Raw genomic sequence first — 72,089 nt, 5'->3', positions numbered from 1 at the left:
CATGCTGCACCTACTAAATCGATCTGTCCATCGTGTGGTAAGCGAAAACTGCAAGGCCCTGGCTGGCATAATCAGATCTTGTTGAGTGATGTTGGCCCACTCCACACCATCTTTGTTTGGGCTGTCTCTATATACTCCCCTGGTTAGCTTGGGTGCGTTGGTGAGCCTGACATAGGGCTGGTCCATGTGGGGGAGTGCTAGGGCATCTCTTATAAGTTCCACACTGAGCTGGACCCTGTGTTGTTGGCTGTCACTATCCAAAACTTCGCCAGTATGAAGATTGGTGTCGTAGGTTTCTGTAAAGTATAAGCTGTTTTTGCCCCCATGGCTCCAAAGTAGGCAGTCTGCCCAAGCCTAGCTGCTCCAGCTTAGTTTCTGTACAACTGCGGGGTCGGAGGCAATGGCCCTGTGAAATATAGGAGCTTGTGCTCCACCTTGTGGTTATTCTTCATGAGCGAGTGCACAGTGTAACCATTGACCTGCTTCATAAGAGCCTCCCCCAGATGAGATAATTGTGTGGGGTGCCGGGCATACTCCTCAAAGCGGCCACTTGCCGGTCGCTTTCTCCTGATGGAGGTATGGTGGAGGACCTCCCGGGATGAGTCTGAAGTGTCTGACATGCTGCAGAGCAGGTGTGAGGGTGTGAGAACTTAGGAGAAAATTTTGCAAGAGTTTGGCTAGAGGGAAAGCTGAAAGTGAGGAAATGAGGGGGTGGGGCCCATATTTATAAGTTTCAGAAGGGTAAATTGAAGCGAACGGCCATGGCACTTGCAGCGAACGGCCTCGGGGTTTGAAGCAAACGGTCGTGGCAACCTAAGCGAACAGCCGTGGCGAATGCAAAATAGGAGCGAACGGGTGCGGGCTTTCAAAAATGAGAAGGGAACAGGTGTTCGCTTGCAAAATTTGTAAGGAACGGGTGTGGCCTTTTGAAATGGAGAAGGGAACGGGCATTCACTTCCAAAGTGTGAAAGGAACGAGCATTTGCTTCAAGAGTAGAAGTTGGTACGGCTGTGGCGAATTCCGAATGGCCGTGGTAGTTGGTTGAGGATGGAACGGCCGGGGCATTGTACTAGGTAGGTTGGGACAAGCGTGGCAAATTCAGAACGGCCGTGGCACATCATAACTTGAAAAGAGTACAGCCGTGGCAAATTCAGAATGCCCGTGGCTTCTTTTTCTTCTTCTTTTTTTTTTTGGGGGGGGTGTGCACCTTGAATCAAGTTTTGTACCCAAAGGCTATGCTGCCAGCTCTCCATTGCGGGTTTTGTACTGACGGCGCACCCAATTCGCCAAGGTGAGAAGTCGATTTTAATTTGGCGATGGTGAGGTGGAGAGTATTACTTTCTTGAGGGATTCTGAGACGGGTGGTAAGGAAGTACTTAGGACTGAAGGAGTTGATGATGGCATTGGAGTACTCCATTGCAGCCTCACAATGATAGGTGGGGGAGTTGCTGACGTTGAGGGTATATCATTAGTTAGCTTTGTCAGCGGCAGAATGGGGGTTATAGTATCACTGTGAAGCTTCTGCTTTCCTTTTTCTTGGGCAGACTTTAGGTCGGAGGTCACCTTTGGTTTTCATTGAAAGGTAGGGGACTGCTGAGTGACACGGGGTGGAAGTTGAGGTTGGGGAGATTTGGGGATCCACCGGGGAGTTGGTCTTGGATACAGTTGAGGGTTTGATTGAGGATTGGGGTTCCATGGAGAGCGTTTAGGCCGATGTTTGTCCTGTACCTTGTAGGCTTGTGGTTTGCGAATTTGTTGCCGTTGTGGAGGATGAGGAGCTTTGGGTGCCTGTGGACGAAGGGAAGGATTGGATCATTGGGGGATCCATAATGTAGATTCGCCCACATTATAACCCTGTGCTGCGAGAAAGGAGTTTCGTTAGTGCTGTTAGCAAGTTTTTTTTTTTTTTTTTTTTGGAAAAACGATCCTTCTATTAGTTAATGAGAAGACGCCATAAGGCTACAAAGCTCACCTCACAAGGAGGGATAATATATACAGGGAACACCGGAGCTCCACCCCCGTGGCTGGCCGCTCTCTGGGGAGGGCTACCTATTAGTACATGCGGGAGGTGAGAAGAGCCAAACTGGAGGCCTGTAGTGCCGAGTGACATCCTCTGCTGTTAGCAATGTTAGTTTGGTTAGTGTGGGTTTGTGGGGCAACAGATTTTTAGGTAGCAATGTGAAAGTGGGTTGCTGCCGAGCGTGGTGGCTGGAGGGTGTGAGAGGCATTGATGTGGTGGGAATGAGAAGTGGCCTCTTTTTTGGGGAGATTGTTGGAAATAAGTGCACACTAGGTGTACTATTTCTCTAGTCTAGTTTCAGTCTTTGTGTCTTGAGTCTAGTGCCATGTGGCACCTCTACATTTATCCCATAAGTGAGTCTACTCAATCTTGTACTTCTCACCTATAAATTGTAGGTGTCACATCAATGAATGCATCAATCTTGTGTCTTGTCTACACTCATCTCAAGGTAACTCTTTGTCTTTCATTTGTTCTTGTTTCATTTCTAGTTTTGCTCTTGCTTTCATATTTTCTACATGGTATCAGAGCTGTGTGCCCTGTGTTACCCGCCATAGCTTCAGGCCACCATCTCCCTAGCTCGCTCAGCTTGTAGGACCAGCCTATACACATTCTGCACAGGCTGCGCCGGCCTAAAATTTATGCGCCAGTTTTTTGCTGTCCTGCGCCGACCTGTTTTCAGTTGCTGCTGCCTGCGCTTCATCCTCTACAGGCTGCGCATCACTCCATACCTGCAGCTACTGTCGGCCTCCCTCTCCGGATGAGCAGCACTTGTACTGCTTATTCACAGGAGCTGTATTACACCTCTGCAGCAGCCTACGTCTATCTGCTGGAGGCGGTGTTTCTTCATCTGCAGGCTACGCATCATCTAAAGGCAGTTCAGTTCTGCCATCGCTCCCTCTTGAAGAATCTACAAGGTACTGTGCATTGTCTCCTTCAGTTTGCTGGTCAGTCCTTTTCTTATCCTCATATCTACAAACTGCTAGTTCCTCATGCTTCGATGGGCTGTCACATGCTATGGCCTTGACAAGTGGTGAGAGAGCCGGCTTCTAAAAACAGTTTGGATCTCTTCTTTCATTCATTTCTGCAATCGTGTAAGGGAATAGACACTGCCCTTGCATTTTAGCAAGAGGTAAGACCTTCCCACATGGCCTCTTCTACTCATTCTCTCATGTCTATCGACAAATTCAATGGCTCCAACTTTCATACTTGGCAAATCAAAATCAAGTGCCATCTTATGAAAGAAGGTCTTTGGGACGTTGTTCACCATGCTGCTCCCGAAGATTCCGACATTGAGCAAGTTATCACTTATGCTCCCACTGCCAAGAATGACAAAGCCTATGCTATCATCCTGCTCGGTCTTGGAGATGATTACATTCATCACATCTCCGACATACAGTCTGCTTCTCGAGCATGGATCACTTTGGATACCCTTTTTGGACCCCGTTCTAAAAACTCTAAGATTGCACTTATGATCTCATTCTTTGATCCATATATGCAGGAGGGAGCTACTATAGCCTCTCTTGTCAATTATTTTCGCAGTCTTATGGTTCAGCTTGCATCAGTGAAGTCCCCCATCTCCGAAGATATTGCTATTGCTGTGCTTCTCAAAAGCTTACCTGACACCTATGCTACTCTTGTCACTACCTTCAAGTAACACAATAATCCTACTCTTGAAGGTATCCTCAATGCTCTCTAAGAAGAGGAAAGAACAAAACAACAAAAGGTAACTGACACTGCATTTTTAGCAAAGAAAGGAGGTTCTAAGGTAAGAAAGCCTTGCACCCATTGTGGGAAAACTAATCATATGGAGAAGGACTGCTTCAAGGCTCATCCATGCACCATTTGTGGCCGTGATAATCACCGGGAGAAGGACTGCTACTCTAAAACCTCTACATCAGCCCTTGCATCTACCTCAGCCCATGTTGCTGCAGCATCTACATCAGCAGATCTTGCTGTTCATTCCTCACATGATGAGGAGTGGGCTTTCTGATTACTTCACCTTTTCTTGTCTACCACTTTGACCACCGATGATGTAGGTCAAGGGGTTCTAGTGTCTTACTCATTATGCTTTTTGACCTCCCAGCCCCTACACGGCAAGGAATTACTCTCCAGAGAGCAGAGACACTTAGAGCCCGCAGGAGACAGAGGACACCTGGCTTTCGGACACCACGCCTATACCAGAGAGAGATGACAGAGATCAGAGCTCAGTTTCACAGAGAGGGTGCGGAGCGACTGGCTCGCTTCAGAGCACACCCAGGCATGTTCTTCAGGGAGCTGTGGACACCCCCTTCACTGATGTATACCATTTTATACCCCCAGTATGGTACAGGATGGAGCTAGCTAGGTTGCATATCATGATTGTATACTCCATGCATATAGCTTTGCATTTCTCCTAGTAGTAGAGCTCCATCCCCTGCACACCCAGATTCAGCTTTTTTTTGTTCAGTACTTTTTCATTTTGTTGGGTTGACAGAGGATATCCCATACAGGTACTCCGATTTGTCTCATAGGCCGAGTTCGGTCTTTTGGAAGACGTTAATAAAATCTTTCTTTCTTGTCCCTACCCAAGAGGCAGAGATTGCCCTTGAGGAGGGAATGTCTTCAAGGTCCATCTGTTTGTCTACAGTCACTATCTAGTCTTGTCTGTCTGTCTATCTGTCTATCAAATCTGACTGTGTCTTGTTTTAGATCCATCTTGTCCCTATCCTTGTAGACCCATATGAGGATATCACTTGAGGAGGGGTGTCTCAGGATCTTTTGTCTCTCATGTCTTGTCTCTCAGTCTATCAGTCTTTATGTCTGTCTATCTTGTCTTCTAGCTTGTCTCTCAATCCTTGTCTAGTCTCTCTGTCTTGGTCTTATCTTTTGTCATGTTATAGTCTTGTCTTTTGTCTTCCTCCTGGTGTCCACTTAAGGAGGGTGTTGGAAATAAGTGCACACTAGGTGTACTATTTCTCTAGTCTAGTTTCAGTCTTTGTGTCTTGAGTCTAGTGCCATGTGGCACCTCTACATTTATCCCATAAGTGAGTCTACTCAATCTTGTACTTCTCACCTATAAATTGTAGGTGTCACATCAATGAATGCATCAATCTTGTGTCTTGTCTACACTCATCTCAAGGTGACTCTTTGTCTTTCATTTGTTCTTGTTTCATTTCTAGTTTTGCTCTTGCTTTCATATTTTCTACAGAGATGGATTGATAGGGGTGAGGTGACGGAATGATGGTGGGTGGTGGCATAAGGGAGCAGGGGGTACTGACTCTTCATGTGTCATAAGGACAGTAACTTGGCCGAAGGCCAGCTGCTGTAAGGTCGCCGTCCATGCGTCCCAGTCGATGTTGCATCTATTATGTCCCATCCAGCTCCTTCCAAGGAGTATTTCCTCACGCATGGTTCCTGTAGGCATCACATAGAACTTCCCTTCCAAACAAGGGGTTACTGCTAGGCAAAGGAGTGGCCAATTTGCTGTCACGTAGTGTTTGCACCAGCCATTTTGACATACTTTTAGACTCATCAATTCCCTTCTTTCCACATCAACCGCATCATCCATATTTGCCTCATCAATAGCTTGATTTGTGGGCTGAAAAACATGCTGATTTGTAACCTATGTGGGCTAATTTTTAGTATTCTTTTGAGTACCCAAATGCTCTACATAAATGTATCTTGCATTGAAGAATGGAAAGAGAGTGTCAAATATGTCATGTGAACATACATTTTGCTGTTTTGTAGCATGTGGAATAAAAGCGTGACTGTGTCTAAACAATGAATATGCTGTGACGTTTTAGTGGTAATGATGGCAGGGATTTCTTTTAGGGAGGGTCTCCCCAGGGAACGCCATGTGTCATGGGACATCAAAATGTAACTAGCCCCTGTATCGACAAGGACTGACTTTTGGACAAAGTTCATCGGGGTGGTCATTCCTAACCACAACTGAGCGGGCTTAACTTCCCATTCTTCTTCTTCAAGGTCGACCACTTGGGCTATATTGACCATGATATGTCTCTGCCGATTGCCTTGCTTTGGTCTCTTGTTGTGCAGCTTTTTTCATATTTCTTGCGCTGTTTTTTGGATGGCTCTTAAGGTAGCCTCAGTGAGAGGGCTGTAGTAGCGTTTAAGTTTACTACCATTGAAATAACCAGCCATTTCTACACCATCAAGCATTTCGATGTGCACTGCGCCTTGTGTGTTATCTCAGTGACTAGGAAAGGTCCTAAGCCTTTGAGCTTGAGCTTTTTTTGTGTGTCTTGGTACTGAATAAGAGGACCATATCGCCCTTGTTCATTTGTTTGTCCTTAAGTTGGTCGTCGAACCATTGTTTACGCCTTGACTTCTCAACAATTATGCTATATAGTGCTAAAAGGCATGGGGATACGCAGCCTTGAGCTTGCTTGAGTGGCAGTGCTTCCAGGCACATTTCCAATAGCCTAGGACGAAGGGTTGGCTTTTTGACACCCTCGTCACACTAGCCTTGATGTATGGAGTAGCCTTCTGGGGGCAAATTTATCTGATGAGGATTGGCATCGAGTTGAGAGGCCCTAGGTCATGATGTTCTCCCGTATGATCCACAGCAAACCATCAGTCCCACACCAGATTATCCAGGCAGAGTTTGTGCAACCCCGATGGTAGTTGATGCACTCTTCCAGACAGCACATACCTCCATCACATCAATCACATGGATCCCCACAGGTACTCGAGGCTTGCCCTAGAGTCCTCAAGACAACTAGCACTTGAGGGCCACTCTGGAGTATGGTATGCACTAGTTTCCACTTGGTTCTCTATCTATGCGCTCTGCATGGACCGCCTACCCCCCCTTTAGTACACTTTGGACTCCTTTTCTCCGGCTTTCTCACAAGGATACCAACCAGGTTATCCCGTTAGATCTCCTCAGCCTCCACACCCATTGCACATGGATCACACCTTCGGAGATCTCCAGGAAGATGCACTTCTACAGAGATCACTTCCTCACACTCACTGAGGATGGATTCATCCAGCAGCCGGGCTACTTGAGTGTTCACATATCCCATGCCATGCGGATTGTGATTGGCCAGATACGGGCCATTCTATGGCATCCACAACTTCAGCATCCATAGAGTCAGTAAACATGAACGCCTGCAAGCCCTTTAAAAGCAAAGAGCCACATGCTGTTTTTGTATAGAGGCATTAGCAAGACCATAATGCCGCGCTAATTTCCGAGTGTTGGTAAGGAACACTGGCCAAGCATGATAATCAGCCATGGACACTCTTGTGGAGAAATGTCGTATCAACTGACGCATATAAACATCAAAAACTTCATGCTCCAAAAAGGTGTGATTTAAGCGCAAAGGCAAGCGTCCCAACAAGCCTTTATATGCATCCACAGGATGATAGACCATTTCAAACACAAGCGGCCAATGATCCGACAAAACCTGTTGCTAATCAACCATCATAGTAAGAACCTCTGGCAAAAAGAGATCTTGATGTAAAATATACATCCTATCCAATCTAGCATAAGTGCCCCGAACTGTTGTGAGGCATAAGTGTAACCCCTTTCATCTGGATGCAACCAAGACCACATGTCTTGTTTAGCGACCTTGCTGCAAAAGCTTCCCACGCCATTCTCTCCGGGCCATCCATTACAGAATGGGGCGACGTGGCTTGCTCCCTAGAGATACACATATTAAAGTCTCCCATCACAAAGCCAGGATGAGAGATTGAAAGAGCACACAAGTCATTCCACAGCAAACGGCGTGCACGAGCATTATTTGGAGCATACACCCCTAACAACCATAAAGGCGTATCATCCCAAACAATCTGTATTACTAGAAATCTTCCATGAACATCTTGAATCACAAGAGAAGGCTGAAACATAACACCTGATTGCGAAGCAAGATGTCCGTTGTAGAAAACATGAAACCCCTTATATACATAGGCTTTGCCAGCCAACTTATGCTGCTTATGTTCAACTGCACACAAAACATCCCAACCATGACAAAAAGTTGTACGCCAAAGCCTGAGCTGCTTTTGGCGCGAAGAAATACCCTTTACATTCCATTTTACAATTTTCATAAGCCCCCAGAAAAGGAATCAACAAGGCCGTGTACTAGGCCCAGGACAATCTGCCAAATCACGAACCTTTTGAAGCATTGCATTTTTAGACATGGTATTTGTGATCTCAGACTGCCCTTGGAGTTCCCGAGCACGTGCCAAAGGGTAATGACCATCCCATGGCGAGATGACCTCACCCTTCGAACCAAACACAAGAGGCAATTGTTGTTGTGCTTCTTTTGTTAGGCGACTTCTAATAGGATAGCGTTCTACTCTATCCACCCCAAGAGCCCCTGTACCCTGAGAAAGTTGGCCTTCCGGCCTCTCAATCTTGGTCTGTTGTTGGGCACCTGAACCCAAAGGGCGACAAGCATATGTATGTAAGGGCCCCTTATGAGTACGCAAAGGCCCCCGCCAAACAGCATCTGAGAAATCCCCCCGCGGGGCAACAAATCGTGTCTTTTTACCACGTACTTCCACCCATGGCTGCTCAACCTCATTTTGAACATCCACATGTACATCCATGTGCTGGGGGATCATGTAAAGGAGCATCATGCTCATCTTCCACGGGCAACTTCCCATCAACGATATCCTTGGTAGCAACAACTTGTTCTTTCTTAGGACATTCGGAGACAAAGTGGCCCATCTCACCACATTTGAAACAGTGGCCAGCAAATGTATCCCACCTCAATTCATATATTAAAGGTTGCAGCCCAGCCATATTGACATGCAAATGTGTCGGCCTAGGTCTCCCAGTATCCCACAACATGCATAGACGATTTCGGTTTCTAGATGTCATTCGAGGCACCACCAAGACATCACCGATACCTCGCATGAGACCTGGTAAAACACGCCAAAACATTGGTGGGAATTGTTTCACTTCAACCCAAACTGGGCAAGCCTGGCGCAACATATCTTGGTACTCTGCCATAGGCTTCCACGGAACCACATGAACCAACTGCCCATCCAAAAAGAGTGGCATCTGCTCCAAGACTGCCCTACGGGCTTCCGAAGTGCGAAAAAGTATTTCATAAAAGCCTCTCGGACCATCATAAATCTCCTCAAGTGCCTCAGGCGACACCGAGCGGCCCAACCATGCTCTAAGATGAGGCAACAACGGAATACGCCCAGTAAAGAAGAAGATAGCAGCACGATCATGAAAATCTGCTAGCTGTTGTAGCAACAAAGGAGTCTCCATGCATACATCAGCCACACCACCATTATCTACTGCAGCCATTTGCACGCTATTTGCCTTCACATATTCTTGCAGAAGCTCACCAGTGATCTGCAGCAAACGTGTAAACTCCGGAGAAGGTACCTGAGAACTTTCCTCTGCATTCTCCCCAACATTCACCAGAGTTTAGCTTGCATTAACATCAAGCCTTTGACGTTTTTGTTGCTCCGAGGCATCTGAAGCATAACCCACATCCTTCTCGATCATCTCCTCAATAAGATCCATGTTAAGGCGCCCCCTCTCCCTGCTCGCGTTGCTGCACTGCGCCCATCGCCTTCCCTGCCTGCTCGCCCCCTCGCTTCCTCCTCGCTTCTTGCCCCCCCCGCCTTCCCTGCATTGCCCGCCGCCTGCATTGACCCCCGCCGCCTTTCGTTTAGCCCCCCCCCCCCCCCCCCGTTTGCATTCGCTGTTGCGCCCCCCCCCCCCCCTTCCGCCTGCCTTCGCTGCCGCCCATTGCTCTGCTCGCCGCCTTCCTCTCCCTCACGCCTCCCCACAGGATAACTTTTCCCTAACGTAGTCAAAAGTCTTAACTAACTGAACTGATCTGACCGAACTCGTAAGCTCCATAGTCAGATCAAGGGACAGATTGCACTTAGATCATAGAGACCAATGCTTTTTTCCTCATCACATCGAGAGGCATAGCCGTTGATTCTTTTTCCATAGAACAATTTTTGTCCGGGATTTACTTCATCTATCGAACTAAACAGAAATTGAGTCTCGATTTACGAATCCATCAGTCCAGCCTAACCCCATCCAGTCCCATGGGTTAGCCAACCGCCCAACCACTGTAGTGATGGGATCCAATTAGGAATTTGGTTAGTTTTTATCCCGAGTACCACGGAAAAGAGTTCCCAGGCCCCCTAGCCTGATGTTCATGCAAACATAAAACTAGTCACACCACTTACACACTCAATATGAAATTGCCTTTTTCTCAGCATCAGCTATCTTTAAAACAATCCTTTAATGAAACCATTGTGTCACTAATCACAATCCTCAAAATCTCTGGTTGAATCCTTATTTCCAATCATTCCTTCACATCGGTGTACTTATGGCATCATTGGCAACTAGAACGCTCACCCCCTGTTCACTCAGGGGCCTTTTTGATAGTTCCTAGCTCATAGTAACCAGCAATATATTCACATAACAAAATGGAATCTCCATGGAGGATCAGTAAGATCAACCAACATATCCATATAAAAGAGCTATGGACTCATCAGTTGGGGACCAGCAAGGTCAATCAACCAGATCCATACTCGGTTTCAAAATACAACTCTTACTCCTTGTTTCAATATCTTCCATGACGCATGTGTGGGTATCTTCGATGACCGAGAGCCCGAGCACGTATGGTCAGCACCCTTCGCAGGTCACCTAGCGCTTCACTCATAGGCCGCTTCCTTGATCCTTCATCCATCGTATCGGAAGCTCACCATTTAAATCGAACCGAGGTTGGTCAAGACCTCAGCCGACCTTGCTACGCGAGATGTCCTCCATCAGCTGTTGCAACTTTATCAAGTAGGTCTCCACGACCACATTCTCAAGACAATCAGAATGCTTCCCCATCATTCTTGACATAGAACAGTCATTTATTACAAACAGTTCACAAATACAGTTTCTATAATGAACTCACATCTTTCCAGATTGTTCCACATCAATCCATATTACTTAACCCAAATCCAAATCATATGTGTGTGAGAAAGAAGAGATGAGAGAAGAGATAATGTACTCAAGAACTCATCAATGAACCACTAGCCAACTTCATTAGAAATGAACTACAATGCCTCATATATATAGGAAAGTTCCTCCATCCAAAAATGTGTGTAAATAGGAAAAAATAAAAATGAATGCTATAAATCCCAAAAAATGCCTAGAGGCTAAAGAGTGTGCCACTAGTGTGACACCATCTGGAGATGACACCTATCCAACACCTCCTCTTCAAGTCCAGATGGGAGGACCAACGCCAACGCGCTGAAGAAGAGTCAAGCTGATATAACCCATAGTACAATGTGCCGGAAGTGACCAATACATAGCCACCTTCACGGTCTTTCACTGTGCATCTGTCGTCCTCAAAGTTGACTGCATATCCTCTTTTAGCAAAAGAGGAGACGGACAACAAGTTCTTCTTAATGCCCGGCACATACAATACATTTGAAAGACATAAGTCTGCATTATCTGCTGTTGTGAGGATCACCTCACCAACACCCTGAACTGGATAAGAAGAATTGTTTGCACATGTTACCCGCTTGCCTTCTGGGCAGCCATAAGCTTCTTAAACAAATCCCTCCAAGAGGTGACGTATTTAGAAGCACCACTGCCAAAATACCATGTGTCGTGTGTTTCATTGACACTGAGAGACATATGCTCCAAAGATACATCATAACTGCAAGTGATGAAAGTTCACTCATCCTACACAAGATTTACTGATGCATCATCTTTCCCTGCAGGTGATGAAGAAGAATCTACAGCCATTATGCTTTCCTTTTTCTTCTCCTTTGCCAGCCTCTTTCTGCACTCTTTCAAGTAATGACCTGGCTTCTTGCAGTAGTGACATTTGCCCTTCTTTTTGGGCTTGCCTGCATCATGTTTAGCCTTTTGTGAAGCCTGTCCCGAATCAGCCTTTGGCTGAAAACTATGTTTGGCTTTTCCCTTGCCCTTATCTTGGGCAGCAAAAGCCCCATCACCACACATGCTCGAAGATTTGTTCTTCCGATTCTACTCCTCTTGGAGCAACAAACCAACCAACTCTTCAAACAAGATTGGTTCAGGGTTACCCCGCATAGATAGAGTGAGCGATGTGTGGAAATTCAAGTAGGCTTCTGGCAAAGATGATAGTGTTCTGGAAACCAACTCCTTTTCGGAAATGACCTCATCAATGTTAAGCAGATGCTCCTGAAGATCCTAGATCTTCGTAAGATGATCGGCCATACTATCACCTTCATTCATCTCCAAGTTCTCAAGCTCTTTCTTGAGAAATGCAACCTTGGCCTCATTCTTTGCCTGATACATGGTTTCAAGTACATCCCAAGCTCGCCGTGAGGTCTTGCGAGACCGAATATGCGGTATGATTGATCGCTTTACTAACAAAGCAATCAAAGCCATTGCTTGGGCATCTCGAGTATCCCACCTTTTCTGCTCCTGTGAGGGAGGAGTGGGTGCTGCTTGAGCACCACGGCCAGGTGTGTTAGGTGCTATGTCAACAAGGCGTGCATCTTCACCTAACACATAACCCTATAATCCTTTGGCCACAAGTAGATTTCGGACCATGGAACTCCATAGGGAGTAATTACTGCCATCCCATTTATCCTCTTGGGACAAAACCCCGAATACGTCGGTCGTATTTCCAGCCATTTGCTCAAATATCTTCACCAAGAGATATGCAAACACGTGCAACCAAATATGCTATAAAAAGCACATGCACGCAAAATACAAAATGCACCGGTGTGCAATGCCAGGAAACCACAATGTCCTGTATAAATGATTTGCCCCAAATTTCAGGTTGCAATGCTGAAAATCCCCTAATTTCTGAGCACCAATGGGCTAATTTATGTGTCAATTGCACATAATTGACAAAAGCCCCAAACATTTCCGATGAGCTTCAATTTTGCAATTAAGCAAAAAATTCATGAAAGCCCCAATTTTCTCTATCCTTTAAATGCAATTGTGCAATTTCTGAAAAATCTCCAAATTCTGAAAATCCTCAAAATCTGACAAATCCCCAAATTTTTCCTGAATCTTGCACCCTAATGCTGCCCTACAGTGCTGCTTGCACTTGAATGTTGCAATGAATTCGCAAAATCCCTTTGATTTGAATCAAAGAACAGTTACCTTTGCTGCCCCAGCTGCTCCCGCCTTTGCCCCCCTTCTTCTGCACCCGCCTCTTTTTCAACAGCAATTTTTTTTGGATTCAAGTCGGCCGCCCACTTTTTTTGATTGGCTTGATGGCTTCTTCTTCTGCAGCCAATCTTTCGTCACCCCCACTGGCCAGGAGAATCATCAATTTTTCACAAGACGAGCTCACCTCTCTCCAGCACGACATTGACCTTGAGGTCCAGACCACCCTTGTTGCGAGAGTTTATGGTTCCCACCCCTCTCGTTCGCAGGCCCTTGAATGGCTTCTAGAGCAGCTCTCCCTTCAGAGCCGATTGTGCACTTCCAGGATATTCATTTACTTGGTCGAGGCTTCTTCCAAGTGGACTTTCATTCTTTAGAAGCTACTTCTCAGGTTTTGGTGCCCTTCCCTCTTGGTCCTAGGAAGATTTTCTTCTTTCAGTACCAGGTGGGCTTTGATCCACTGGTAGAGGATCAACGCCTTACCCCGGTCTCACTGAGGTTCCCTGCCCTTCCTCGGTCCTATTGGAAGCTTTTAGCTTCCATAAGGGCATCCTTTGGCTAGGTTCTAGAGGTACCAGTAATTCCGAGCTCTCCCCCCTCAACTTCCGTAGCTGTTACCGCCACTCTTGATGGTGTACCCCGGGTTCTTGTGCTTGTTCCTGATCCATCGATTATTGACGATCATGTTATGCTTCAGAGACCTGACGGATCTCATTTCCGCCAGAGGATGGAGATTGCAAGCAGACCTGACCAGGGTCGGATTTGTCGTCGACAGGGTCACATTGCTAGAGATTGTCCCAAATCGAGGGACCATGCTAGGAGGCGACGTGGTCCTACCCATCAGAGGCCTTCTGCAGTTGTCGAGACTCCAGTTGCTCCTTTGCCACAGCAGACCACACAGCGTTGGGTTGTGGTTAGGGATGGCAGGCACCCTCGGACCCCCATACCTGCCCCTTCACCCACACCCCTTGTGGAGCACCCTAACCCTTATGCAGCTCTTGCCTCATAGGACGTTGATCCTTCTTTGGAGGATGAGGCTTTGTAGGCACATGATCTGGATCCTTCACAGGAGGATGCTGCATTACAGTTACAGGATGATTGTACCCTTGAGGATGATGTTGCGCATTTGCATTGTCATGGTACCTCTCCAGTTCTGAGGACTAGCCTTGGCTTTTCCCCAGAGTGGGAGAGAGAGGTAAGGTTTACATCGGCTGATTTTCCCTCCCTTGCCTATGCGAGGCGTACTTCCGGCTCTAAAGGGGGTCCTTCGTCGACCATGAGATCTGGTTGTTCCTACTCTGAGTCCTTATGAGGATTGTATCTTGGAACATTCACGGTCTTGGGGGTTTTTTTCCGCGTCAGCGAAAACAAATTGTAAAAACCCAGCTTCATTGTGTAGTCACAGGTGGACCTATGGATGTATTTCTCTTGCAAGAGCATGAACTGGATGCTAGCCAGTGTGGGAGATTAGGCAAGCTTCTCTCAGGACACACCTTTTGGTCACCAGTTGTTGGTACCAAGGGTGGTGTCTGTATCTCTATTTCAGCTTTGATCTTGTCGTGCATCATTGGACATGGTGTCATTTTGCCTGCGAGAGCGCAGTGGATCCTTCTTATGTAGGGTACTACATGCATTGGTATTCTCAGCCTCTATGCTCCTAACCATAGAGGTGAGAGGATTGCCTTTTGGAAATCTCTCACTACACTGATGCCTCTTGCCGACCATTGGATTATTGGTGGGGATTTTAACATGGTTGAGATGCCGACAGGTAAAAGAGGTGGACATGAGGGCTTGGTGCATCCTCTTGAAAGAGCATCTTGGGAGACGTTTATACTCTCCATTCATGGGCAGAGATTATTAGCATGAGGATGACATTTTGAGGAGACCATCCACTCTTCTTTATTCATGGTCTAATAGGAGAAGAGATGCAGGATGTATTTATGCATGGTTAGACAGATTTTATGTGGATGATTGGGTGCTCGACAGAGGTGGGCATACTTTTATTGCTACAAGCACATCTAAATCAGATCATTGCACAGTGCTTTTATGTAGTAGAGATCCGAATTGCCATGGTGGATGAGCACCCCATGTATGCATCCTTGATCATTTGTTTTCAGATGCAGAGCTATCGCGTCGTATACTTGATATTTGGAGATCTCATGATTTCTCACAGGCCTCTCAAAGCCTGGCCTCTGCTCTCTGTGATATTAGTGACTTTTATCACACATGTGTTCTGTCTAAGAGGCAAGAGGCCTTGGATTTAGAAAGGGCTATTAGACGTAGATTGGCTGCCTTATAGAAAGAGCACGAGAAACATCATCATGCTCAATGGATTGCAGATTCTTTATGTATTGTTAGGGAAGAACTTCATCATTATCTTGAGCAGTGCGCGGAGTACCATTTCCATGCCCAGGAATCCTTTTGGACACAGATGGGTGGCCGATGTAACAAACATTTCTTTGCTACTCATGGCCCATCTCATGCCAGAGATAGTGTCAGGCAGTTGCAGGATTCACATGGCACTCTTCACTAAGATCCTCTTATGGTTAGACGGATTGCCACTAATTTCTATCGCCAGCTTCTTAGTGCTGAGCCGCACTCTGATTTGAGACACAGGGCACAGAGGAAGGTTTGGAATGCATTGCCACATTTGATCACTGAGGAGATGTGTGCCGCTCTAGATGCCCCTTTTTCTATGCAGGAGTTCAGTCATGCTCTTCATGCCTTACCTCATGGTAAGTGTCCAGGGGAGGATGGCCTCTCCCCTGTGTTTTTCATTACTTTTCGGGATGAGATTGGGGCTGAGATCACATCGGCTCTGCAGGAGATGTGGGACACAGGTTCTATGCCTTCTTCTCTCACTGAGGGGCTTATTTATCTTATTCCTAAGAGTGGGGATAAGACATTGATTGGCCAGTGGAGACCTATCACCTTACTTGGGAATGCATATAAGATTCTTGCTACGGCAGTGAGCATTAGATTGCAGCCAATTTTGCAGGATGTCATTCATGATACTCAGAATGGATTCTTACATGGCAGGAGCATCTTTGATAACATTTTCTCGTTTTGGGAGGCCGTCGAATGGGCTAAAGCGAGCAATCAGCCCTTAGCCATTCTGCTCTTGGATTTTGAGAAGGCCTATGATAGAGTGGATTGGGACTTCCTTGAGGGTACTCTTAGCCATATGGGCTTCTCTCAAAGATGGATCAAGGGAGTTTCATGCATGTATCGTGATGCCCATAGTAGATTGCTCACTTGCAGTGATAGAGGAGAGCAGTTTCGGATTTCTCGCTCAGTACGACAGGGTTGCCCTTTAGCCCCATTATTATATATCATAGTTGCAGAGGCCATGAGCATCTTTCTCCGTTCCACTGCTGGTATTTCTGGATTGAGGTTGCCTCTTCGTAGTCAAGAGGAATTGGTTGACTCTGAGTTAGCTGATGACACAGCCATGTACTTGGAGGCTTCACATATATGCTTATGCTCCTTCCGGGTAGCACTAGAGGAGTTCTGTTTGTGGCAGCAAGGGCACTCAATTGGCACAAATCTGTTGGTTTTTGGGTTAGTGATTTACCAAGAGTTGCCTGGGGTGCAGAGCTTGGCTTTACTTGGATCAGCAAAGGATGCACTGCTAGATATTTGGGATGCCAAGTTGGGATTGATATTTCTCCCGCATAGCAGTTTGGTCCGGTACTTACGAGTATCCGGAAGAAGCTCCTCCATTGGAGTTCCAAGAGATTAGATTTAGCTTCCAGAGCTTTGGTGGCTAATCAAGTATTGCTTGCCTCAGCTTGGTTTATTGCGTCTTGTTGGTGCTTCTCTTTTGCGTGCATTGGCCAATTGCGGAGATTGATCCGCAATTTTCTCTAGTTGGGTTTGGATGGCACCTCAGACACTCATGCCAGGGTAGCTTGGCTCATAGTTATTCAGCCCAAACGAGAGAGGCGCTTGAATATTATCGATCCGGATATTCAGTGCATGGCGTTGCTCTGCAAACTTGTGGTTAGAGGTTTTCTACCAGGCACTGAGCCTTGGAAGGATTTTTTCTTGTCTCAAATTTCCGGATGTACACCCAGGGTCAGGAGAGACTGGATACCTAGCACACCATTTTTGTTCACAGAGGTTGATACCAGGGCACCATCTTCCCCTCCTATTGCAGCCATTGTCAGAGCATGGACAAGCATGAGATCTTTTTTGCGACAAAGGCTTCCTAGGTCTTTGGATGAGGCTGACCGACAACCTATTATGTGGAATGAGCTCATCAAGGATGAGGCTGGTCGGCCACTTGGTGCATCACGTTATATGCAATGGTTAGGATGGGAGAGATGTGCATACACAGTTCTTGCTTGGAAGACCTTTCAGAGTTTTCTAGAGGATCTTAGGGACTGCATCCATTCAGCATCTTAGGGGCTCTCGCATTCGTATTGATGATCAGATTGATGCAGCTATTCCGCATGAGTGGCTTTCAGGGACCTTTCATGGAGACTATCATCCAAGTTGGCTGGGAGTTCTTTCGTGGATAAGCATACCTCTGCAGGTCATTGCTCTCTCGGGCCAGGAGGCTACAGATTGCATCATTTACTCTATCATGCCTGGAGGGAGATATGTAGTATGGAGGAGATCATCCGAGATACTAGGCTTAGTCCAGTGAGGATTGTTGGTTGTTATGGGAAGCATTGGTTCATTGACCCTTCTCCTCAGATAGTGACTCATGGCTCTTGGTGTTTGTGGTTATATGGTGGCAGTCCTATCAGATATCTTTGGTGGGATCCAAGAGAGTTGGAGTGGATTGATGCCTTCGATCCTTTGAAAAGTCTTCCTTTTTTCGGTTTCACCGTCCGGAATGCTAGGCTTCTCCTCACTTGACAGATGCATAGGATCCCTACTCTCAAGCCTCATTGGGAGAGCTATGCTATTTCTCCAGTGATGCAGCGCAGATATTGGCATAGACTTTGGCACTCATACAAAAGGAGCCAGATCTCTCATTTCTTTTGGTTATTCTTACATGGTGGTCTCCTCACCAATCAGTGGAGATCGGTTTTCGGTGTAGCACCTTCCTGTCCTAGGTGTGCGGTAGATTCTGAGACTGTATGACATTGTTTATGAGGATGCAGCACTGCACAACAGATGTCACGTGCATCCCGCACTTGGATGCCACGTAGACATATCTGTACAGAAGGTGCAGGACCTGGGATGGTAAACTGGTCCCATGTGAGCCCAGTCCGGGACGAGTCAGCCAGGGTTCCATCCTAGTCATCCGAGGTCAGGTGTGCATTGTCCTGCACATGAGTCCAAGGTCAGGTGTGCATTGTCCTACACAGGAAACAGTGCCAGTCCACACTGTGAGTCTCCCTCTGGAATGATGTCAGTGATTCTGTGTATTTGGTATGGTACTGGATGCTAGATCATTGTGTAGACACTTAGGGTTTGCATATAGGAAAGGGGCCAGCCCATAGGGCTACCCCAAGTACTTGTGTGGACATGGGGACAGTGTAAAACCACCCCCGTGAGGGCCAGGAAGGTCCTAGCTGTACCCACCAGCCATGGGTAGGCCATGGAGGGCTGTAGGACAGCCCTAGGGGCAGGCCAGGGGTAGCCAACTGGTTATCCAGCCCTAGGAGGGGTGTAGGGCAAGTATGGGGCAGTCCATACAGGCTGCCCAGCCTCCAGAACAGTGAGTAATCAGTGCCCAGCCTCCAAGGCAGCAGGCGCACAGTGCCCAGCCACTTTTATCTATGCGCATAGGTGCCCAGGCCAAGTAGGAAAACAGGCGCAGCATTTAATGTGATTTAATGCTGTTTTATTCAGTCGTGGGCTGAATATATGACAGCCGACTGCTATAATATTGGCCGACTGCTACACTGGAGTAGTATAAATACCAAGGCCCAAATCCATTTGTGTTATCTCATAATTCACCAAGAGCCTAAGCTGATCAAAGGGCCAGGACAGCCAAGGATAAGCTAACGCAAAAGGGGTGAAGGACTGCAGGTCAATGGCAAAGTTATCTCAGCCAAGAAAGGTCAAGTTTTCTGTATTTTCTTTTCAGATTTGCATCCTTCTAAAGCAAATACACCATTCGTGGTGGGGGCCCTGCAGAGGGTATTCGGGACCCAATACTCTCTCCCTCTCTTTCTCTATTTTTCTGCACATCTACATTCAGTTTTGTGCGTTATTTTTGTCACGACAAGTGTGCTCTTTTGTGAGCTTTGAAGTTACCGATCTCCCCCGAAGCTTCCGCATGTTACAGTGGTATCAGAGCCTACTTCAAGTGCAAAAAGATTCAGCAAAGAAACCAGAATTTTTTCTCGCTCGTGTGGTTGGTTTTCAGACGCCACTGGACTACCCCTTTCGGAGTGACTCCTGTCCCCCAAAGGACGGTTGGTTTTCAGCCTCCGGAAGCCTCCGGGAGTCTCCCCTCGTACCTAGATATATCACCAGACAAAGTAGACAAGATAGCATTCCACCAAGCATTATTGGAAGCACTACATTGCCAATGGCAATCAGCAGAAAAAAGGGCTAAATATGAATACTACTGTTCGCACATTAATCCAAACCACTGGGTCACATACTCACAAGAAGAAGATAATGCTCAGAAATACATAAGCACACCCATTCCTACTAATGCCAGGCGAGGTCTTGCGCTCATCCGCACCCGGTCACACACTCTCGAGATTGAGAGAGGAGCATGGAGCGGTGTCTCGAGAGAGAAAAGATTATGCCGGCTATGCAGTCTGGGAGCAGTGGAGACAGAGGAGCATGTTATTTTAACATGCCCACAATATCAGCACATAAGGAGAGATTTCAGCACCACTTTAGAAGGATACACCGACTTAGTGAATTGCTCTCGCATGGCCAACTTGCTGCCCTTGGCATATACTTCATCAAAATTCTCAAGCACCGTGACTACCTTGTAACGCAATTGGCCACACACTAGTCTTTTTTTTTTCCCTCCCATGAAAGGAGGAGGCTTTGTTTACAGCTTTTGTACTTACTTCGTGGGGGTCCCATGGGCCGTTTTTCGGCCTCCCGAGGACGATAATATATTCTTCTTCTTCTTCTTCTTCTTCTCTCTCTCTCTCTCTCTCTCTCTCTCTCTCTCTCTCTCTCTCTCGCTGCGCGCTTCCTCTGCGTGCTCTCTCGCTGCACCTGCGTGCTTACTTGCCAGCCCTACCTGCACGCCCTTACCTGCGCGCTTCCTCTGCGTGCTCTCTCTCACTGCGCGCTCCCACTGTGCGCTCTCCCTCTCGCTGTGCGCTCCCTCTCACCTGTGCGCTCTCTCTTTCGCTACGCGCTCCCTCTCCCTAGCTACCCGCCTGCGCGCTCTCTCTTTCTTTCTTTTTCTCTTTCTCTTTCTTTCCTTCTCGCTGCCCACCTTTCCCGTTGCCCACCTCTCCTGCTACTCACATACGCACCTGTGCATCTATTGCCCACCTGCGCACCTTAGTTGTAGGGTAGGGTTGTAACCCACCCCCAAGCAAGGTAAGGGCTTGCACCTCATGGGGGTGGGGTTTGTGAAGAGCAACCTCTCAAACAGTCCAGCAGTTTGACATGGCCAGCAAGAAAACCTTCTCCAAAACCCTTATCTTCCCTCCTACCAAACCCAATGAAAAACCATCACCATGGGAGCGGTACCTCCTTAGCATGATTCAACATCTTCAGCAAACAAATTCAGCCTTGCAAAATGAACTACATCAAACAAAACAACATCTTTCAACCCTGGAGAAACAGATTAAGGAACAACAACACGAAAAAGAAAACAGGGAGGAAATCACACAGGTAAATTTACTTGATCCACAACCTAAAGAAATTCTCATTAAAGAAGTAATATCACAGATTAATGAAGAGAACGAGCAGCAATGGATTGCAAAAGAAATTAGGGTGGGTGGTTTGTCAGAGGGTTGGGAACAGGTGGAGGTATTGGAGGACGAGGAGATTGCGAATGATACTTATGTCCCGGAATGCGAGATTCTACAAAGAAAGCTATGCAGAGCTATCCCTTTCACCGACATTGGAGATCCCTCAGTGGCAATCAAAGGAAAACATGTGGTTTTGAAGTACGTAGATATGAAAGACAAAATTAAAGTCATGAAGCAAACAAGGTCACTTAAGGGAACGAAGGTGTGGATGGCGGATGAACTCACAGCCACACATCTAAAAAACAGGAAACAAGAACTCAATAAAGTATACGAAGCAAGGAAACAAAGAAAATGGGCAGTCTACCGTAGAGGTAGAGCTGTTATTGCAGATTTCAGGACAACCAAACATGGTAGTAATGAAGAGTAGCTGCTAGAGAAATCCTTCATGTTATCTACGATTCTCCTACAGTCATGTAGGGAATTTGAACTATTTCTAGTTTTATCTCTATTTTCATTTTGTTGCCCCCGAAGTGGAATGTAATCACATGGATGTATCTGATTAGTCCTAAAGGTCAGATGTGGCCTCTAAAGGACGTTAATATAGTTTTCTTTCTTTCTTTCTTTCTCTCTCTGCCTGTGGGAAGCACTACAGAGTAATCTCAAGGAATGGCTCCGAGTCTCCAAGAGAAGCTCGAGGCCCTCGAGACGGCAATGAAGGCACTAATCAAGGAGAACAAGAAGACATCCGATTCCAACCTCAATGAGGTGGAGAACAAATTACACTGGCACATCATGGCCCTCGAAGTACGGGTCACGGAACTTGAACAAGAAAACATGGCACTCAAGGAGGAGGTAAGTGCATTGAAAGTGGAACTGGTAGCCGTCAAGAACACCGAGAAGGAAGAAGGGGAGATCGATGACAACACTCTCACGGCCATCAAAGAAGAGATCTCCAAGGATATCACAAAGGATATGGAAGGGAAACTCGAAGCCAAGCAATCAGGATGGGTTGAAGTGGAAAAGAAGAACATCCGTAAAGAAGTGAGGGAGGAGACTCAAAGGGAAGAACACCAAATCATTCACACCACCATTGAAGAGGAGAAGATGAGGCAGGCCTGCTGCCTAAACATTCGACTCACAGGTATAGCCGAGACACCCGACTCCACTCCCGAGAAAGATGGAAAGCTTCTATGCACGAAGCTCGGCTACAGGGAAGAGGACCCTCTCCCCTTCACCAAAGCATGGAGAGCCGGGAAAGACTCAACACGCAAGCGAGCCCTAATCCTGAGGTTTGCAGGAGAGACAGAGAGAGCCACCTTCATGAGGAAGAGGTGATTCTACGAGGATTACAGGGAGATCTCATCTATTTGGATGACGACCTTACAAGGATTCAGATAGAACACAGGAAAACATGCATGCCGAGAGTCCTACAGGCCCGGAAAGAGGGCAAGAGTCTATCGCGATGGCCATGTCATCATCGATGGCAAGGCCACCAATTAGCACCAGGCGGCCTATGGGACATCGGCTATGAAGGATCAAGATTCACAGATACACATAGCAGTTTGGAACTGCAATGGAGCACTTTGGACACATCCTTGGAGGATGGAGGAGGTCATGGAGGGATAGGACATCATACTACTTACAGAGACGCACTAGAGCCCAGAGAGGGGGCTACCCAAAGTAGAGGGTTATCAGTGGGAGTCTACACACAGGGAGACCGCACGACAGAGCACATCGAGAGGATCTGAAGGTATACCGGTACTCTTCAGGCGAGAGCTACATGAGCGCCTACGGGTGGTAGCACGTCACCAGGAGGCATGTGGATCAGACTGCAGCTCTCCGCAGACACGGTGTTATACATTGCTCTATGCTACTTCTCTCCTAGAGGATCGACATATGCAATGACAGCAGAGGAGGAGAGTAGAAAGAAACAAAGAAAGAAAGATTTTATTAACGTCTTCCAAAAGACCGAACTCGGCCTATGAGACAATCAGTGTACCTGTGTGGGGTATCCTCTGTCATCCCAACAGAATGAAAAAGTACTAAACTAAAAAGCTGAATCTGGGTGTGCAATAAGTACAATGAGTGGGGGAGGGGATGGAGCTCTACTACTCGGAGAATGCAAAGCTATATGCATGGAGTATACAATCATGATATGCAACCTAGCTAGCTCCATCCTGTACCATACTGGGGGTATAAAATGGTATACTTCAATGAAGGGGGTGTCCCCAGCTCCCTGAAGAACATGCCTGGGTGTGCTCTGAAGCGAGCCAGTCGCTCCGCACCCTCTCTGTGAAACTGAGCTCTAATCTCTGTCATCTCTCTCTGGTATATGCGTGGTGTCCGAAAGCCAGGTGTCCTTTGTCTCCTGCGGGCTCTGAGTGTCTCTACTCTCTGGACAGTAATTCCCTGCTGTGTAGGGGCTGGGAGTGGGATGGATCTCTCAAAAAATGTAGTAATCTGTGTCTGTCGTCCCCCCTCTGGAGCTGTCTGAGCCTGTAATGATGTCTCTCTGTGACGCTGTATGTCTAGAATGAATCTCCCTAGTATGCGCTGGTCTGCTGCCTCAAAGATCTGGCGTAGGGAATGTGGCTCTCTGAATAAAATGGGATCTCTCTCTCATGGCTGTATATGCTCTGCATCTGCATACATAATGCTCCACACTCTCCACTTTGTCTCTGCACAATCTGCATACCCTCTCCTCTCAGGGGATCCGTGCTGCTCTGCCAATCTCGATCTCCAATTGATGTGATGAAACTCTAAGCTGACCAATAGCCACTCGGGAGCCGTGTGGTAAAAAACCCTCCATGTATCTAGGCCTCTCTATAAATCCATCAGCAGTGATACTCATGAAGTGATCTCTGTAGTATAGCATCTTCGGTGGAAGAGGTTGTGTAGGCGATATCCATGTCTCTCGTGTATAGAGCTGCCATAGGTCCTGTCTCAATACTCTGATCCTCTCACTATGAGAGAGACGGATATGTGGTGCATCCCTATCATACTGGAATGGTGGTAGATGATCCATGTCTAGGCCATGCTGTGAGAACCAATGTGTGACCTGTGCATACCATGATCCTCTGTCTCCTACCTCAGCCAGCTGTCTAGATGCCTCAAAAGCTCTGTGTGACAATCTGTCCTGTGGCATCTCTCAATATCATCAGCATAAAGCATAATATGTACTCAGGTACCTGCTAGTTCAACTCCATCTCCGCCTCCCCGTGTAATGAAGTCAGCCACCTCATCAATGTATAACCCGAATATCGTGGGGGAAAGTGGGCATCCTTGCTTCACACCAATGGTGCTAGCAATAGTCTCGGACATACCTCCTGGGCATCTGACTCGCCCAAAAACCTGCTCATATAATGCATAGATGCCCCATGTCATATCAACTGGTATGCCAAGAGACTGCAGGCGCTGAAAGAGCCTCTCTCGTGGTACTGTGTCAAATGCCTTGCGGAAATTCACAAAGCAACAATAGAGCTTTCTCTTTCTCACTCTAATGGCTGTATATGCTCTGCATCTGCATACATAATGCTCCTCACTCTCCACCTCGTCTCTGCACAATCTGCATACCCTCTCCTCTCGGGGGATCCGCGCTGCTCTGCCAGTCTCAATCTCCAATCGGTGTGATGAAACTCTAAGCTGACCAATAGCCACTCGGGAGCCGTGTGGTAAAAAGCCCTCCATGTATCTAGGCCTCTCTATAAATCCATCATCAGTGATACTCATGAAGTGATCTCTGTAGTATAGCATCTTCGGTGGAAGAGGCTGTGCAGGCGATATCCATGTCTCTCGTGTATAGAGCTGCCATAGATCCTGTCTCAATACTCTGTTCCTCTCACTAAAAGAGAGACGGATATGTGGTGCATCCCTGTCATACTGGAATGGTGGTAGATGATCCATGTCTAGGCCATGCTGTGAGAACCAATGTGTGACCTGTGCATACCATGATCCTCTATCTCCTGCCTCAGCCAGCTGTCTAGATGCCTCAAAAGCTCTGTATGACAATCTATCCTGTGGCATCTCTCTAAATCTGTCTAGCACGCATATAGTCTGAAATATGGCCTCTACCATCATAGGAGGCGCAACAAACTCTGCTCGGATAATATCATGAGGTACTGACGGTTTGCTGCGTATCATAAGTGCCATCATGAGGGCCTGTGGTCTCTCTATCTGTGTCCACCAATGGGTAGCAAGGCCTGGTGCCCATACCGCTGCTCCATACAGAGGACATGCCACAGGAGGATGAGACAGGAGCCTCGCCATACACTTGTTTGTCAGAGGAGATTATGCATTATTCTACACTAGGGGAAGTATTTCTTACGGGCGACTTCAATGCCCACACACAAAGCAGACAGTGTGAGGTGTATGACTATGATGACACGGAGATCCTCCACCCTGTGGATCCAGAGGAGATAGGGGCTAGTCGGGCATCAGAGGACACTGGACCAGATAGAGGACATTATGGGGACCACTTACTAGAGTTGGGAGCCAGGCATCGTCTCGTTATTTATAACGGGATGCTACAGTGGCCGGGATCAGGAGGGCTGACATGCTTCCCACATGGGGGTCATACACGGACCGGAGGCACGGTGGTAGACTACATTATGGGATCTTTGGAGGCATCACAGCTTGTCACCTCATTCTCCATTCCACCTCGTCCTATTGGGGCAGCAACACTGCACCATAGAGTTTAGCCAGCACGTGGCCAACCATAACAGTCCTGTAGTTGCTCGGATCAAGTATATCCCCTGTTTTGTGGATCGGCACAATGGTTTGCATCATCCACTCCGCAGGAGGCAAACCCTCTGCTAGTGCCCTGTTAAATAGGTGTGCAAGAAAAGGAGCCAAAGAATCTACTGCATATATGAGGTGCTCACCCTGTAGGCCCATATGGTCGGCGGCCTGTCCATGCTGTAGGCGGCGGATAGCTTCCTTTACCATCGAGTGGGTAAAGAAGCTACTGAGGTAGGTCGAGGCTCCTGTGGCTGAGGTATAGGTGGCTGCTGTGGGGCATGGTATAGGCCCTCTGCATATGTGTGCCATGTCTGTGGGTCTGCAATGGGTGTCGATGTCCGGGGCTCTCTCAAGTGCCGCCATGAGATAGGGCTATCTCTACTTGTGAAGAAATGGAAGATCTCTAGCTCCTGTATCTCTGCGAAGGCCCGCCTTTTGCGGCGAGTAAGTCTCCTCATCTCTCTCCTCAACTCCTGCTCTGTGATGGCTCCCAAGGCTCTAAGTATGCGGAGCCGTGAGTATCGGGCTCTGCACTCGTCATCATACCATCTGTTCTGGGACATAGTCCCAGATCTCGCAGGCTCTCCTGAGAGTGGACACGATGTGGGAAGCTCTGTAATGCAGCCGTGTGTAGGAGTGATGCCAGCTGGGCTGTAATGGTATCCATAGTTGCCAAGGGATCCATGAGTAGGAGCCCATCCTCTACTCTGCCATTGTATATGTCTGCCATGTCATGTGTGAAGTAGATGGTAGTGTATGGTATGGGTATGTGGGGGACTGGTGATATTGGTGATCCGGCTAGTGAAAATGCCAAGTATGTATGATCTGCCCCAATAGGACGAGGTGGGATGGAGAATGAGGTCACAAGCTGTGATGCCTCCAAAGACCCCATAATGTAGTCTACCACCGTGCCTCCGGTCCATGTATGACCCCCATGTGGAAAGCATGTCAGCCCTCCTTATCCCGGCTACTGTAGCATCCCGTTATAAATAACGAGACGATGCCTGGCTCCCAACTCTAGTAAGTGGTCCCCATAATGTCCTCTATCTGGTCCAATGTCCTGTGATGCCCGACTAGCCCCTATCTCCTGTGGATCCACAGGGTGGAGGATCTCCATGTCATCATCATCACACACCTCACACTGTCTGCTCTGTGTGTGGGCATTGAAGTCACCCGTAAGAAATACTTCCCCCTAGTGTAGAATAATGCATAATCTCTGATTCGGGCAGTTCCTTATAGAGATACAGCAACACAGAGAGACACTACTACAGACACATACGACACAGGGAGGAAGGCAGCAGTCCCACATTACAGATTTCTTTCAGCTATGAGGAAAGTAAGGTACTAGGAGCTCCTAATGGATAGCATCTGGGAAGGAAAACTCCAGCAACAAAGGTAAGCATCATATACATCACTATCCAAAGATGTCTCTCATCGGTCAATGGCGGATATCCTCAATGTCCTCCATGGTGAGTACTCTGACTGGACGTCTCCCATGCCGTGCTAGTATGGTCCTGATCCTCTGTTGTAGTCTCCGCCGGTGTCGAGAGAGAAAGAAGAAAGAAAGAAAGCTATATTAACGTCCTTTGGAGGCCAAATGGCCTATAGGACAAGAAAAACATCCATATTACATTCCACTTTGGGCATCGGTGCCATGATGGCATAAGACAAAACAAAACAAAGAAAGAGGACCTGCTTCTGGGGGAGCTCTTAGGACTCCTAAGAGCTAAAAATTACAATGGGGTTCATTACATGGGTTAAAAATAGCTATAAATCTAAGTAGGAAGTGGATTTCCTCCTTTCGGGGGTGGGGTATGGAACTCTCCGATGACTGCTTTCCCACCTCTGTATACTACCCATTTGCCATTCTTCCTTGCTTCTCTAACTTTGACCAACTCTGCTGGTCTGTTCTTAAGTTGTAGTGGGGTTAGTTCATCGGCTATCCATACCTTTGTCCCTTGGAGCGACCTTGTCTGCTTCATGACTGCTATTTTTTCGGATTTGTCATAATATGTGATCTTTGCCTGTGTGCCCTTGACTACAATGAAAGTGGGATCCCCTAAGTCCACGAAAGGGACTACTTTGCTCAGCTGTGCTTTAAGAACATCTGTTTCTAATATGTAATCATCTCCAAGCTCTGGGGCAATGTTTTCCCTATCCCAGCTTAGGGGAAGCCCACCCATTCTGATTTGATTCTGTATGTCCTCAACCCTTTCCTTTTCTTTAATTACTGATATGACCTCTTTAACAAAATGTGTTGAGTTTGATGAATTTACCTTTAATACATGATTTGTCAATTCTGCTTGTATGTCTCGGTCATGGGGTTATCTCTTGCTTCCTGTTGCTGTGTCTTCATGGCATGCATTTGTGCTTTCAATTCACTGATTTGTTCATCTTTCTTGATAGATTCCCTCTTCATGTTTGCCATTTCTCCTTGAATCTTCTTCAGCTCTTGCAGGAGGTAAGACTCCCATGCTGATGGTTTGGCTATTGGGGAGGGACGGATGGTGCTGAAAGGGATATGGCTGCGGCGAAGGTCTTCTTCTTCTCGATCTTCTCCATCTGTTGCTATATGCGAGAAGGGGAGGCTGTCATGAAGTGGCCTCCTAGGAAGGTCCCCTCTCCCCCCCTAGGGCTGCCTTCTTTGCCGAGAGGAAGAGGCTGTGTGCGCGGAGAAGAAGGAGACCAAGTGCAGCCTTGCTGCAGATCTCAACCGCACTCTCACTGTGTGTGTGTGTGAGAGAGAGAGAGAGAGAAAGAAAGAAAGAAAGAAAGATTTTATTAGCGTCTTCCAAAAGACCGAACTCGGCCTATGAGACAAATCGGTGTACCTGTATGGGGTATCCTCTGTCATCCCAACAAAATGAAAAAGTAATGAACTAAAAAGCTGAATCTGGGTGTGCAATAAGTACAATGAGTGGTGGAGGGGATGGAGCTCTACTACTAGGAGAATGCAAAGCTATATGCATGGAGTATACAATCATGATATGCAACCTAGCTAGCTCCATCCTGTACCATACTAAGGGTATAAAATGGTATACATCAATGAAGGGGGTGTCCACAGCTCCCTGAAGAACATGCCTGGGTCTGCTTTGAAGCGAGCCAGTCGCTCCTGTACCATACTGGGGCAGGAGAGACGGAGAGGGTCACCTTCATGAGGAAGAGGGTCATACTACGGGGTTTAGAGGGAGCTCCTATTTTCTTGGATGATGATCTCACGAGGATGCAGCTTGAGCATAGGAGAACTTGCATGCCACGAGTCTTACACGCGAGGAGAGAAGGCAAGAAGGCCTTCTATCGAGATGGTCGGGTCATCATTGATGGCCGGCCCATGGATTAGCGGTTTGGGGCCTATGGGACACAGACCAGGCCACTGACAGAGATACACATAGCAGTATGGAACTGTAATGGTTCACTATGGGTGCAGCCTGGACGACTGGAGCAAGTTATGGTGGGGAGAGACATCATACTTCTGACAGAGACACATCAGAGCCCAGAGAGAGGGCTACCTCGAGTAGAGGGATTCCAGTGGGAGTCAGCATACAGGAGGACCACACGCCAGGGTACCTCGAGAGGGTCGGGGAGAGTAGCAGTCCTATTCAGACGGGAGCTACACGGGAGACTAAGAGTGGTAGCACAGGATCTAGAGGCCAGATACATGTGGATCAGCTTACAGCTCTCACAGGACAGGGTTATATACATAGCTCTATGTTACTTTTCTCCATCAAGATCCTCCTATGTCATTACAGAGGACATGCCACAGGAGGAGGAGACAGGAGCCTCGCCATACACTTGTCTGTCAGAGGAGATTATGCATTATTCTACACTAGGGGAAGTATTTCTTACGGGCGACTTCAATGCCCACACACAGAGCAGACAGTGTGAGGTGTATGACTATGATGACATGGAGATCCTCCACCCTGTGGATCCAGAGGAGATAGGGGCTAGTCGGGCATCAGAGGACACTGGACCAGACAGAGGACATTATGGGGACCACTTACTAGAGTTGGGAGCCAGGCATCATCTCGTTATTTATAACGGGATGCTACAGTGGCCGGGATCAGGAGGGCTGACATGTCTCCCACATGGGGGTCATACACGGACCGGAGGCACGGTGGTAGACTACATTATGGGGTCTTTGGAGGCATCACAGCTTGTCACCTCATTCTCCATTCCACCTCGTCCTATTGGGGCAGATCATACATACTTGGCATTTTCACTAGCCGGATCACCAGTATCACCAGCCCCCCACATACCGACGCCACACACTACCATCTACTTCACACATGACATGGCAGACATATACATTGGCAGAGTAGAGGATGGGCTCCTACTCATGGATCCCCTGGCATCTATGGATACCATTACAGCCCAGCTGGCATCACTCCTACACACGGCTGCATTACAGAGCTTCCCACATCGTGTACACTCAGGAGAGCCTGTGAGACCTGGGACTATGCCCCAGAACAGATGGTATGATGACGAGTGCAAAGCCCTATAGTCACGGCTCCGCATACAGAGAGCCTTAGGAGCCATCACAAAGCAGGAGTCGAGGAGAGAGATGAGGAGACTTATTCGCCGCAAAAGGCGGGCCTTCGCAGAGATACAGGAGCTAGAGATCTTTCAATTCTTCATGAGTAGAGATAGCCCTGTCTCATGGCGGCACTTCAGAGAGCCCCGGACCCCGACACCTATTGCAGACCCACAGACATGGCACACATATGCAGAGGGTCTATACCATGCCCCACAGCAGCCACCTATACCTCAGCCACCACAGGAGCCTCGACCTACCACAGCTAGCTTCTTTACCCACTCGATGGTACAGGAAGCTATCCGCCGCCTACAGCATGGACGGGCCGCCGACCATATGGGCCTGCAGGGTGAGCATCTCATATATGCAGTAGATTCTTTAGCTCCTTTTCTTGCACACCTGTTTAACAGGGCACTAGCAGAGGGTTTGCCTGCGGAGTGGACGATGCACACCATTCTGCCGATTCACAAAACAGGGGATATGCTCGATCCGAGCAACTACAGGACGGTTATGGTTGGCCACGTGCTGGCCAAACTCTATGGTGCAGTGCTGGAGCAAGAGCTTAGCTTATATGCTGAGCGAGCAGGTTTACGCTCATCAGGGCAGGCAGGCTTCAGGAGAGCTTTCTCTACCACTGACCATGTATTCACTTTGAGATGTATGATTGATCAGGCCAGAGTGAGGAAGAGAAAGCTCTATTGCTGCTTTGTGGATTTCCGCAAGGCATTTGACACAGTACCACGAGAGAGGCTCTTTCAGCGCCTGCAGTCTCTTGGCATACCAGCAGATGTGACATGGGGCATCTATGCATTATATGAGCAGGTTTTTGGGCAAGTCAGATGTCCAGGAGGTATGTCCGAGACTATTGCTAGCACCATTGGTGTGAAGCAAGGATGCCCACTTTCCCCCACGCTATTTGGGTTGATGAGGTGGCTGACTTCATTACACGGGGAGACGGAGATGGAGTTGATTTAGCAGGTACCTCAGTACATATTATGCTCTATGCCGATGATATTGTATTAGTGTCTGAGTCCCCAGGTGGTCTACAGCAGCATCTACATGCACTCGATGATTTCTGCACACAGAAGGGTCTTACTGTGAACCTTGGGAAAACCAAGGTTATGGTCTTTCATACATCGAGACAGGGCAGGAGTCAGCTGACATTCACTCTCGCAGGATGCCAGGTGGAGGTGGTGACATCATACGTGTACCTAGGGGTTACCTTCTCTGCAGCAGCCACACGCTTCACCATGGGTTCAGCAACCAGAGCTAGATTGACACGGGGATATGCAGCATTGGCTATGCTAGAGAGACAGTGCCACCAGGCGCATTTTCAGGAGCCCCGGACGAAGGGGTGGCTATTTGACACATTAGTCACACCGGCATTGATGTATGGAGCAGCAGTATGGGCGCCTGGCCTTGCTACCCATTGGTGGACACAGATAGAGAGACCACAGGCCCTCATGATGGCACGCATGATACGCAGCAAACCGTCAGTACCTCATGACATTATCCGAGCAGAGTTTGCTGCGCCTCCTATGATGGTAGAGGCCATATTTCAAACTATATGCCTGCTAGACAGATTCAGAGAGATGCCACAGGACAGATTATCATACAGAGCTTTTGAGGCATCTAGACAGTTGGCTGAGGCAGGAGACAGAGGATCATGGTATGCACAGGTCACACATTGGTTCTCACAGCATGGCCTAGACATGGATCATCTACCACCATTCCAGTATGACAGGGATGCACCACATATCCGTCTCTCTCATAGTGAGAGGAACAGAGTATTGAGACAGGATCTATGGCAGCTCTATACACGAGAGACATGGATATCGCCTACACAGCCTCTTCCACCGGACAAGACTATGACATGACAAAAGATAAGACCAAGACAGAGAGACTAGACAAGGATTGAGAGACAAGCTAGAAGATAAGATGGACAAGACTAGAAGACAGACATAAAGACTGATAGACTGAGAGACAAGATATGAGAGACAAAAGATCCTGAGACACCCCTCCTCAAGTGATATCCTCATATGGGTCCACAAGGGTAGGTACAAGAGTGGATCATAGACAGACAGAGAGAGAGAAAATCAGCCAGTAGAGTGGTCCCACAGAGAGAGAGACTTTCAGATAGACATGAGAGAGACTGACAAATAGAAGATAAATGGGGACATAGACAAAATGCCAAAGACATGTGGGTAACTAATCCACAAAAGATAGGCATATAGACTGATAGACAGAGTGTCAGAGACATATGACTGTAAGATCACACAAGATAGACACATAGAGAGAGAGACTGACTGATTGTAGATAGACAGAGAGATGGACCTTGATAGATAATCCCTCCTCAAGGTCAATCCTCCTGCTAGAGTGGGTAATGCAGGGGTGCCTCTTGGATAGGGACAAAGATAAGTCCATGTAGACAAATAGACATGATATTACCCCATGATCTACATCATTGGTGATCAATGGTGGTAGATAGCATGAAAAACATAGACAATTATGAGAGAGATGGGAAGGTCTTACCAGATTTGGCAGTGTCTAATCCCGTACAAGATAGAGAAGTAAATGAAATTCAGAACTGAGATTTTTTTTATTTTTTTTATTTTTAAAGAAATAGAGAGTAGACTGAAAATACTTCTTAGATGGAGAGCGCCTTGAGCTGCTGCTGTAGAGGTTGCTGGAGTAGAAGATGGAGACATGGAAGTTGGAGTGGAGGCTGGAGGCATAGTTGTCACGGTACGAAAATACGATACCGTACGGGAATATTCGGTACGATATGAAATTTTGGGATACGGTACGATAAAATACGGTTTTTATTTTTTACACTTACAAGCTATGGAGCTTCAAGCTTGAATGTGAGGGAAGGTTGGGAGGGGAGGAGTCTACAGTGCTTGAGAAACCAATACATGGATATGTGTCTCTCCCGGTTGGATCTCCCGATTGTCTCCAAAAAAGAACCTGGATGGGTAATGCAATACCAAAGGTCTCCCAGTGTAACGTTTATGACTAAGGGACCGTCCTTGCACAAATACGAGGAGTGCATCTAGGGTGATAAGTTTAGGGACTCCTCTCTAGATCAAAATGGCCATGTCCAAATGTTCTCCCTCGTGCATAACTTGAGAATCTAATTGTCTAGCCTACCTATACCAGGGATCCCCAAGTGATGTAGCAAGATTCTCTCATCCTACCAATCAAGTGTACACTACCAGTCTAGCTCGCCAGATTTTTTAGGTCTCTCCACAACCCCATATGGAATACTGAGTGGACACGAAAGTTGCGAAGTATTGCGAGCATTTGGGATCTTCGTAAAGCAGGGTTTCTATTTTTTTTTAGCATTTGGAAATTTTTTTTCAAGGAAAAAATTTTTTGGGGGGGGGGGGAAAAAAAAAAAAAACCTAACTCGTACCGTACGAATTCGTACGGTATCGTACGAATTCGTACGGTATCGTACCGTACGACTTGTACGTACGAATAGGTTCGTACGCGTACGAGAAACAACTATGGCCGGAGAAGAAGATGATGAGGCACAAACTGACTGAACAGCAGCACCCGGCCTGGTATAGACAGCAGCTCCACGAACACACAGCAACGAGAGAATGATGTGGCAGATGGGAGCGGCCAGAGACTGAGGAGACAAGCGGGCAGTTCCAGCAGATGCAGATGTCGGAGCAGATACAGCGCAGGCCTTGCTGGAGATGAAGAGGCAGAGGCGTCAGAGATATGGCGGGGAAGCTCAAGTAGAGAGACGGCAGTTGTTGGCGCAGATCTTGAGTTGCAAGCTGGAGCAGAATCAACAGGCGGAGCAGAGGCAAACAGCGCAGCGATGAGGGTAGGGGCAGCACGGGCTGCACCTAGAGAGATGCCATCGAGAGAAAGAGTCGCCCAGCTGAAGGGAAAGATTCGCACCATAATGAAGAGCCTTATGCTGATGGAGTAGATGAAGAACATCGTCAGGAAGAAACAGGAACCCTTCAACTGGAGTATGGCGAGGCAAAACTTGATGAAAACAGGGGCGGTCAGAATTCTGTGGCGGGCAGAAAAAAAAACGCAGCTATGGCTGCAACAGACTGAGGCAAGGATGAGGGGAGCCAGGATAAACCTGCTCTGATACCATGTAGGAGAAATGGGGTAGAGACAAAGCTGAAACTGAAACTGAAATGAAAGCAAGACTAAAAAGGAAACACAAAGCTTAGACATACCTTGAGATGAGTGTAGACAAGACACAAGATTGATACTTTCATTGATGTGACACCTACAATTTATAGGTGAGAAGTACAAGATTGAGTAGACTCACTTATGGGATAAATGTAGAGGTGCCACATGGCACTAGACTCAAGACACAAAGACTCAACTGAAACTAGACTAGAGAAATAGTACACCTAGTGTGCACTTATTTCCAACACCCTCCTTAAGTGGACACTAGGAGGAAGACAAAAAGACAAGACTATGACATGACAAAAGATAAGACCAAGACAGAGAGACTAGACAAGGATTTTTTTTTTTTTCCGAGAAAAGATCCTTTCATTAGTTATATAAAAACGCCCGTAGGGCTACAAAAGATCTCTCCTGCTCCTAAGAGAGATAGAGCAGCGAATACATCATGGCAACCCGGGAGACTCTCCCGAGGTGCTGAATACAAGCATCAGTACAAAGAACTGAGCGGCTAAATCATACAATAGGGGGGGGGAAGAGCCAAACAGGTGGCCTGTAGTGCCAACGGGGGGATCCCGTGTGCAAGGTGTAGAAAGGGCCACAGCGCCAAGTGGTGTGAAAGGCCTGGCGCCGTAAGATCGCCTCATCCGAGTCTCCCCGGATGCGGTCGTACTGTCCTCGCAGGGTGTGGATCAACTCCTGCCAAATCCCCCGTACAGTCTCTACTGGTGGCTCTAATCTCCCCTCAAAGGCCGTAAAGCACCGGGCCCTCCAGGTGAACCAGATGGTGAGGCTGCTGAGGAGCTCCCATCGTAAATCCCTCTCCTGTGTCCAACTGGCGGACGAGAAATCCGGTGCCGGAACCAGGCGAGGCTGGCCCCTAATAAATCTGATGGCCTGACTGCCCTGCTCCATCTCATAGCCCATAGCAGGCCCTGACGAAGTCGACCAAGCAACGGCACCCCACGTAAACATACCCTCTGGAGAGATGGGGGCCAGAATACGCAGCATCCGCAGCCAAATCTGCTGTGCCTGAGGGCAGTCCCAAAGGCAGTGTCTCTGTGTCTCCATAGGGTGGCCGCATCGGACGCAGGCCGCCGGAAGACCGCTGTAAACAAGCCAAGTGCCAACTGCTGAGCCCCTGTGGGCGACCAGCCACTGAAAAGCCGAGATCCTGCGGGCCTGCCGACTAGCCCAGAGCCGAGCCCAGAAATCCTCCAGGAACTCCTGTGAGTGTCCCTGTAGTCGCCAATGCCCCGCGGCCGCTGGAGAAACCGTCCTCCTCGCCGTCAAAATATGTCGTCCCAGCCGAACAGTATACTGGAAAAAGGTGATCTCTGTGGCCTCAAGGGATGCATAAGGATCATGCCACTCGTACGCCCCAGGGTCCCACTGTAGCCGGGCCAAGGGGCGCGCTGCATATGCCCATATGTGCCAATCCGGGAGCACATCAGCAGGGTCGGGGTCAATATGCCACTTCCGAGAAGCGGCGGCCACTACCCGAATCCTCTGAAAGGTGCACTCTGCAACCAAAGGCGACTCCACCTCCACTCTCTGGAGTCTGCCCTCATCCTGAATCTCATAGTAGAGGCATCTACCATCCTGAGTGCTAGCTCTGACAGCAATTAGGATCTCCAACTGTGTAAAGGCTCCCATCCACCGTGGGGCCACTGGCTCGAGAGGCGTGAACCACTCCTCTGTGAGTGCCTCCTGTATATCATCCCTCATAATCAACCCCCCTCTGAAGTGACTCAGCCTCTCCACCTGGATCTCCTCTGGTAGACTGCAGAAAGCCTGCCAGTCTCCGAAACTGCGAGCTGGGCCTGCCCGCTAAAGGTCCCCAGGCTAGACGAGGCCGAGAACCCAGCATGTGACCCTGCTCCGTGCGAACCGCTGGGCTCCAGATGAGCGGCTGCCTGGCCCGCTCCTCAACACAGGAAGGAGGCCGCTGAGAGAGCCCCGGTCTCAGCAGCTCCCAAGCTCTCAGGATACTCAAAGCAAATCTGTCCTCCCATCCTCTACTGAGGCCTGTCCTCCTCATCTCTATGAAGATCCAGCGAATCTCTAGTGCCCAAGTACCCCCTGCTGGGGGCGCCTGAGCCTGCAGTCGCTGCAAGAGGAGCTCTTTCCAAGGCTCAGCGCCTGGAAGCAACCCCCGAACAATAAGCTTCCCCAATAAGGCTCTACTCTGATCGACTGGATCTATAATGCCCAAACCGCCCTGAGCCAGCGGAAGTGTAATAACTGCCCATGCAACCTTTGCCCGAGCTAGCTGACCGTCCCTCCCAGACCACAGAAAGTTCCTGATCAGCCTCTGTACCTGGCTGATGCAAGAGCTTGAGAAAATCCAGCAAGACGTAATGTACCACATGGTCGCTAATAGCACCTGATTAGCCACCACCACCCTCCCAGCCAAGGATAGTCGAGCTGTACTCCAATACAATAGCTTCTTCCGAATGCTCAGAAGAAGCGGGGCAATCTGCTGCTCAGGTGACAAATCCAGGCCAATCTGGCATCCCAAATACCGCACTGCTGTGCCTGGAGGAATCCATCTAAAACCGGGGTCCGGGCTCCATGCCGGAGTGGGAGCACTACTGATCCAAAAGGCCACTGTCTTGTGCCAATTGATCAATGCTCCCGAAGCTGCACTAAAAAACTTGAGCGACTGCTCAGCCCGAATAAGATTGGCCTCATGGCCATGCAAAAATAAGCCCGTGTCGTCTGCAAACTCAGCATCAAGCAGGTCCTCCCCCCGGACTGGGAGCTGCAGACCTCTCAAACCAACCTCTTCTGCCGTCAGATACATACTCATAGCCTCCGCAAAGAAGAGAAAAGGGAAGGAGCGAGAGGACACCCCTGACGGACTGATCTGGTCAGCTCAAAACTCGGCCCCCGTCCTCCTGCAATCAGCACCTGGCTGCGAGCTGTGGAATACAGAGCTGCCACCCCTCTGATCCATCTTGGCTCAAAGCCCAGGTGAAGCATAGTGCCCTCTAAGAAACCCCAATCAACTCTATCGTATGCCTTCTCAAAATCGAGAAGCATCACGACCAAGTCCTCGCCAAGAAATCTAGCTCGGGCCGTCGCCTCCCAGAAAGTAAAGATGTTGTCAAGGATACTGCGCTCCTTGACAAATCCTGTCTGAGTAGCATGAATCAACTCCCCCAGGAAGGGCTGGATCCTCAAACTCAAGGCCTTTGCCAAGACCTTGTAGACAGTATTGAGGATCGTAATAGGCCTCCAATGCCGAATGTCATCTGATACTCCCTCCCCCTTGGGGATAAGATAGATCAAGCCCTCTGAAAAGCTCTGCGGCATCACCCCAGTGTCCAAAACATGCTGAAAGCCCCTGCGGAGGCCTGGCCCCAAAAGGTCCCAATAGCGCATAAAAAAGGCCGGCGTCAGTCCGTCCTCCCCTGGGCAACTATGTCGCGGCAGGACCCTCAAGGCCTCGGCAAGCTCAATCTCTGACAGAGGCGCACCTAGAACTGTACGCATATGGTCTGTGACCCTCCTCTGCGCATGGGCCCACAGACTAGACAAGGATTGAGAGACAAGCTAGAAGATAAGATGGACAAGACTAGAAGACAGACATAAAGACTGATAGACTGAGAGACAAGATATGAGAGACAAAAGATCCTGAGACACCCCTCCTCAAGTGATATCCTCATATGGGTCCACAAGGGTAGGTACAAGAGTGGATCATAGACAGACAGAGAGAGAGACAATCAGCCAGTAGAGTGGTCCCACAGAGAGAGAGACTTTCAGATAGACATGAGAGAGACTGACAAGTAGAAGATAAATGGGGACATAGACAAAATGCCAAAGACATGTGGGTAACTAATCCAGAAAAGATAGGCATATAGACTGATAGACAGTGTCAGAGACATATGACTGTAAGATCACACAAGATAGACACCAAGGTTGGATCAAAACGTACGTACGGATCCAATCCGTACCGTACATCCGTACCGTACGGGGATCCGTACGTACGGATCGATCCGTACGCCGTTTTTTTTTTTTTTTTTTTTTTTTTTTTTTTTGGGGGCTTTGCTTGGCTTGGCTTGCCTGCAAGATAACCGTTCGCCTGCGATAAACTTTTTTTTTTTTGGGTTTCGCCTGCGATAGCGTCTGGACTCCGTACGACGCACACCTTCCGGTAAGGGCCTCTACAGTCGCACTCTCTCTCTCTCTCTCTCTCTCTCTCTCTCTCTTCGCTACTGTTGCCTCTTTCCCGTCGCCGCCGCCTTCCTTTCGCTTCGCCTCTTTCCCGGTGCGTTCCCCACCCACCCTTGGGTGCGTTCCCCACCCACCCTTGCTCAGGCCCCCAAGGCAGCAACATAACTCTCTCTCTCTCTCTCTCTCTCTCTCTCTCTCTCTCTCTCTCATAGCCTTAGCCCACCCTCTGTGGACCGTGCATAGAGCTCTCAGCCTCTCTCTCCTTCAAGTCTCTCTCTCTCTCTCTCTCTCTCTCTCTCTCTCTCTCTCTCTCTCTCTCTCTCAGAGCTGAGCTGCCCACTAAATATTATGCATTGCATGATTGCTGAATCCTGATTGAAATTGTATGGCATTGTGCATTGAATTTGTCAGAGTAATCATGCATTGACTTGTGATTCTAATTTCTCACTTTTGAATTAGTAGGTTTTTGACCTTGTTGTGTCTCTATTTCGAAAGTTTTATATGTCAATGTGGACATGGATTGAAATTTTATGTAGGTGGCTGAAATTTCTGAGATTTTATGTATTTTTACCAATGGTACGTATTTTTACGTACCTTAAAATTTTTTTCCGTACCAAACAACGTACAGTACGTACGGATCCGTACAGTACATAACGTTTGGAACCACCTTGATAGACACATAGATAGAGAGACTGACTGATTGTAGATAGACAGAGAGATGGACCTTGATAGATAATCCCTCCTCAAGGTCAATCCTCCTGCTAGAGTGGGTAATGCAGGGGTGCCTCTTGGATAGGGACAAAGATAAGTCCATGTAGACAAATAGACATGATATTACCCCATGATCTACATCATTGGTGATCAATGGTGGTAGATAGCATGAAAAACATACACAATTATGAGAGAGATGGGAAGGTCTTACCAGATTTGGCAGTGTCTAATCCCGTACAAGATAGAGAAGTGCTCAGCATCTGCATTACCTGTGCATACCACGATCCTCTGTCTCCCGCCTCAGCCAGCTGTCTAGATGCCTCAAAAGCTCTGTATGACAATTTGTCTTGTGGCATCTCTCTGAATCTGTCTAGCAGGCATATAGTCTGAAATATGGCCTCTACCATCATAGGAGGCGCAACAAACTCTGCTCGGATAATGTCATGGGGTACTGACGGTTTGCTGCGTATTATGCATGCCATCATGAGGGCCTGTGGTCTCTCTATCTGTGTCCACCAATGGGTAGCAAGGCCTGGCGCCCATACCGCTGCTCCATACATCAATGCCGGTGTGACTAATGTGTCAAATAGCCACCCCTTCGTCCGGGGCTCCTGAAAATGCGCCTGGTGGCACTGTCTCTCTAGCATAGCCAATGCTGCATATCCCCGTGTCAATCTAGCTCTAGCTGCCGAACCCATGGTGAAGCGTGTGGCTGCTGCAGAGAAGGTAACCCCTAGGTACACGTATGATGTCACCACCTCCACCTGGCGTCCTGCGAAAGTGAATGTCAGCTGACTCCTGCCCTGTCTCGATGTATGAAAGACCATAACCTTGGTTTTCCCAAGGTTCACAGTAAGACCCCTCTGTGTGCAATAATCATTGAGTGCATGTAGATGCTGCTGTTGACCACCTGGAGACTCAGACACTAATACAATATCATCAGCATAAAGCATAATATGTACTGAGGTACCTGCTAAATCAACTCCATCTCCGCCTCCCCGTGTAATGAAGTCAGCCACCTCATCAATGTATAACCCAAATAGCGTGGGGGAAAGTGGGCATCCTTGCTTCACACCAATGGTGCTAGCAATAGTCTCGGACATACCTCCTGGACATCTGACTCGCCCAAAAACCTGCTCATATAATGCATAGATGCCCCATGTCATATCTGCTGGTATGCCAAGAGACTGCAGGCGCTGAAAGAGCCTCTCTCGTGGTACTGTGTCAAATGCCTTGCGGAAATACACAAAACAGCAATAGAGCTTTCTCTTCCTCACTCTAGCCTGATCAATCATACATCTCAAAGTGAATACATGGTCAGTGGTAGAGAAAGCTCTCCTGAAGCCTGCCTGCCCTGATGAGCGTAAACCTGCTCGCTCAGCATATAAGCTAAGCTCTTGCTCCAACACTGCACCATAGAGTTTGGTCAGCACCTGGCCAACCATAACCCTCCTGTAGTTGCTCGGGTCGAGCATATCCCCTGTTTTGTGAATCGGCACAATGGTGTGCATCGTCCAGTCCGCAGGTAAACCTCTGCTAGTGCCCTGTTAAACAGGTGTGCAAGAAAAGGAGCCAAAGAATCTACTGCATATATGAGATGCTCACCCTGCAGGCCCATATGGTCGGCGGCCCGTCCATGTTGCTGTAGGCGGCGGATAGCTTCCTGTACCATCGAGTGGGTAAAGAAGCTAGCTGTGGGTAGGTCGAGGCTCTTGTGGCTGAGGTATAGGTGGCTGCTATGGGGCGTGGTATAGGCCCTCTGCATATGTGTGCCATGTCTGTGGGTCTGCAATAGGTGTCGGTGTCCGGGGCTCTCTGAAGTGCCGCCATGAGACAGGGCTATCTCTACTCATGAAGAAATGAAAGATCTCTAGCTCCTGTCTCTCTGCGAAGGCCCGCCTTTTGCCGCGAGTAAGTCTCCTCATCTCTCTCCTCGGCTCCTGCTCTGTGATGGCTCCCAAGGCTCTTTGTATGGGGAGCCGTGAGTATAGGGCTCTCCACTCGTCATCATACCATCTGTTCTGGGGCAGTCCCAGATCTCGCAGGCTCTCCTGAGTGGACACGATGTGGGAAGCTCTGTAATGCAGCCGTGTGTAGGAGTGATGCCAGCTGGGCTGTAATGGTATCCATAGGTGCCAGGGGATCCATGAGTAGGAGCCCATCCTCTACTCTGCCAGTGTATATGTCTGCCAAGTCATGTGTGAAGTAGATGGACATGCCGGACAACATGGCAGAGGGGTTGATTCACTTGATCCCCAAAGAGGGAGGAGACAGACTGGAGATTAGACAGTGGAGACCGATCACCTTGCTAGGCACGGCCTACAAGGTCCTAGCTAAGGCGATCAGCAGGCGGCTTCAGCCTCACCTTCCGGACATCATCCACTCCACGCAGACAGGCTTCATCCAGGATAGGAGCATCCTGGATAACATCTTCTCTTTCTGGGAGGCTACGGCTTTGGCTAGATTTCGGCAGGAGGATCTGGCAGTGCTCCTTCTCGACTTCGAGAAGGCATATGATCGGGTGGACTGGGCCTTCTTGGAAGGCACTATGGAGAGGATGGGCTTCCCCCCTCAGTTGATCCGTGGGGTCTCTGCACTCTACACAGCGGCTCATAGCCAGGTGCTGATACAGGGCGTGCGCGGAGAGAGGTTCCATTTCTCGCGCTCGGTGCGGCAAGGGTGCCCCTTGGCGCCCTTTCTTTTTCTTTTTGTGGCGGAGGCCATGAGCACTTACTTGACGGCACAGGATACAGGTTTGCGGGGCCTCCAGCTCCCCATCCGCACCTCGGAGGAGCTCCTAGACTCGGAGATTGCGGATGACACTGCTGTCTATCTTCAGGGAGGGGAGGAGAACCTCCGCCGCTTCGCCTCAGCCATGGACAGGTTTTGCAGAGCTTCGGGCGCTTTGATCAACTGGCACAAGTCGTGTGGGTTCTGGGTCAGTTTTGTGCCCCCCCCCGACTTGGAGGCCAGTTGATGGGTTTCAGTGGCTGGCCTCCGGCACTACAGTGCGCTATTTGGGATGCTATGTGGGCATTGACATATCTCCGGAGCAGCAGATAGCCCCCCTTCTTCTGAGCATTCGGAAGAAGCTTCTGTATTGGAGTACCGCTCGTTTATCTCTGGCTAGCCGAGTGGTTGTGGCCAACCAGATTCTGCTTGCTAGCATGTGGTACATCACTTCTTGCTGGGCCTTCTCTCGGGCGTGCATTGGCCAGGTGCAGAGGCTCATCAGGAACTTTCTTTGGTCCGGTGGTGACGGGCGGCCCGCTAGGGCCAAGGTGGCATGGGCTGTGATCACTCAGCCGAGGGAGAGAGGCGGCCTGGGCATAGTTGATCCTATTTGCCAGAGCCGAGCTTTGCTTGGCAAGTTGGTGGTTCGTGGCCTCCTACCAGGCGGCGCTGAGCCGTGGAAGGAGTTTCTTGTTTCCAGGATTCTCAGCCGCACTCCTTCTCTTAGCGGCCCATGGACCCCCAGCATCAGTGGATCTTTACAGAGCAGCGATCCAGAGGAGTGGGCCTTGGTTTCGAGGAGCGTTTTGCAGCTAGCCTTCTAAGGGCCTAGGAGCATCTGAGGCCGTCACTCTTCCAGACTCCCCCGGGCACCGATGAGGAGCGCCTGAGGCAGCCATTGATCTGGAACCCCTTGATCCGACTTCCCAGTGGTCATATGGTTGGATCCCGATCTCATGTGTCGTGGGGCCCGTTGAGCTTTGGCCCAGCCCAGTCCTTAGACGACTGGATATGTTTTCAGCAGCTGCCTCTAGAGGTTCAGGAGAGGAGACTCAGCGGGATGAGGGGCAAAGAGTTGATGAGGCAGGACATTGAGGCGGCCATCCCCCGGGAGTGGCGGACTCCAGTACAGGACCCTCCACCTCCACAGTGGATGGGCATCTTTACTCGGCATGAGATCCTTCTAGCAGTCTGCGGCTCAGCAGAGAGAGTCGCCCCACTCACCTTCAAGGTGGGAGAGGGAGGCCAGCTTCAGAGGACCCGACTAGATTTGGATGAGTTCCAGGGTTGTATCTTTCAGAGGGTGCGGGTGGTCGGCTTTCATTAGAGACAGTGGCATGTAGACCCCTCACCGGCCTCGATAGGGGAGGACTATTCTTGGAGATTATGGGCTTGGGACAGCAGGCCTCTTATTCGCCTTCAGTGGGATCCAGGCGAGTGGCTTTGGCAAGATCCCTATTCGGCCCCTACCAGCCCAGGCACCCCCTTTTTTTAGTACACGGCGAGGCTGGGGCGGCGGATCCAGAGGCACAGGATAGAGGGCACCCCGGCGGCGGCCGAGCATTGGCGGCGGCAGGGGCTCTCCCCTGCCTTCCTTAGGGACTTCTGGCAGCGCCTTTGGGACAGCTTCCGGCCCCGGAAGGTGACTTTTTCTCTGGCTTACAGCGCATAGAGGACTGGCTGTGGGGACTTGGCTAGCTTTTGGCAGACACCCAGCGTCCTGCCCTCGGTGCGGCCATGCACAAGAGTCGCAGCGGCACTGCTTATGGGATTGCCCACAGGCACAGCAGGTCTGGCAGCACGCTCTCAGGATGGTTTTTGCAGGCTCGCCAGGTGAGATAATGGTGACGTGGGGTGCGGTGGCTTGGGCCACGGACAGCGGCCCGTCCCTTGGATACGAGGACGTCCCTGGCAGTGTGACCATCCAGGTCTCTGACAGGGCGATGGCGGTGGTTCCGACGCCAGACTTCTCTTCGGCAGTCTCCCAGGAGGGGGGCGGGCACAGATGGGAGATGATCAGCAGCATGACGGCTTGGCACATATGGAGAGCCCGATGCAGGGAGGCCATAGACCGCCAGGCGCAAGGCGTTCCTCCGCACTTGGCAGCCTGGCCCTTTCCTCACCGCGAGGGGCGAGGATGTCACTTGGCACTACAGGCCTCCAGTTTGGCTCTTCTCACCTCCCGCATGTACTACTAGGTAGCCCCCCCAAGAGAGCGGCCAGCCACGGGGGTGGAGCTCCTGTGTTCACTGTATATATTATCCCTCCTTGTGAGGTGAGCTTTGTAGCCTTATGGCGTCTTCTCATTAACTAATAGAAGGATCGTTTTTCCCAAAAAAAAAAGAAGAAGAAGAAGAAGAAGTAGATGGTAGTGTGTGGCGTCGGTATGTGGGGGGCTGGTGATACTGGTGATCCGGCTACTGAAAATGCCAAGTATGTATGATCTACCCCAATAGGACGAGGTGGAATGGAGAATGAGGTAACAAGCTGTGATGCCTCCAAAGACCCCATAATGTAGTCTACCACCGTGCCTCCGGTCTGTGTATGACCCCCATGTGGGAAGCATGTCAGCCCTCCTGATCCCGGCCACTGTAGCATCCCGTTATAAATAACGAGACGATGCCTGGCTCCCAACTCTACTAAGTGGTCCCCATAATGTCCTCTGTCTGGTCCAGTGTCCTCTGATGCCCGACTAGCCCCTATCTCCTCTGGATCCACAGGGTGGAGGATCTCCATGTTATCATAGTCATACACCTCACACTGTCTGCTCTCTGTGTGGGCATTGAAGTCGCCCGTAAGAAATACTTCCCCTAGTGTAGAATAATGCATAATCTCCTCTGACAGACAAGTGTATGGCGAGGCTCTAGTCTCCTCCTCCTGTGGCATGTCCTCTGTAATGACATAGGAGGATCCTGATGGAGAAAAATAACATAGAGCTATGTATATAACCCTGTCCTGTGAAAGCTCTAAGCTGATCCACATGTATCTGGCCTCTGGATCCTGTGCTACCACTCTCAGTCTCCCCTGTAGCTCTCGTCTGAATAGAACTGCTACTCCCCCCGACCCTCGGGTGGGAAACGGGGGCAGGCAGAGAGAAATGAAATGAAATGAAATGTTATATTAACGTCTTCAAAAGGCCATAATGACCTATGAGACCAAAAGTTACATCATGGTGGATCTGATACAATGTCTGGATAAAAAAACCCAGAAAATGAAAAATAAAGATGATACTACTGGCACCTAGAAAATGAAACTGGAACTGGAATATAGCGAGGGGGGGTACGCTATGGAGGTGAGTGGAATATAGTGAGAGGATACAATATCATGTGGGACGGAGGGGTACACTATGGAGGTGCCTCCATCTCATAATATGTGCCGCATCGGACACTGGCGGATCTCCTCAATATCCTCTGTGGTCAGCACCCTGACTGGGTGTCCCGCATGCCTCGCAAGAATAATCCGAATCTGCCGCTGCAACCTCCGTCTATGCTGGGATGCCCCCCTCCGTAGACGTGGGCGTCTGGACCACCCAAGCTCAATCGCACGATCAATCAGTGTACCCCTGGTGTGGGTGGTATCCATGTCCTGCTGCTGCTGTGGTCCATCTGGCGCAGTGATGGCTGGAATAAAGAAATCTGTAATGTGCCTCTGAGTCTGGCTCTCTGAGAGAGAGAGAGAGAGATTTTATTAACGTCTTCCAAAAGACCGAACTCGGCCTATGAGACAAATCGGAGTACCTGTATGGGGTATCCTCTGTCATCCCAACAAAATGAAAAAGTACCGAACAAAAAAAAGCTGAATCTGGGTGTGCAGGAAATGGAGCTCTACTACTAGGAGAATGCAAAGCTATATGCATGGAGTATACAATCATGATATGCAACCTAGCTAGCTCCATCCTGTACCATACTGGGGGTATAAAATGGTATACATCAGTGAAGGGGGTGTCCACAGCTCCCTGAAGAACATGCCTGGGTGTGCTCTGAAGCGAGCCAGTCGCTCCGCACCCTCTCTGTGAAACTGAGCTCTGATCTCTGTCATCTCTCTCTGGTATAGGCGTGGTGTGCGAAAGCCAGGTGTCCTCTGTCTCCTGCGGGCTCTAAGTGTCTCTGCTCTCTGGAGAGTAATTCCCTGCCGTGTAGGGGCTCGGAGGGGGATGGATCTCTGAAAAAATGTAGTAATCTGTGTCTGTCGCCCCCCCTCTGGAGGTGTCTGAGCCTGTAATAATGTCTCTCTGTGGCGCTGTATGTCTAGAATGTATCTCCCCAGTATGCGCTGGTCTGCTGCCTCAAAGATCTGGCGTAGGGAATGTGGCTCTCTGAATAAAATGGGATATCTCTCTCTGATGGCTGTATATGCTCTGCATCTACATACATAATGCTCCTCACTCTCCACCTCCTCTCTGCACAATCTGCATACCCTCTCCTCTCTGGGGATCCGTGTTGCTCTGCCAGTCTCAATCTCCAATCAGTGTGATGAAACTCTGAGCTGACCAATAGCCACTCGGGAGCCGTGTGGTAAAAAGCCCTCCATGTATCTAGGCCTCTCTATAAATCCATCATCAGTGATACTCATTAAGTGATCTCTGTAGTATAGCATCTTCGGTGGAAGAGGCTGTGTAGGCGATATCCATGTCTCTCGTGTATAGAGCTGCCATAGATCCTGTCTCAATACTCTGTTCCTCTCACTATGAGAGAGACGGATATGTGGTGCATTCCTATCATACTGAAATGGTGGTAGATGATCCATGTCTAGGCCATGCTGTGAGAACCAATGAGTGACCTGTGCATACCATGATCCTCTGTCTCCTGCCTCAGCCAGCTGTCTAGATGCCTCAAAAGCTCTGTATGACAATTTGTCCTGTGGCATCTCTCTGAATCTGTCTAGCAGGCATATAGTCTGAAATATGGCCACTGCCATCATAGGAGGCGCAGCAAACTCTGCTCAGATAATGTCATGAGGTACTGACGGTTTGCTGCGTATCATGCGTGCCATCATGAGGGTCTGTGGTCTCTCTATCTGTGTCCACCAATGGGTAGCAAGGCCGGGCTCCTAAAAATGCGCCTGGTGGCACTGTCTCTCTAGCATAGCCAATGCTGCATATCCCTGTGTCAATCTAGCTCTGGCTGCTGAACCCATGGTGAAGCGTGTGGCTGCTGCAGAGAAGGTAACCCCTAGGTACACGTATGATGTCACCACCTCCACTTGGCATCCTGCGAGAGTGAATGTCAGCTGACTGTTGCCCTGTCTCGATGTATGAAAGACCATAACCTTGGTTTTCCCAAGGTTCATAGTAAGACCCCTCTGTGTGCAGAAATCATCGAGTGCATGTAGATGCTGCTGTAGACCACCTGGGGACTCAGACACTAATACAATATCATCAGCATAGAGCATAATATGTACTGAGGTACCTGCTAAATCAACTCCATCTCCGCCTCCCCGTGTAATGAAGTCAGCCACCTCGTCAATGTATAACCCAAATAGCGTGGGGGAAAGTGGGCATCCTTGCTTCACACCAACGGTGCTAGCAATAGTCTCGGACATACCTCCTGGACATCTGACTCGCCCAAAAACCTGCTCATATAATGCATAGATGCCCCATGTCATATCTGCTGGTCTGCCAAGAGACTGTAGGTGCTGAAAGAGCCTCTCTCGTGGTACTGTGTCAAATGCCTTGCGGAAATCCACAAAGCAGCAATAGAGCTTTCTCTTCCTCACTCTGGCCTGATCAATCATACATCTCAAAGTGAATACATGGTCAGCGGTAGAGAAAGCTCTCCTGAAGCCTGCCTGCCCTGATGAGTGTAAACCTGCTCGCTCAGCATATAAGCTAAGCTCTTGCTCCAGCACTGCACCAAAGAGTTTGGCCAGCACGTGGCCAACCATAACCGTCCTATAGTTGCTCGGATCGAGCATATCCCCTGTTTTGTGAATCGGCACAATGGTGTGCATCGTCCACTCCGCAGGCAAACCCTCTGCTAGTGCCCTGTTAAACAGGTGTGCAAGAAAAGGAGCTAAAGAATCTACTGCATATATGAGATGCTCACCCTGCAGGCCCATATGGTCGGCGGCCCGTCCATGCTGTAGGCAGCGGATAGCTTCCTGTACCATCGAGTGGGTAAAGAAGCTAGCTGTGGTAGGTCGAGGCTCCTGTGGCTGAGCTATAGGTGGCTGCTGTGGGGCATGGTATAGACCCTCTGCATATGTGTGCCATGTCTGTGGGTCTGCAATAGGTGTCGGGGTCCGGGGCTCTCTGAAGTGCCGCCATGAGACAGGGCTATCTCTACTCATGAAGAAATGAAAGATCTCTAGCTCCTGTATCTCTGCGAAGGCCCGCCTTTTGCCGCGAGTAAGTCTCCTCATCTCTCTCCTCGACTCCTGCTCTGTGATGGTCCCAAGGCTCTCTGTATGCGGAGCCGTGAGTATAGGGCTCTGCACTCGTCATCATACCATCTGTTCTGGGGCATAGTCCCAGGTCTCGCAGGCTCTCCTGAGTGTACACGATGTGGGAAGCTCTGTAATGCAGCCGTGTGTAGGAGTGATGCCAGCTGGGCTGTAATGGTATCCATAGGTGCCAGGGGATCCATGAGTAGGAGTCCATCCTCTACTCTGCTAGTGTATATGTCTGCCATGTCATGTGTGAAGTAGATGGTAGTGTATGGCGAGGCTCCTGTCTCCTCCTCCTGTGGCATGTCCTCTGTAATGACATAGGAGGATCCTGATGGAGAAAAGTAACATAGAGCTATGTATATAACCCTGTCCTGTGAGAGCTGTAAGCTGATCCACATGTATCTGGCCTCTGGATCCTGTGCTACCACTCTCAGTCTCCCCTGTAGCTCCCGTCTGAATAGGACTGCTACTTCCCCCGACCCTCTCGAGGTACCCTGGCGTGTGGTCCTCCTGTATGCTGACTCCCACTGGAATCCCTCTACTCGAGGTAGCCCTCTCTCTGGGCTCTGATGTGTCTCTGTCAGAAGTATGATGTCTCTCCCCACCATAACTTGCTCCAGTCGTCCAGGCTGCACCCATAGTGAGCCATTACAGTTCCATACTGCCATGTGTATCTCTGTCAGTTGCCTGGTCTGTGTCCCATAGGCCCCAAACCGCTAATCCATGGCTCTGCCCCTCATGCCGCTGAGTCTCCTCTCCTGAACCTCTAGAGGCAGCTGCTGAAAACATATCCAGTCGTCTAAGGACTGGGCTGGGCCGGAGCTCAACGGGCCCCACGACACATGAGATCGCGATCCAACCATATGACCACTGGGAAGTCGGATCAAGGGGTTCCAGATCAATGGCTGCCTCAGGCGCTCCTCATCGGTGCCCGGGGGAGTCTGGAAGAGTGACGGCCTCAGATGCTCCCAGGCCCTTAGAAGGCTAGCTACAAAACGCTCCTCGAAACCAAGGCCCACTCCTCTGGATCGCTGCTCTGTAAAGATCCACCTGATGCTGGGGGTCCAGGGGCCGCTAAGAGAAGGAGTGCGGCTGAGAATCCTGGAAACAAGAAACTCCTTCCACGGCTCAGCGCCTGGTAGGAGGCCACGAACCACCAACTTGCCAAGCAAAGCTCGGCTCTGGCAAATAGGATCAACTATGCCCAGGCCGCCTCTCTCCCTCGACTGAGTGATCACAGCCCATGCCACCTTGGCCCTGGCGGGCCGCCCGTCGTCGCCACCGGACCAAAGAAAGTTCCTGATGAGCCTCTGCACCTGGCCAATGGCAGAGGCGAACTGGCGGGCAGAGGCGAACTGGGGGGCACAGGCGAGCTGGCGGAAAGGGGTGAGCGGGGCGAACTGGCGGAAAGGGGGTAGAGACGAAATGGCGGGCAGAGGCAAAATGGCGGGCACAGGCGAACTGGGGGGCACAGGCGAACTGGCGGAAAGGGGTAAGCAGAGGCAAAATGGCGAACTGGGGCGAACTGGCGCAAAGGGGGGCAGACACGAAATGGCGGGCAGAGGCGAACTGGCGGGCAGAGGCGAACTGGGGGGCACATGCGAACTGGCGGAAAGGGGTAAGCAGAGGCAAAATGGCGAACTGGGGCGAACTGGCGGAAAGGGGGGCAGAGACGAAATGGCGGGCAGAGGCGAACTGGCGGGCAGAGGCGAACTGGGGGGCACAGGCGAACTGTGTGTGTGTGTGTGTGTGAGAGAGAGAGAGAGAGAGAGAGAGAGAGAGAGAGAGAGAGAGAGAGAGAGAAAGAAAGAGAGAGAGATGTGGGAGACAGCGAGCTCGCCTGCGACCCTGTGACCCTATGACCTGCTTGCCTGTGACTTTACGATCTGCTCACCTACAACTCTGCGACTCTGCTCGCCTCCTGCGACCCTACTCATGTGTGACTTTGCTCGCTTGTTCGTTTGTGATTCTGCTCGCCTGCGTCTCTATGATCTGCGCCCCTATTCAACGTGCGACTTGATTGCCTCCTCATCTACGACTTGCGACCTGCTCTCTGCATCTTCCATCTTATTTCTTGTGGCCCGTTCGTTTGCTTCCTGTGCTTTGTGTCTGCTTATTGTAACCAGTCAATTTCTGCCTTTTGTTTCTCCTCTCTGTACATCACCTTCTCAGAGAGTGTGTGTGTGAGAGTGAAAGAGAGAGAGAGAGAGAGAGAGAGAGAGAGAGAGAGAGAGAGAGAGAGAGAGAGAGAGGGTGTCTTAAATACCAAAAAACAACTTTCCATCAGAGACACAGATCGTGTGCAGTGTGTGGTGCTGAATTAGGGTTTTCAGGTGCTGAATTAGGGTTTGAGAGAACGGGTTTTCTTTGCTTTTGTACATGGATTTGGATGACCCGGCTGCTGCTGTTGGTGGCATGGCTGCCAATAGCCTGAACATGGATCTTTTTTTTTTTTTTCGAGAGAAAAGATCCTTTCATTAGTTATATAAAAAACGCCCGTAGGGCTACAAAAAGTCTCTCCTGCTCATAAGAGAAAAAGAGCAGTGAATACATCATGGCAGCCCGGGAGACTCTCCCTAGGTGCTGCAAAATACAAGCATCAGCACAAAGGACTGAGAGGCTAAATCATACAATAGGGGGGGGGAAGAGCCAAACAGGTGGCCTGTAGTGCCAACGGGGGGAGCCCGTGTGTAAGGTGTAGAAGGGGCCACAGCGCCAAGTGGTGTGAAAGGCCTGGCGCCGCAAGATCGCCTCATCCGAGTCTCCTCGGATGCGGTCGTACTGTCCTGGCAGGGTGTGGATCAACTCCTGCCAAATCCCCCGTACAGTCTCTGCTAGTGGCTCCAATCTCCCCTCAAAGGCCGAGAAGCACCGGGCTCTCCAGGTGAACCAGATGGTGAGGCTGCTGAGGAGCTCCCATCGTAAATCCCTCTCCTGTGTCCAGCTGGCGGACGAGAAATCCGGTGCCGTAACCAGGCGAGGCTGGCCCCTAATAAATCTGATGGCCTGACTGCCCTGCTCCATCTCATAGCCCATCGCAGGCCCTGACGAGGTCGACCAAGCAGCGGCACCCCACGTAAACATACCCTCTGGAGAGAGGGGAGCCAGAATACGCAGCATCCGCAGCCAAATCTGCTGCGCCTGAGGGCAATCCCAAAGGCAATGTCTCTGTGTCTCCATAGGGTGGCCGCATCAAACGCAAGCCGCCGGAAGACCGCTGTAAACAAGCCACGTGCCAACTGTCTGCTGAGCCCCTGTGGGCGACCAACCACTGAAAAGTCGAGATCCTGCGGGCCTGTCGACTAGCCCAGAGCCGAGCCCAAAAATCCTCCAGGAACTCCTGTGAGAGTCCCTGCAGCCACCAATGCCCCGCTGCCGCTGGAGAGACTGTCCTCCTCGCCGTCAAAATATGCCGCCCCAGCCGAACAGTATACTGGAAAAAGGTAATCTCTGTGGCCTCAAGGGATGTATAAGGATCATGCCACTCGTACTCCCCGGGGTCCCACTGTAGCCGGGCCAAGGGGCGCGCTGCATATGCCCATATGCGCCAATCTGGGAGCACATCTGCAGGGTCGGGGTCAATATGCCACTTCCGAGAAGCGGCGGCCACTACCCGAATCCTCTGAAAGGTGCACTCTGCAACCAAAGGCGACTCCATCTCCACTCTTTGGAGTCTGCCCTCATCCTGAATCTCATAGTAGAGGCAACTGCCATCCTCAGTGCAAGCTCTGATTGCAATCAGGATCTCCAACTGTGTAAAGGCTCCCATCCACCGTGGGGCCACTGGCTCGAGAGGCATGAACCACTCCTCTGTGAGTGCCTCCTGAATATCATTCCTCATAATCAATCCCCCTCTGAAGTGACTCAGCCTCTCCACCTGGATCTCCTCTGGGAGACTGCAGAAGGCCTGCCAGTCTCCAAAACTACGAGCTGGGCCTGCTGCTAAAGGTCCCCAGGCTAGACGAGGCCGAGAACCCAGCATATGACCCTGCTCCGTGCGAACCGCTGGGCTCCAGATGAGCGGCTGTTTGGCCCGCTCCTCAACACAAGAAGGAGGTCGCTAAGAGAGCCCCGGTCTCAGTAGCTCCCAAGCTCTCAGGATACTCAAAGCAAATCTGTCCTCCCATCCTCTACTGAGGCCTGTCCTCCTCATCTCTATGAAGATCCAGCGAATCTCTGGTGCCCAAGTACCCCCTGCTGGGGGCGCCCGAGCCTGCAGCCGCTGCAAGAGGAGCTCTTTCCAAGGCTCAGCGCTCGCCTGGAAGCAACCCCCGAACAATAAGCTTCCCCAATAAGGCTCTACTCTGATCGACTGGATCTATAATGCCCAAACCTCCCTGAGCCAACGGAAGTGTAATAACTGCCCATGCAACCTTTGCCCGAGCTGGCTGACCGTCCCGCCCAGACCACAGAAAGTTCCTGATCAGCCTCTGTACCTGGTTGATGCAAGAGCTCGAGAAAATCCAGCAAGACGTAATGTACCACATGGTCGCTAACAGCACCTGATTTGCCACCACCACCCTCCCAGCCAAGGATAGTCGAGCTGTACTCCAATACAAAAGCTTCTTCCGAATGCTCAGAAGAAGCGGGGCAATCTGCTGCTCAGGTGACAAATCTAGGCCAATCTGGCATCCCAAATACCACACTGCTGTGCCTGGAGGAATCCATCTAAAACCGGGGTCCGGGCTCCATGCCGGAGTGTGAGCACTACTGATCCAAAAGGCCACTATCTTGCGCCAATTGATCAATGCTCCCGAAGCTGCACTAAAAACCTGGAGCGACAGCTCTGCCCGAAGAAGATTGGCCTCTTGGCCATGCAAAAATAAGCCCGTGTCGTCTGCAAACTCAACATTAAGCAGGTCCTCCCCCCGGACTGGGAGCTGGAGTCCCCTCAAACCAACCTCCTCTGCCGTCAAATACATGCTCATAGCCTCCGCAAAGAAGAGAAAAAGAAAAGGGGCGAGGGGACACCCTTGACGGACTGATCTGGTCAGCTCAAAACTCGGCCCCTGTCCTCCTGCAATCAGCACCTGGCTGCGAGCTGTGGAATACAGAGCCGCCACCCCTCTGATCCATCCTAGCTCAAAGCCCAGGCGAAGCATAGTGCCCTCTAAGAAACCCCAATCAACTCTATCGTATGCCTTCTCAAAATCGAGAAGCATCACGACCAAGTCCTCGCCAAGAAATCTAGCTCGGGCCGTCGCCTCCCAGAAAGTAAAGATGTTGTCAAGGATACTGCGCTCCTTGACAAATCCTGTCTGAGTAGCATGAATCAACTCCCCCAGGAAGGGTTGGATCCTCAAACTCAAGGCCTTTGCCAAGACCTTGTAGACAGTATTGAGGATCATAATAGGCCTCCAATGCCGAATATCATCTGATACTCCCTCCCCCTTGGGGATAAGATAGATCAAGCCCTCTGAAAAGCTCTGCGGCATCACCCCAGTGTCCAAAACATGCTGAAAGCCCCTGCGGAGGCCTGGCCCCAAAAGGTCCCAATAGCGCATAAAAAAGGCCAGCGTCAGTCCGTCCTCCCCTGGGCAACTATGTCGCGGCAGGACCCTCAAGGCCTCGGCAAGCTCAATCTCTGACAGAGGCACACCTAGAACTGTACGCATATGGTCTGTGACCCTCCTCTGCACATGGGCCCACACAGTCTGTCTGCAAACATCTCGATCCTCAGTGGCTGGCTCCGCTGAAAGCAGGTCTCTATAAAATGCAGTGGCAATGGCTCTGATCTCCCCGAGCGCAGTAGCTACCGATCCATCCGGTCTACCAAGCTGGCGGACTCCTGCTCGCGCATGACCGGGTCCAGTGATCTCAAAAAACTCTCCAGTCACTCTATCACCAAGCTGCGTCCATTGAGAGGCCTGACGACGATAGTAAAACTCATGTCTCTGCTCCTCTACCTCTCTAACCTCCTGACGTGCCTGGCTCAGCTGGGACGCCACCCACTCACATGCAGGCTGCTGCTCCTGAAGGCGCTGTAGCGAAGCAAGGCTGCGTCTCAGCCGATGCTCCCGCTCGCGAATCTCTCCCAGCCGTGTCAAAGCTGCAGCGTGAAGAAAAGAGCTAAGATCGGTGAGTAGGGCCCTGGGCACACTGGCCCGCTGCATCCTGGTCAGAGCACTGACTATCATGCCAGATCCTCTCAATGTCCTCAGCGAGACTGGGATCTGTAAGTACCCTCTCTGGGATCCTCAACTGCAAGCAGGGCTCCCGTGTCCCCTCCTCCAATGTCAATATAACTGGCGCATGATCTGAAAATGAGGTGCCAACGAGAATGCCGACAGAGCCCCCTCGCTCCCCTAACCAGTCGCCCACGTAAAAGCGATCAATCCGTGATAGATTAGTCCCTCCTTGCCGGCGATCCGACCGAGAGAAACTAAGACTGTCCTGAGACTGGGAGAAAGCCCCATGCTGCCATGCATCAGTGATCCTCAGTGACATGCAAAACCGGTCCCAAGCTGGAAGCTCCGTGCCGTGCATTGTAACATGACTGCCTCCCACCCTATCTGTCGGGTCCTCAAGCATGTTGAAGTCTCCCCCGACACACCAATGTGCGGCCTCTGGCAATGCATCCGTAACCTGGGTCCAGAACTCTGCTCTGGCACTAGCATGATTGGGCGCATAGACGTTGAGCACACCCAATAGCTCATCATGCATCCTCAGAATGACATACTGTGCTCTACCAGGCACAATGATCCCTCGATCCACAATGGCCTGCCGCCATACATCTGCAATGACCATGCATACTCCTCCCTGTCCACCCAAAGGACCAAACCCTGCAGACCAAAAAGTGTCCCATCTACCAGGCATCACCGAACCATATCTCTGGATCCTGCTCTCACCCAAGTGGTGCTCCTACATCATCAAAATATCAATGCTGCCACCAACCAGGCATCTCTGAAGCTCCTGCCTCAAGCATCCACAATAGCGTATAAAGTGTGCTCCGCCAAGGCCCTGTACATTCCATGAGATGATCCTCATGGATGCCCTGCTGAGGTGGATGCTGTCTCAGCCGTACGGCGGGCCTTCGCAAGCGGCTTGGATGGAGAGTAGTCCCCATCCGAGCGGCTGCGAATCTGCCCACCCGGTGTACTGCAAGAATCCCGGATCAGGCGCCAGTGTGGCTGTGGCCCATGGCGACTGCCTCCCGCTCTGACAGAGCAACCTCGTGTATACACACATATCCAGGGTCGCGTGCTAAGTCTGCCACTGCGCACGACCAAATGCCGGATCCCTGAGGTATCCACACTCCCGGGATCCAAGAAAAAATGAGCCAACTCCCAAAGTCGGCCTATCACATCTGTGACCTCCAGATCGCTCATGTGATGAGAAAACTCAATTGCCTGAGTTTTCAAAGTGCTGAGAGCGAGCTCTAGAGTCCACTCCCGGTCGCAAGGGCCACATAGAGGGAACGAGAAGGCCACTGCTGAGTCTAGTGCCTCCTCCCCGCGGGCCGGAGGTATCACTACATGAACTCGGATGGGTGCTGGCTTATGGGGGCCCTCTGCTCCAAAAAGCCGTGTGAAGGTATAATCAAAAGCCTCCGAGCGCTATCTAATGCCAAGGCGACTCAGCCGACTGCGGATAGATGAAATCCGTGAAGCCCTAATCGGCATAGGTCTCCTCTGTGATGCTCGAGCGAGGTCAGTGCTCAGCGCTCTCCGGACTGCAGGTGAACGCCAGGGAACTGCCAGGGCCTCCCGGGAGGGTGAGGCGGGCGGAGGGGGAGGAGGGGGAGGCGAGGGGGGGTGGAGAGGGAGCCGCTGCCGAAACCGGAGCGGAGACGGGAGGAGGCGATGGTGGAAGCGAGGCGGTGGGAGGGGACGGGGGTGGGGGGGTGAAGGAGGGGAAGCTGGCATCTCCTGGTCCTCAGTCGTCGCCGTGGGAGTCTCCTCCTGGAGGGAAGAAAAGCTGTTCCTCACGGGAACCCAGTGAGGCTGAGACTGTGGCTGCTGCTGCAGCGGTCTCTGGGCGTGCTGCTGTGGCTGTCTCCCTCGGCGGCGCCCCTGTCCAGGCTGCCACTCCGAGGTCTCTGTGGCCTGAGCAGGTGTCCCGGAGGCAGCCTGCCGAGCCGAATCTGTGGGCGGGCCATCAGTAGCCTGCTGCTGTGGTGAGGGTCGGGGTCTCCTGCGAGGGCAGGCCTTGGCCAGATGACCGACCTGCCTGCAAATGAAGCACTGATTCGGGAGCCCCGAGAACTCCACTCTCTGATCTATCCATCCCCCCCCTATCCTAGGTAGCTGAATGACCTTAGGAAGGGAGGAGATGTCAGACACCAACACTCTGACCGAAGGTATCCCAGCTGCTCTGGCCACCACTGAAGCTGCTGAGGGGCCAGTCTCTAGTACCGAGCCCACCAATGCTCCGAGCCTGGAGAGGAGCGGAAGATACTCCCGGCGGAGTCCAAGGAAGCAAACTGTAACATGGAAGAGGCGCTCTCCCTGCTCTGCCGCTGCTAGGTCAAATCCATGCTGCCAAGGTCTGAAGAAAGCCCGAGCACCCCTGATGTCCAGGGGACTCATGGCAAGGACCTTGGCGACGCTCTCGGCGGCCTCGAACTCGATCTGATAATGTCCCCGGCCCAGGAGCTGTACATCCAGGATCTTGCCCACATCTGCAAGAAGGCGGGCCTGAAGAAGATCCCTGATCTCCCCTCTGCTGGGGCGAGTGCCGACTATACGGCAGATGGTGGAATGAGCCTGGAGAGGCGTTCCACCTCTGCGGTGGTGAGGCTCGCTTCCTCTTCTGGCGAAAGAGAAAGCCTGATGGGGGTGTCCTCAGGGGCGGGCGAGGGGGCTGCGGATGAGTCCCTCTGAGGCGGGGCGGGAGGAGCCTCCATCAGAGTCTGAAGCTGCGGCAAAGGCGAGGCGAAGGCGGGAACCTGCTGGAACCGAGTTGCACACAGAGAGGCGGAATACGGAGCGAAAAAGGAAAACAACACCCCCAGGGGGCGGAAGCAAGAAAAGGAGGGAGGGGGGGGGGGGGGGGGCAGGCGAAGGAGATAAAACCTAAAAAAAAGGGGGGGGGGAGGGCGGGGGCTGCGCGCAAGAGGGATGGGGGGAAAAAGCGAGCTGGCGGAGGGGGGGGATGAGGCGCTGCAGAGAGGAGGAGGGCGCGAAGACAAGGTTGTCTGGATATTCATGGGCGAGGCCTTGAGTGTGGGATCCTGCCCTCCACAAGAAGTGCTACTTCCACTGCTAGCACCCTAAAATTCGTTACGCAGTGGGGTAAGGGATCTTAACTAAACTTATTTTCTTAGCCTTATTACATCTAGATTTGTGTTGGTGCATGCACAACCCAACGCCTCCCTTGTCTCCTCATTCGTGCATGCCAAGCACCATGCCTATGGGACGCATTAGTTTGCAACCATTCAAGTCGAGCATGACTTTTTGCAGCCTTGCGTGCCTCTTGCGCAAGCTTTGATTGTTGGGCCCGCTCCCTAACCAATACCCTTCCAAAGATTGTGCGATAAAACCAATTGAACATCTCTTGTAGATAGTTTGTACGTGTTCCTCCTGCACAAGCTCCACCTCCATGTCTTGTATTTTTAAAATAAACCCTTCTTGCTTTATAATGTGTTGGGTACTCTTGAAAAAGCTGAGACCCAAACAGAGGATGAAAGTAAATGGGAATATGAAACAGACACAGGATCTGAAGCTGAAATAATAACCGAAACACCCATGGTTCCTTTGGAAGATTCTATCATGGTATGGTTGGATTTCCCTACAGGCAATGATGTTCAGCGTAAACGCGCATTGATTAGCCCTCGAGCTAGTCATAACATCATGACAATAGACACTTGGGTTTCACTGGGATAACCTAAACTCATCCTTACAAGCAATAGTCTTGCAAGAGGAGCCAATGGACAAAACATTGAAGTTCCTGGTTCCTTTAGATACACTACTCAAACAATTGATGGCGATATCGAATTTACATTTCATGTTACCCTAGAATCCCTTGAGTATGATGTCGTCTTTGGTGGACTTTGGATAAGTGAATCGTTGTATTCGCTAGATGCATCCATGCAACACTCTTGTAGGCAATTTACAATTGCTATTAACGGGAAGAAGAAACCTTGCAGGATCTGGAACCTCCAACATATCTTACTAAAAAGATCCCTAGGATTTTGGTTGGATTGGAAATTGCAAATAAAATCACCACATCTCAAGCACAGCTTTATCCAACACGAGAACACAATCTCATGACCCTCGAGCTATGGGATTTGTTAGGTCAACCAACACTCACGGCACATCCTGAAAGGATTACCTTCACACAAGACTTGAACATGCCATGTATGGGGTACTTTGAACATACAATGTATATTGAAACTAACCCCCTCACTTGCAAGTTTTTTGTGGTTGAGTATGTGTTAGAAGCAGATTTAAACTTGGGGCATAAATGGACTGTTGCTGCCCAAGCACCACTATGCTTTGCGAGTGATAGAGTCATCATGATGGTTAACGACAAAAAGTTGACAATACCATACTGCCAAGAAGAGGATCCAATTTTAATGGATATCTATGATGCTGAACACAAAAGGATACAAGCCTCTTCCACAAAAGCCCCTCTACAGAAGGACCTACCATCTGTGTCAACGATCGACTTTGATAAATCATCAACTCCTTCAACCCCATCCTCACCTACGAAGTTCGATGCCAAAACCTCACAATCAGCAGCAGGGTATTCCTGAAGAAGTTCCCAAAGCCCAACCATCTATCTCTAATAGGGAACTTAAAGGAAAGACCCCGGAGCCTATGCATTTTCATCGACAAACCTCAACAAAGGAGACAACCACATGCTCAAAGGCCTCGTCATCGACAACCACTCCACAAGAGACTCTAATTTCATCATCATCAACAATGCCCATGAGTCTCAAACCCACAGCCTTAGCACCAGCCAAAGTCAAGGAAGGCCCCAAACCTTCCACATCAACCCTAAAGACAACTCCACCAAGACTCCCACAATCATGATATCTTAATAGTATCAAAATGTGGGTGGAGAAGCAGCTACTTGTAGCTCAAGGCTACTATGAAGGTGCCAATCAAATTTGGGTGCCTTGACAGTTAACACCTCTTCCTCAACGCAACACTCAAAATCCAAGGAAGAAGAAAAGTACTCCACAACAACGTCCACAAAAGCCTATGCGAGTTCCTTAAAGAACTCCACCAATGCAACAAGTGTGGGTACCAAAAACACTGCTGCAAGCACAAGGGTACTACCAAAGAAATACCAAAGCTTGGGTCCCCAAGCGTATCACAATGTCCCCTAAGCTTGCACAAAGAAGAAAGCCTCAACACCAAGCACATCGGTCGCCAAATTACAGTGTTCCATCAAAGATGGGTGCCTGTGCATGTACATCAACAACAAGGATACTATGATGGTAATTCCATCATATGGTTGCCAGAATCGAACATTGTGAAGAAAACCTCACCACCGACTTCAACCCCAACATTTTCACCTAAAGTTCGACAAGAATGGAGGACCAAGAAACAGCAAGCAAATCACTCAACCACTCTCGTGCATTCAGCACCAACACAAGAGCTTGTCTGTTCAAGCAAACAATCAACAATCTTTCCTACTGCTCGACATCATTTCAACAACAAATTCAAGACCAAATACAGAGACTTAGGAGCACATCAAGAACAAAATAACAATGCTCTTGTCACCCCTCTGGAAGTGAGAAATGAGCTCACAAGAAGCTGTTGCTTGCAAATCATGACATAGATAACCTATAAAATAAAATAAAAAGGGGGTCAAAATCTCCGAAAACATAAGAGGAGATGGAATCAAAGCCCAAGCAAGTGATAGTCTTAGATACTACTGTACACCCTAGTACCTCTACTTATGAGCTTCACTAACCCCTAGATGTGCCTAGTGTCATCACAAAAGAGACTAAGGCCTCCACTACTCGTAGTTTAATCCCTGATTGCTTCAAGGGACAATTACCGTATGGAAACCTTGAGCCTATTTCAGAGATAGATTTTTCTATCTCACCAACACCTTTTTATCGAAAGGAGGTCATGAGTTCTCCACTAAACATCCTCAAATTGTTGGATTTTATGGCCTCACAAACAAGTACAAAGATAATCGCTTGATTGAGTGGAGATCCTGAATTATTTGAAGTAATGAGAGCTCTCCTTAATCGAGAACTCAATGGTAAGACTACCACCATCTGCTGACATGCATAAGATGCATCCCTACTATGCAATCGAGACACCTAGTTATGCCTGAATCGATAGCCCTAGTGGAGGAAGAAAATGCCCAATGTATATGATTGAAATTCCACTTAATAAACTGGGACAATACTAACATTGAGTCATAAAAAATGACAACGAGTCATCAGTTGTCGTTTGCAACAAGCTGTCTTGATTTTTCACTAGTCCTAAATATTGATCAATTTTACACTCTTTTAGAGACATTGAAGAGAAATGTTTCTAGAAATTTTACAAAATAAGCATAATTTTAAACTTCTTTTTAAAAATGTACATATTGCTAATTTAAAGGTGAAAAAATTTTCACTTTTCGTGTCAAATAACAAAATGGAAAAAACAAGGTCAATACAAGATCTAATATTCTTTAAAACTACTAATAATTCACGCATGTCTATGTAATGTATAATATATTCTTTACTTAGAATTACAAAAATATACTTTTTCTTCTCCAAAAATTTAACTAACTTTATCTCAATAATTACACCTCATCTAATCATTTAATTAGAGCATGTTAAGATAAGTAGGTATATGGAGTCCATGGCCATAGAAGAGGCTTATTGAAAGAAATGATTTCTCTAGATTCAAATAGAAAACTAATGATCCAAACAATCAAATTTTAGATGGTAGTGAGTGCTACAATTTATCAATTTACTTTATTTTAATGTAATAGTTCGATTTAAAGTTATCGTCTTTCAAAAAACACAGTTCTTAGTTTATAACAGCAGTTAGATTTTGAGGCATGAAAATGACAACATCTGTTGTTTTGAAAAATTGGATTCCAAAATTCGCTTTATTGACAAAATGGATACTAGAATCCAAAATTTCGGACACACCGACGTTTCTTGTGAGAGTGAAATTTTCATCCAAAAAAGAGAAATTTTGGTCCATGATGAACAAAAATTTCACTTTTATTGGACGAAAAATTTAGTCCGTCAATGGAAAAAATTATGTCATTCCGTGAACAGGAAAAATTTCGTCCGATATAAAAAAATCCGTCGGTAAAAATTTGGATGCTAGAATCCACTTGGATTCCGGAATCCAATTTTTTGTTGATGGAAATAAAATTCCGTCTTGATAGAAATTCAGATTTTATCGACGGAATTTTTGATGGGAATTTTTTCCATCGATGGAGTTTTTTTACGGTAATTTTTTTCATCGACAGACTAAATTTTTCATCTAATAAAAGTGAAATTTTCGTTCATTATGGAACAAAATTTTTTTTTTTTTGGACCAAAATTTTGATGTCACGATAGAAACGTTAGTCTCAATGGAAATTTGGATTCCGGAATCCACTTTGTCAACAAAGTGAAATCCAAATTTCAATCAGTTTTTTAAAACGACAATTGTTGTCATTTTCATGGCTCAAAATCTAACTGTTATAAATTGAAAACTCTTTTTTTACAAATACTATAACTCTAAATCAAACTATTAAATCAAAATAAAGTAAACTGATAAAATATAGTACTCACTACCATCTAAAATTTGACCATTTGGATCATTGGATTTTTATCTAAATCTAGAGACATCTTTTCTTTTGATAAACCTCTTCTATGGCCATGGACTCCATAAACCTACATGTCTTAATATCAAAATATGCTTAAATTCAACCACTATATCAACTTTGTATACAAACAAAATTTATTTTCTTAGACAATGCACTAACCCCATGGAAGAGTTTCATCAACTTATATTGGGTCTAAAAGTAACGTCAATTTTATCACCTATCAATTTTGTTGATAACATGCTACGTATAACACGTAGTGTAGAAATGTGTATTGGTACAAAACTTATCCGTGCTCAAGGGAGAGTATGATCTAGAGATGCTTAAACAAAGCAAAAAAGGAAAGAAAAGTGACATTTGTTGACGTGTGAACATGCTTAATTTGCATGATCTAGAGATGCTTAAACAAAGCAAAAAAGGAAAGAAAAGTGACATTTGTTGACGTGTGAACATGCTTAATTTGCATGATATAGAAATTGTTGTATATGGGTTTGAGTTAAAAAACTTCTTGACACTTGCACTAGAAAATAATTGATATTTTTAAGCAAAAGGTCCAATGACTCTCTTAGTTTATTGAAAGAGTTTCGTCTCTTTTGTAATTCTTTTTTTAATTGGACGTTTTTGGGTTTAGAGTAAAATGTAAGTACTGTTCTATGCATTTTTTTTCACAAAAGTAGTGTTTTTAAAAAATGTTTGACATGAAAGTGTATCTTTTGTCTCCATAAATTTGAAAAAAGTATATTTTTAGGTTTTTTTTTCCAAAAATGGAGTTGAGTTGTCATTTGCATGATTTTGTTGTTATTCTTCATGACTCGCTGTTTACTTTGAAGGTGATGACTCGCTGTTTACTTTGAAGGTGATGAGTCTAACGCATTACTACTATGACATGAAAAATTGATATCTTTCATTTTCAATTTTGTGCATATTTTGATGGTTTCTCAATGGTAATAAGGTGGAAGCTTGTCCAAGAAGATTGCGGCGTCCACAATGGAATAACGGCGTGGTGATGCGGCGGCTACCCTGATAACAGCATTCTATCTTCAAATATAATGGTTTTACTTGATTTAGGGTGCACACATTGTAAATGCCACAAGTATGGTCGATAAATACTTTGGTATGGTAGATAGGCTAGTGATGTGGAAAATAAAAGTGGGCCTTCATGCTCACATGGATTTTAATCGTATTATTCATATAGTATTCACCATAAGGCTACAAGTTGGGGAGTGTGGAAGGCATGTGGAGGAGTGTGTGTAGGTGCATAATTGGGAAAGATTCTTCTAGAATGCCTACATGGAAAAGGAGAATTCCGCCATGTGTAAGTGGGATCTCCACCTACATGCCACTTAGACTTGGCTATTATCTCATCATACTTTCAAAGTCAAAAAGTCTTCAATTTAATAATCAATAGAAGACTTAGCCTTAGAGGATAATTGATAGTGACATCTACCCTTATGTCACTGAAGAGTTGAAGATTTTTATGTTGTAATTTGTAACAATGGAAGAGAGGGTGATTTTCCACCTATAAAAGAAGCCCTCCTCTCTCTTTCAAATCAAGGAATGAGCCTCCTCAATTGAGCATTTTGTGTCATTGCCATTCTCTTATCTTCAAACCCTTATTCAAACACTCTCTTTACATGTGAATGTCTCATTTAGCATTAGCTCCTCATGCTCAGCCCAATTTTGGACCTCTTTGATGATTCATGATAAGTGGGATAAGGAGTTATTATCTTGGCGGGCCTGTGACTTCTCAAGGTAGCCCTTGCCTTATGTCGCCCTCCTTTGGAGGTACCAATGGTTTTAGCGGTAATGAGCATGTGGAAAGACTTTGGGGACTATAGATAAATCTTTACGATTGTTCGCTGAGCAATGTTAACCCTTATCCTCTAGCTTGAATCATGAAGGAGATGAGAGGCAAGAGGCTATGTGAAATGATCTAATCCCATGAGATTGCAGGTTTTTGGCCGTGAAGGGATATTCCGTGAAATGGTCTAAACCCGTGAAAGTTAATCCCGTGAAATGGTGTTTTTGTGAAAGTGCAGGCCATGAACTAGAATTCCATGAGATGTAATTCCGTGAAAGTGCACGCCGGGAACTGGAATTCTGTGTGAGAGGTAATTCCGTGAGATGGAATTCCGTGAAATTGCAGGTTTTGACCTCAAGAAGTTGTAGGTTTTGACCTCGATGGTTTTTTTATTTTAATTGATTTTATGGGTCAGCTAGGTCATGACTTGTGGAGCAACAAGTTCTTGTGTGCACTTATTTCTCACATCTAGAGGGGTGATAAGAGCATTGTTATTTTGTCCTTGATGCGCTCATAAGTCTCCGTTGACGTGGGTATTGATTCTTGAATTTGGTGCTCAATTATTGTTGAGGAAGTAGGTAAGATTGTTGGTTGTTTTCTTGAACACACAAGCTCTTGTGTATGTGCTAAATGCACGAGAGTGGTTGAGTGATTTGCTTGTTGTTGCTTGGGCCTCCATTCTTGTTAAACTTTAGGTGAAGTTGTTGAGGTTGAAGTTGGTGGTGAGGCTTTCTTCACATTGTTTGGTTTTGGCAACCAAATGATGGGATTACCATCATAGTATCCTTGTTATTGAAGCACATGTATAGGTACCCAGCTTTGATGAACATTATAAAATAGGTGGCGGATGTGCTTGGTGTTAAGGCTTCCTTCTTTGTGCAAGCTTAAGGGACTTTGTGATACGCTTGGGGATCCAAGCTTTAGTATTTCTTTGGTAGTACCCTTGTGCTTATAGTAGTGTTTTTGGTACCCACATTTGTTGACTTGGTGGAGTTCTTTGAGGAACTCGTATAGGCTTTTGTGGACGGTGTTGTGGAGTACTTTTCTTTTTCCTTAGCCTCTGAGTGCTGCGTTGAGGAAGAGGCTTTGACTGTCGAGAAACCCAAATTTGATTGGCACCTTCATAGTAGCCTTGAGCTACAAGTAGCTGCTTCTCCACCCACATCTTGATACTATTAAGATAACTTGATTATGGTTGTCTTGGTGGAGTTTTCTTTTGGGTTAATGTGTGAAAGTTTTGGGGCCCTCCTTGACTTTGGTTGGTGCTAAAGCTACAAGTTTGAGACTCATGGAAATTTTTTATGAGGAGACTAGAGTCTCTTGTGGAGTGGCTGTCGATGATGACGAGGCCTTCGAGCATGTGGTTGTCTCCTTTGGTGAGGTTTGTCGATGAACATGCATAGGCTCTTGGGATTTTCCTTGAATTCCTTGTTAGAGATAGATGTTGAGCTATGGGAACTTCTTCACGACTAGCTAGTGATTGCGAGGGTTTGGCATCAAACTTTCGTTGGTGAGGATGGGATTGAAGGAGTAAATGTTTTATCAAAGTCGATCGTTTTTTGACACAGATGGTAGGTCATAGTGTAGAGGGGCTTGTGTGGAAGAGGCTTGTAACCTTTTGTGTTCAGCATCATAGAAATCCATTAAAGTTGGATCCTCTTCCTTGCAGTATGGTATTCTTAACTTTTTGTCATTGACCATCATGATGACTCTATCATCAGCAAAGCACAGTGGTGCTTGGGTAGCAATAGTCCATTTATGCCCCAAGATGAAATCTGCTTCTAATGATACTCAACCACAAAAAACTTACATGTAAGGGGGTTAGTTTTAATATACATTGTATGTTCAAAGTATGCCAAACATGGCATGTTCAAGTCTGGTGTGTAAAGGGAATTCTTTCAGGATGTGCCGTGAGTGTTGGGTGGTTAACCTAACAAATCCCATAGCTCAAGGGCCATGAGATTGTGTTCTCGTGTTGGATAAAGCTGTGCTTGAGCTGTGATGATTTTATTTGAATTTCCAGTCCAACCAAAATCCTAGGGATCTTTTCAGTAAGATATGTTGGAAGTTCCAGCTCCTCCAAGGTCTCTTCCTCCTGTAATAGCAATTGTACATTGCCTGCAGGAGTGTTCAAGGTGACTGTTTGCATGGATTCACCTATTGAATACAACGATTCACCTATCCAAGTTCTACCAAGGATGACATCATACTCAAGGGAATCTAGGGTAACATAGAATGTAAATTCCATATCTCCACCGATTGTTTGAATAGTGTAGTTAAAGTAACCTGGAACTTCAATGTTTTGTCCATTGGCTCTTTTTGCAAGACTATTGTTTATAGGGATGAGTATAGGTTGTCCCAATGACACCCAAGTGTCTATTGTCATGATGTTATGACACCCAAGTGTCTTTTGTCATGACTAGTGCAAGGTCTAATCAATGCGCATTTGCGCGCTTAACAGCATTACCTGTAGGGAAATCTAATCATACCATGATAGAATCTTCCAAAGAAACCATGGATGTTTCAGTTTTTGTTTCAACTTCAGATCCTGTTTTTGTTTCATATTCCCATTCACTTTTATCCTCTGTTTGGTTCTCAACTTTTTCAAGAGTACCCAACGGACACTGGTACACTTAGCCCTCTGACAATTCTTAATGAGGCCTATTTGGAAACTTGTGAATCCTCACAGTCCTATTTTATGGAGTTCTTTATGTCTTGGTATAACTCATGCTGAGCCCTTAAAGGTGCAAGTGTCGATGTGATGCTAGCTTCAGGAGAGAAGAGCATTCCTCCAAATGAGGTTTTGAGAGACTGTTTTAATCTTGCAAGGGAATTATCGAATTCCTCACATGCTTTCTCAAGCGTATAGTTTGTGCAATTTGTCTCAAATGACTCTTCTGGAGAGAGTATGTCTTCCTCTTAAAAGGAGAAGCAGTACTCTCGGTGGGCTTTGTATTTTGGTTGCTTTTTTAGGATTGGCATTATGAGGCTCAATCACAACCGGTGACCCTGTAGGACATTCAACCAAGCTAAGCATGCTCTCTTGCGCTTGCTTTTTGCATATCCACATATGTCATATGATCATTATTATCAATTTGGGGTAGTTGGGTGGGTTCTAGTTTCTTGATTGGTCTATGTGGTGCATTGAGTGAAGAGTCAAAACTTGTTTTATCCTCACTTAGTGACGTACTAGACCTTGTTTCATTTTTTGAATTTCTTTGGTTTGTCAGTTTTTCATTATGTTACCCATGCAACAAGATCGAATTTTCTTTTGGGCTTTTGTACAATGTGTCGCACATATGGGTTTTAAGGTTTGTGTGGTGGTCTTTGAGGTGGATGCTTTTGCATCATGTATAGCTTTTGGACTGGACTTCACAAAAAGGTTAAATTCTTCTTCTTCTTTTCGACGCGTGAACAAAGGATCTTGTGCTGTAAACCCTTATCGATTCACGCCGTGAACCGGACTTCATGAAAAAATTAAATTCATTTTTCTTTTGGCGCATGTTCCAAGGACGTAAACCCTTAGGTCGTGAAGTTACGAAAATGGTTCACGTGTGAATCGGACTTCACGAAAAAATTAAATTGGATTTTTTTTTAGTCTAGTGGGAAATACGAATTTTTCTTTTTGGGAGGGATATTTTTTGAATTTAAAATGAAAGAGATATGGGCATTTTCCCAAAAAGGTAAGTGGGAATCAAAAAAGTCAATTTTTTAATGACACCCCTTAAACCCTTCATAAATGACCCCCAAAATGGACAATTTGACAACTCATGAGCATCTACTCTTTGAATGTTCAGTAGCCTCAATGAGTTATGTAAAAAAGCTATTAAGAATTAATCCAAGATTAATCATTTCACTAATCTTTATCTCTTTTATACTAATTAAGGATTCTAATTAACCACTAATTCCTAATTAATTTACACAATTGAGCACATCATTGGATAGAGCAAGGAAATGCTAATCTTTGTGCATCAACAAACGTGTAAATAATCTAAAATAGGAGTTTAATTAGACTCTTAATTGTGGTCTCCTCTTTTAAGGCAAAATTAAGCAAAGAGAGTCAAATTTCTCCAATTAATGAAAAAAAGATGCAATTAGGTGTTTTGATGCATCTAAATGCTCTCAAAACACTCCAAAACACCAATTTCGACTACTCATATGATCAATTTAGACCCCAATTAACACATTTTCTAAATTTTTTACCTCTTGAGCAAATTTAATCACCCTTAATGACAAAAACCAGTCCATTAAGAGAAATTAGTCAAATTCAAGGGTTTTTAAATGGTTTTGAGGATTTTTTTAAAGATTAAGCTACTCTAATACTTGCTAACCCTCTAATGTGAACAATCTCAACAACAAACACATAATTAAGCTAAAATTAATGATCTTAGTTCTATGTTTAACACTAAGAGAACTAACATTCACTAAAAATTGCATTCTATTGCATTGTTTGATGCAATGGATGCAAACTAAGCCTAATAAAAACTATGTGCAAGCCCTAAGAACATGGAAAACCACAATAACAACAACAATAACAAACTAAGCCTAATAAAAACTATGTGCATTGTTTGATGCAATGGATGCAAACTAAGCCTAATAAAAACTATGTGCAAGCCCTAAGAACATGGAAAACAACAATAACAACAAATTAAGCTAAAAATTAAGCAAAAGACATTCTTTTCAAAAATAAAAAAGAGAGCTATCCTACACCAAATCACACACAAATCACCATCAAATCCACATCTTTTTCATGGAAAACCATTAATCAAGATAATGGGCAACGGGTAATGCATATATTAGAGGAAAAACGATGGAAAAAGCCAAGGGATGGCTCCTCGCCGGCCGGCAGCGACACAAAAATGTTAAGGCTCACCCTAACCCTCCTTGAAATACATCCAAAAAGAGATTACCTTGTGAACCACAACTGTTGTGATGAGGATCTTTCCGATGGCCTAGCTCATAACCCTTGAGGTCTCCAAGCTCTACAACTCCTTGAGAAGCAATTCCACCATGCCTCCCACAAGCGTTGTCACACTGCTACATTGTACTATGGGTACTCGTCCCTCTGCTCACCTCACTTCACTCACACACACTTGCATGCATTAGGTAGAGAGATTAGCAAGAGGATTAGCAAGAATAAGACTCAATTGCACAATGGGAGAGTATGTTGTATTATGAGAGATATTCACTTATATACATGGCCATAAGTGTTCACACACTCACTTAAACTGTGTGACCGACCAGGCACTTTAGGCTCATAAGAGGCCTAATGCTATTACAATGACTACTCTCATAATATATCCATGAAGTGCATCACTTAGGACTTCATCCTAACTTGCTACCACATGCTCTTGAAGCGGGAATTGCTATAAATACTCCGTCACACCATTATACGGGTGCTCGTCCAAGTTGTAGCTTTGGACACTATTGCTTCATATCTTAAATGTATAACCCTTTGGTGTATCTATCATGTCTCCTTGATGTAAGATAATGGTGGTAGCTCTTTTTAACCCTAGAATTAGGTTAACACAACTCAAACACACAAAACCAAGCAGTCTACGTAAACATACTGATGTCCAGCTGGCCTCAGAACCTTCTCATCTTAATTTTCTCACACTAAGTCAGCACTAACTCAGAAATACCTCCACAGTCTCATCAGACTGAATCACATAAATGCTTCACCCTCAATAACTCTATCAAACCAACTCACATAACACAACTGAAACATCAAAACAAAAGACAATATACCCCAACACTCTGTCTACTTTAGATATACAAGAACTTAACACTATCTCAACAGCCCTGAGACCTGGGCATACACATAACATAAGAAAACTCAAAGACACAAGGATCCTTGTCAGGTGAACCTTGGCAACATAGCTTCAAACACTTCTACTCTCTGTCATGCACAACAAGCCTTACAAACCATCACACAACTGACAGAAAACAACAACAATTAAGTAGAATTGATTTGAACCAAGTATCTAGCGAGGATCAGCTCCTCACAGATCCAAAGGTAAGCATATCCTTCAAGACTCTAGCCACCATCTCTCACCCTCCTGCACTGATTCAAACCACTCTACTACTTCAAACTGCTTACTGCTACAAACACCTCTGTACAACTCTATTTACAACAAAGGTAGGATCCAGTGTCATTTCATCCCCCTAGATCAAAGGGATACATTACCCTTCTCCACAACCATTCCATGAAACTGAGCCAACCTCCAAGATCAAACACCGGCACCACCCCCTTAGTCCTTCCCCCATCAATTGGTTGCATCATCCAAACACACCTCTTGTCTAGTCACCTTGTCCCTTCACCCTTGTTAAATCCAAGCTCTTCACGTAATTCAAAGATCTTCTCAACTCTTGTCAAGCTCTCATAAGCCCAAAGACCTCCATAGTTACCTAGTTGGAAACCCACATGGTCAACATCTAAAGGCTCTGCATCATCTATAGCTTCACTCTCATCATCACCACACAAAAAAACATCCTAGCCAAGCTATCCTCCTCAACACAAGTCCTTAGGATTGTCAGCTTTACCATACTTCCTCTTCAAAGCCTCCCTTAAACTATCTCAGCATCAGCGAGGTCACACTGAAACCACTCCCTGGCTACATTCTCTAATAGTAGAATCACCAACTTAAGCTTGTAGGCATCATCCTCCCTATTGTTCCTCACAGCTTCCAATTCAACACTCCTCAAAAACTGAGAGACGTTCTCTCCCTTATGACCTCTGAACACATCATAACAAAAACAAACCATTGGTCCTGAGTTGATCAACATATGGACTCCAAACTGCTGACTAAAGCCCTACACAAAATCCTTTTGATCCTCAGTGGGGGCACCAAAACAATGTGTGGTCTCTGGGTGATGGTCTCTATACACCGCCAGTAGGCACACAAGAAGAAGACACAGTGGGATCAAAATTGGGGAATGCTGCAATCCCAGCTCCAAGGGCACCAGCCAAACGTGTAACAACTATCCCCATCCCTCTAGCGAACTCAAGGGGACACTTCAAAACCCTCCCAACCCCCCTTATTAGATCATGCTGATGTCTTCAGATGTCCTCCAAAATAATCTCTCACCTCCAAAAGCTTTGAGCATACACATATTAGCCTCTCCTAACCACAGCTGCTCTGAGACCAAAATCACCTCCAGCTGACATAGAACACCCTATTTTTGCCTTTGAAATCCTTCCTCTTATACCCAATCCAAAACCTGTACTCCAAGATCTTCTATTGTCCTCCAATCTCAGCTGACCTTATATCCCAATCCCCAAAACCTCCATGTGCAGCGGACTGAAACGGAGTAGCCTCTACCTCAAAATTCTGACACAGAGCCAACTGATTTAGAACCCTTATCTAGTGTAGAAACCTTCTCCAAATGTCCTCAGACTTTCATAGATCCTCAGGCACCTCTAAAATCCCCAAGATATCACACTTATAACTCTTCGTGCTGATGACTGTAGGCAGTTAATTCCTAATTGCTTCAGAACTGACTGTATCCGATCAACCAAGTAAACTAACATAGCTGAAGTAGATGTCCTCTTCTCTGTGTCAACTAACACCTCTAGATGCTCAGACTACTCACACCACACAAGGACCAAACCTTATAACCACCTAGTTGACAAAGGTTAGATCATGGCTGCCACACAGAAACCCCATCAGATCATTAAGCTTTCTGACTCTGCTGCTGCTGATGTGACTGATGACCTCTTACAAACTTTAAACAGCCAGTTGTGACTCAGGGACTCTTTCCTTTAGCTTAGACACACCAAACCAAGTAGTCTACATAAACATACTGAGGCCTAGCTAATGCCTCAAAACCTTATCATCTCAACTTTCTCACACTGAGTCAGCAGTGACTCAGAAATACCTCCACAGATAAAATCACACAAATGCTTCACCGCCGTCAAGAACTCTATCAAACCAACTCGCATATCAAAACAAAAGACAACATACCCCAACACTCTATTTGCTTCAGATATACAAGAACTCAACACTTTCTCAACAGCCTTGAGACCTGGGCATACACATAACTGAAGAAAACTCAAAGACAAAGGATCCCTGTCAGGTGATGAACCTTGGTAACACATCTTCAAACACTTCTATTATGTTGTGCAGCCTTACAAACCATCACACAACTGATAGAAAAAAACAACAATTGAG

Source organism: Cibotium barometz, chromosome 42, assembly GCF_041138505.1.
Source record: "Cibotium barometz isolate CiBa-2024 chromosome 42, ASM4113850v1, whole genome shotgun sequence".
NCBI classification, from domain to species: domain Eukaryota; kingdom Viridiplantae; phylum Streptophyta; class Polypodiopsida; order Cyatheales; family Cibotiaceae; genus Cibotium; species Cibotium barometz.
Note: the sequence above shows the minus strand (reverse complement) of the source record.